Source organism: Panthera pardus, unplaced genomic scaffold (assembly GCF_024362965.1).
Source record: "Panthera pardus isolate Hobbes unplaced genomic scaffold, ASM2436296v1 HiC_scaffold_25, whole genome shotgun sequence".
Classification (NCBI taxonomy): domain Eukaryota; kingdom Metazoa; phylum Chordata; class Mammalia; order Carnivora; family Felidae; genus Panthera; species Panthera pardus.
In genome coordinates this window covers 27154999-27224395 of record NW_026526821.1, presented here as the reverse complement: position 1 = coordinate 27224395, position 69397 = coordinate 27154999, and the positions used below count along the sequence as shown (strand labels likewise).

Below are 69397 nucleotides of genomic sequence, written 5' to 3'. Positions count from 1 at the left end.
CCAACCCATCACCCCTAAACCGTCTCCCAGGTCCCACCAGAATACTACCCTGCCCTTAAGTGTCAGATGCTCCAAATAGCTACCATCCCACCACCTTGGCAAAAAAAAGAATCAGGGAAAAATGTGGATGTGAGCTGATCATGGGGAAACCTCCCAAAGCCGCATCAGATGAGGAAAAGCTTCGTGCTGCCCGCAGTGAAGAGGAGAGGAAAGTGAAAAGTTCATGACCACGATCCCAGACACTTGAGAGGGACCCAAGTTACCTGAGACCACTGGTTCCATGGCCAGAAGGATGAGAAGAAACAGAAGTAACTTCATGGCTGGCAGGTCACAGGAGAAGGAGGTGGTTGTGCTGCAGGGGATAGAAATAGAGTTCTGTGCAGCGGGGATGAGCCTCGCTTTTATTGGCAGGGTTGTGGGCAGTGAATTCTAGCAGGAGAGGATTTATATGAGATCAGCCAGGCCAAAGGACAGTGTGTAGCAGATTTCGTGGCAAAGCACGAGATGAGAGTGTGGGAAACTGGCCAGCACCCGTGCCAATAGTGGGAGGAGACGGGCAAATTAGAGCCTCTTAAGCCTTTCAAGACCAAAAGAACTAATTAATGAATGCATAAATATACATCAAGAAATTCCTAATTAAAAAAAGTACTTATTCTCAGCTTTCTAACAAAAGGATACATAGGCGTATCTTTCCGAGCCTTGACCTCGCCAATCTGGTTCCCAGTTCAGGGCTTTAGCTTTGTTATTTGTTCTCCCTTGAGACCTTCCATGGCTGGCTCCTGTTTATCTTTCAGCCTCATCTGGAAGGTCACCTCCTGGACAGGCCTTTCCTAGTCACCCTAGATATCGGCACTCCCACCTACAGTGGCTCTGGATCGTCAGCCCTTGGTGCACCACCTGCACGGATGTATCCGTTCTTTTCAATTCTGTTTTACATGCTTTATCTTTGTCTCTTCCATTCGAATGTCAGAAATGTGCCTTGTAACCCCACCGCTCATAACCTCCCCTGGACTAGAATATTAATTCAACTGTTTTAACAGGTATTCTCCCCGAACAAGGATTCCAAAAGACAGACATTGACTTCTTTCTCATGGAAAAGTCTGGGCAAGGAGTTCAGTGTAGCAGCTTCCTGATTCAGCAGAGAGCAAGGGTCCCCCTGGCTTGATGTTCTGCCATCCTCCACAGGCAGCTTCATTTGATGACCTGAGAGGGCTGCTCCAGTCCCCGCTGCAGCCATCCGGGGGAGGAGAAAGAAGGAAATGAAGTGCATACCTTTGCCTTTAAGGGACACCACTCAGAATCTGCACACACGGCTTCCACTCCAGTACATTGGCCAGAACTTACTCACAGGGGCACACCTACCTGCAGGGTAGAATGGAAATACTTTCCTTATTCTAGGGCAACCATGGCTAGCTAACATTCGGGGGTAGTCTTACTAAGAAAAAGGGAAGGACAGATATTGGGGGAGGAGCTAGCAACCTCTGACACACCCAACACATCGCAGGAACTTCATAAATACCTGTGGTCTGAATAAATAACATACCTTGACCTATAAGAAGTGATCTAATGGGGAAGCAACCCAAGTCCTTCCAGGGTGTAGAGAAAGTGCGTGGACTGTATCCCTTCAGCCCAGCATCTCAGGAAGCTGAATAAGGACTGGACCTCGGGCAGAACTTCAGAAACTATGACAGGAGAAGAAGAACGAAGAGAATTCTAGAATCCAAGAATACCAGGATTGGAGAGCAGGTTTTGATTTCACACAGATTTGAAATTGAGGATTGGCCCTGACATTCGGTACCTGTTGGCCTTGAGCAAGGTAAATTTCCTGAGTATCCTATGATCAAATACAAATTGTACCTACACCTGGTTTAATTAAGTGGGATAACTTGCGTAAATTGCTTAACCAAGTACCTGACACCTCGTAGGTGCTGAATAATCATTAACTATTATTATGTCGGTTTTCATTATCATTATTTTTGCATCCTCATATTTATTATATTTCTTTTCCTCCGAACTGGAAATCATAAGCCTCCAACTCACGTCCGACAAAATTGAGACTTGGTCCGGTGACGGGAACTGCTCAGGCGCTTCCTGGATGGAAAGAAGGATGGACAACGGAAAGCCAATTTCCACAGAGGAAGGTAGGAGAAAAGTCAGTCGACAGTCGCGGTTGTGAACGTTTGAGACAGAAGGGGAGACCTGGATGGAAACAGGCAGGCACCACATCATCACGTGGGGGCCTTCATTAATTGTTTTTAATGTTTATTTATTTTTGAGAGAGAGAAAGTGGGGGGGAGGGACAGAGAGTGAGAGAGACACACAGAATCCGAAGCAGGCTCCAGGCTCTGAGCTGTCAGCACAGAGCCCGACGCGGGGCTCAGACTCACGTGAGATCATGACCTGAGCTGATGTCAAGAGTTAGATGCTTAACCGACTGGGCCTCCCAGGCACCCCCATGCGGGGCCTTCGATGTCATGCTCAGGGCTTGGGAATCCAGCCTGTGCACAACAGGGAATAGTTAGATCTTTTAGAGACAACTGTGGGGGCATGGTCAGATTTTTTTTTTTCTTTTTTTTTTTTTTGCCTCGAAGAATCACTCCAGCAGCCCATATTGAAGATAATTGCCAGGGTAGAGTCAAGCAAGCGAAGACTACCAAGGAGGCTCTTTCTCCCTCCGGGGAGAAATTACAAGGCCTCATTGTAGCCGGAAAAGCATAAACAACAAAGGGTGTAAAAGGAGAGAACATCCAGCAAGTGCAGCGGGGACCCAGGCGTCCCTCCTGGTCCGGGGCCGGGAACTGGGCAGCCTGCGTGTCCTTGAGAATGTTATTCAGCCGCTACAGGACTCAGCACGGGGGACGAGACGGCCTCGCAGGATGTTGACAAGCCTGTATCCTGAAGTTAATCTCCTGACTGTAGTGCCTCGGAAAAAGTAATTAACTCTGAACCTGTGCCCTTGGCTATACGATGCAGGTAACAAGGGCGCTTGTTCTGTAGGTTGTTAACGAGGACCAAATGAGTGAATAGGCACAAAGCTTTTGGTGAATACACGTAAGACCCCTGACACTTACCCACCACAATAGAAGTATCTGCTGTCATTATTGTAACAGACCACAAGGTCCACCCTGGAGATTCCAGGCCCCTTCTTAGTACAGTTCTTTGCAATATTTCATGAGCCCCTTTATGAAGCCTCCTAGACAGATTGGCAAGAAGCACTGGGACCGTTCAGAGAAACAGCCTTGACTGAGCTAAGGAGAAATGGAAAGAGATAGGTTCATTGCTACAGCACATCTATACTTGGGCATCTGAGTTTATATCTGCACTGCATTTTGTTCATATGTACTTGTGCGTACGTGTAAATTTGTGCATAGCTGTGCATGCTCAGATTCTGTGTATTTTGTGTATAATTTGCGTGCCTGAGTTCTTTGTGTGTGTTCTGTGTATGTGAGTGCTTGAATGTTCTATGTGTGAGAATGTTTATAGTCGGATGCTGTTTGTGCACAGATGTGTAATTGGTGGGTGAGTGGGTGTTTGTGTATTTTTGAGTACGTGCGTGCATGTGGATTTGTTCTCAGATCATCAAGTGCCAGGACCTAGAGTTCTGTCAGTTAAGCTCCATTTTCCCCCTTGAACCCCTACATTCTCTGACTCCGGAACGTGACTGTTGTATGGTGATCTTCTCTGTTAAGGTGGGAAACCAGGCCAAGGCTAAGGGAAGTGGGAAGCAAGGGGCAGGGGCTGTAAGTGCGGTCAGCAAGCAGAAGCCACTGTGGGAGAAGAGGCCAAGAGACAGGGGAAGAGGCAGGCCTTGGTCAGAGAGCCAACTTGGCCCCTGGGAACTGTGTGGTAGCTTCCGGAACCCGCCCCGAAGAGAACAGACTGTAGCCTGGGCCTTTGTAATGCCTCCCACACGGTACAGGCTGGCCTGACCAGTTCTCTAAGACCTGTACCACCCACCCCCTGAAATCTGCAAAGTTGCATTTCTCAGCTCCTGAAAGGCCACCCAGTCCCCGCAGCCACAGTGGGACAGGGGGCAGGAAGTGCTAGGGACCAAATTCCCAGAGGGTCCCACACAGCCTAGGTACTTTTACTTGAGCTCAGCTGGTCCTCCCTCGAACCTGTGAGGTTAATCATACGACAAGAAGGTAGAAAAAACGAGAACCAATAAAATCACAGCCTTTTACAGGCTTCTTTGACTTCCATGGATTCACGTCTCTGGTATATCCCCCAACTGCGTCCTGCTTCAAGCCGTGTTCCATGAAACAGATGCTAGTGAGCGTGTTTCTTCTAAAATTCTTTAATGCGTTCATAGTCACATACCAGTTCTGAATACTCCACGACACTCAAGCCTCAGGAAATGCTTTATTTCTGTATACGTATGTTATTTTATTTTTTTTAATGTTATTTTTGAGAGAGAGAGAGAGAGAGAGAGAGAGAGAGAGAACACGCACAAGCAGGGGAGGAGCAGAGAGAGAGGGAGACACAGAATCTGAAGCAGGCTCCAGGCTCCAGGCTCTGAGCACAGAGCCCGATGCGGGGCTCGAACTCACAAACTGTGAGATCATGACCGGAGCCAAAGCCAGACACTTAACCGATTGAGCCACCCAGGTGCCCCCTCGGTGTATGCATTTTAAATTCAGCTCCAAGATACCACTTGCGAAGCTGGTGAGATGTCCGATGGCAGTTGTCGCTGGGGTTTCCTGCCTTCCTCCACTTGATCCTACTAGGACCCCATGATTTTGGTAAATGAGGAGGAACTTGATCCTTACTCGATGATGATGATCTTCATTTCTCTTGCTTCTCGTGCTCAAGGTATTGCTGATGAATTCCGCTAACCGTTCATTGAGCGGCTCTGGGCACTGGAGAACTGTTCCTCACCTGGGCTGTCATACCCAACATGGAGGCAAAGGCTGCTGGTCCCAGGACCACAGCCATGGTGGCTGTCTCCACTGTGATGACCTCCATGCTGGCAATCCTGTCCAAACACTTATCACCTCAGGGTGTTTTATCAAACACCCTTGGAGCCAAACCCCCATCTTTTCTCCTGGTTGTGTGGAGATTCAACACCTCCAAATGGCAGGCAACTCCTCTCCTGAACTTGAAGCTAAACTCTTCATCCCATTCCTCCTGAGACCATCCAATCTAGCCGCCCTCCTTTGTGCCTGGGCCTCTCTAATAAAGATGGGGGGAGTGGAGAGCAATCTTCAGGGCAGCCCCTGAATCTCTCTCTCTCTCTCTCTCTCACACACACACACACACACACACACGCACACACATACACATACTTTCTTCAGTTCCCCAGTAGCAAAAGAAGGCCAAGATTTAGAACACAAAATCCTGGCTCCCCTTCTAATAACTAGGCAGAAAAAAAATGATCTTTTCACTCTCTATGCTGATGCCTGGTCAAGTAAAATGGAGGAAAAAAAAATTATCAGGCAATTGCTACATTGAATTCTTAATATATCACCCTGCCACAATGTCTGTTCCAAAAATATTAAGTACATTTGTATAACTGATCTCATTAATATGTAATGATTTTGCTTTTAAGGCAAAGCATGACGTCCACAAGGCCTCCAGACATTCAGAGAAGACACCCCCTGACTCACGCAAGTGTATATTTCAGTTTGCTCGGCCATAATGGAAGCATCCACCAATGACCATCACAGCGATGGGTGATGTAACTGTAGCCACCCCTGCTAAGTGTCTCATCTTATAATCTCAATACGTATCTCTAGTAATATTCCGTGGTTATTGAGTATCAAACATTGATACTATTCCAAGGTGAAGCTATGCCCTAAAGAGGAAATGCTCGTGTACCATTCCCGCTATTTTAAGCCAAACAGAGATCTCATTAAGTCAAAACTGTTCAACTAATATTGCTTGAATACTCGATTTGTGCTAGATTCTGCTCTGAGATACAGAAAATAAATCAGCCGCGGTCTTCATGGGGCTGACAGTCTATTATGAACACACACTCTGAGCAAATATAAGTACAGGTGTGGTGGGTGCAGGATCCAGGTGGCAAGGCCAGGACTAGGGGGAGGTGAGGGAGGTGCCCAGGAGGCACTCATATGACCCTGAGACTGAGGGCCCCTGACGGCTTGCACCTTAGGCACCTCCCCCTCCTCCCCCTAGTCGTGGCCCTGGCAGTCTGAAGCCACTGTAGGAGAAGTCCAGGCAAGGCTCCAGATGTCCAGTGCCAGGACGGCTATGCTGCTGGTAAGATCCTGGAAGATTATTTCTGCTGCCCACTGTCCCTTGGTCCTTCCAAGCCCAGTTCAATTGTCGGGACTTCTAATCAGTTCTATGAGCTACATGGCATCCTGACAAGAAATGTCCTTTCTGCTTAAGTCGGTCCCTGATGAACTCAAGCCATTACATCCAGTGACAAATTTAAGGTGCGTCATCATCAAATATGTTGAGGAACGTTGCTGTATTCCATAAAGAACCCTTGTGACATTGGGCGCCAGGATGTGGGACAATCGGACATGGCAGAGAGATGAAAAGATCAGTGGCAAAACTCAAGGTAGGAGGTCTGGGGTGGGAGAAAGAGGGAGGATGCCAAGGAGGGACTGAGCCGAGGGGGTAGCCCTAAAAACAGATTGAACACTAATCGAGTATTCAATCGATATTAGTTGAACAATTTTGACTTAATGAGATATATGCTTGACTTACAGGGCCCCTCCCCCTCCAAAGACCCAAGGGGCGATGATGGCAGACCTGTCATGAGAAGTGAACAGGAGGGCATCCTGTCTTTTTTTTTTTTTTTTAATTCAAGTTAGTTAACATACAGTGTACTCTTGGCCTCAGGAGTCGAACCCAGTGATTCATCTCTTACATGTGACACCCAGTGCTCATTCCAAAGAGTGGGAGGGCATCCCAAGTCTTCCTGGGAATCGAACGTGTGCTAGATTCTGTCCTGGGTGCTTCCTACCTGTGATTTCATTTAATCTAATGACACCCCTGTGCCTTCGGTGGGATGGATCCTCACTTTAGAGATGAGAAAATAAAACAGAGAGGGTTAAATGGCCTGCCCAGCGTCATGCAGCAGATATGTGACTCAAGGACTTGAACCCAGATCTTCGGATCCTGAATCCAGTGTTCCAAACTGTTTGACACGTCTGGTGATACTTAGACACTGAGGCTGGAGGTTTTCATGAAAAAAAAAAGGTGTGCTGGGGATGACTGAGTCAAGCCATAAGGCTGAGGCCAATTTTAGTGTATGAAGGGACTGGATGGTAAGTAGGTGATGCTGAACAGAGCTTCCCAAGTCAGAATAAAGAATCAAATCCTTTTTGATTAATCAGATAAGTAGCAAGGGCTGGGAACACTTGAGACCATGACCCAAATCATGGGGCTGGTAATGGGAAAATCCCCACTGTCTCAGTTCGGAATCAGTCTTAGAAAAAGACTAGCCCACAGTTCAAGATCATGTGGCCCCCACTGGGAGGAAAGGAAAAAGATGAAATGGGAACCCATGTGGGGCCTGATACCTGCTCTCTGCAGGTGGAAGAAAACTATGAGACACAATCCAGGACTCCCTAACGGGGTAGAACTGGGGGTGTCATCAGGGGAGAGCAGTCACAGCCTTTTGGGCTGAAAGTAGAGAAAACGAAGCAGCGGGCTAAGAATGGGTTCTCATGGGGCGCCTGGGTGGCTCAGTCGGTTGAGCGTCCGACTTCGGCTCAGGTCACGATCTCGCGGTCCACGAGTTCGAACCCCGCGTCGGGCTCTGGGCTGATGGTTCGGAGCCCGGAGCCTGCTTCTGATTCTGTGTCTCCCTCTCTCTCTGCCCCTCCCCCGTTCATGCTCTGTCTCCCTCTGTCTCAAAAATAAATAAACGTTAAAAAAAAAAATTTAAAGAATGGGTTCTCATGTTCATCACAGATTCTTGCCTGCCTCCTCGACTTACCCTGAAACACCCCGAGATTCGGCCCCCAAAGCAGCCGTAGCCTGTATCTCGACTCTAAAGCTACACTGTCCAGCACGATAACCACTACCCACATTTAGCTATATAGATTAGATTAGATTGGATTCAGTATTCAGTTCCCCAGTTACACTAGCCACATTTTTTTTTCATGTCCTCATCGAGCTTACTGATTGTGGGGGGTGGGAGGGAGGATATAAATAACAAATCACGTAATATGTACTTGTGGAATGATTTAAAAATCAAATGCTCTCTGTTTGCATTACTGTCCCCCCCACCCCCCACCTCCCCACCCCACCCCACCCCACCCCTGCGTTGACTTTATACGTACTCACGTACCTTTAGAAAACATAGCATTGGTTGATGTTTTGGTTTCTATTTCAGGGGACGTCTTTCTTTTTTTCACCCCACAATATGTATTGCAGTGTTAGGTAGACTGACATCCTCTTTTTTAAGTGATACATAGTGGTCATCGGTATGCATACTTCATTTCCGGGCTAATGGGCATTTAGAATGTTCTGGGGCTTTCCTTTTGCATTACAAACAAGGATGCAACAGGCGCCTCCAGCCACTCACTCGCCACATCTCAAATGGTCAATAGCCACACGTGGCTAGTAGCTACCATATTGGACACTGCAGAGCTGGGATGTTTCCATCACTATAGAAAATTCTCCTGGCAGTGCTGACTCTAGAAAACAGGAGTCAAATGGGTAGAATGAACACTCCTTATTTGCATCATCTGGGATGAACTGTGGGCCAGCAGGCTAGGCGCTAGGTGCCAAACAGACTAACCTACTGGTCTTCCCTGTTCTGTCTCACCTGCACGCACACCTCCCTTTGTTCTTGATTTGTAAGTTCAATGAGGCGGACCTACCAGACACAAATGGGACAGTCGAGAATGATTTAGTAGAGCTGTGGGCTCCGATGACGTTGGGCTCAAAGTCGGGCGAGATGGGCCAGACTGCAGAAGTTACTCCAGGCTTCCGGTTGGCTTCAAGGATCTAGTTTTGACAGGTACATGCTTGGGGTTGACACAACACTTAGTCTCATCATTGCATAACAGGTAGAATACTTCGCTGTCTTTACACGTTGTTCTGCACCTTCCTAACTTTTTCCAGCAGTGCCTGGCTGAAATTAAAAGGGAAGGAGAGGACAGGGTCAGTCCTGAAATAAAGCAGAGGGCTGGGCAAGGGGGAAGGCACCCCAGCAGAGAAGACAGTAGTAAGGAAATAAGGAGATGTGCGGGGAGGAGTATTGGCCATTTTCCTTTCTTCTCCCATTTGTGTCATCCGTCACAACCCGGAAGTCCTCCCCAGGAGGCAGCTTCCCCTCCCTGGCCAACTCCTTTGGGGGAGGCAGGAGCCTTCCCCCACCCCACACTAGGTTTTGTCTCCCTCATAATACAATGTAACCAGGTACCCAGTATCAGTTACTTTTTCCCTTTGCCCTCAGTCCCCTCTCTGACCCTATCAATGAAACAGGACAGGAGTCTGAAATACACCCATCTAGACATCTGCAAGTTTTCTAGGGCATCTGCAAAACTCCCAAGAATGTAACACTCCCTCCTCCACAACATCCTGGGCCTTTTTGTGCGTCTTAACCAGCCTAGATAATTAGCTGCTCTGGGGGACCCACAGCCTAGAGTGGCCCAGATAAATTAAAATTGCCTGAGAACGGTATCAGAATCCTCAATCAGAAATTCAGGAACCATTTTCATGGAGGCAACAATAGCTCGAAATTCAAATCCCCCCGATGTTCTTAGAAAAGTGCCCATTTCCTCCATATTCCACACCCGAATCTCTCTCCTCCATGTACCCTCCGCCCAGATCATCATGTTCCACTTCTCCAAAGCACACGAGAGAAGATCAGAGTAGTCAAATAATAACACTGGAAAGATCAGCTGGTACGAGAGAACTCAAATTTTCCCCTGGCTACAGAGATCACCCAGAGGCCTCCAAGGAGGCTGCCATTCTCCTAGTCCAGGCTGTTAGAGCCCCCAGAATTCCCTGAACATGACCCACTCCTGCTTGGGAGAGATCCTATTTACCTTGGGTAACCTGGGCCAGGAGCAGGCTAACAGTCAAAACCAGGAGAATACGCTTCATGAACGCTGAGGGCTCAGGGGGAGATTAGGAGGCTTAGAGGCTTCTGGGCTGGCAAGACACGCAGAGGTCTGCATTCTGGGCAGTCCAGACGGGTATTTATTGCCCCGAGGAGCGTGGCAGAGCCATGATCAGTGAACCAGAAAGGGAACAGTCCCTTAAGATTAGACAAGCAGACAAGTCATCAACCACACTGGTTGAATGGCCACCGGATACCCCACCCTTGTCTAAACCTCCAGGGGAGGCTGGGACAGGGGGAAGAGACGTTAACAAAGAGAAGACACAGCCTTACCTTTGAGGAGGTTTGCAATATAACTGGGGAGCCAAGAAGGGGAAAAAATGTTTTCGCTAGTCATTCAGTTCTGGTAAAAGAAAAGAAAGGGCAGGGAGACCGAAAAGGAGTGATACTTCTGTGTCCCTTGGGTTCTCTCCAGCAATAAGAACATCTTAGGATGTCTCATATGTTGGGGATTCGTTTTAATGGTAAAGGAAAGGCATGGGGCGCCTGGGTGGCTCAGTCGGTTAAGCGTCCGACTTTGGCTCAGGTCATGACCTCTCGATTCGTGAGTTCAAGCCCCGAGTCGGCCTCTGCGCTGACAGCTCAGAGCCTGGAGCCTACTTCAGATTCTCTCTCTCTCTCTCTCTCTCTCTCTCCCCCCCCACCTCCACCTCCCCCATTCATGTTCTGTCTCTCTCTCTCTCTCTCAACAATAAATATTAAAAGTAAAGGAAGGACAGAAGCAGAGGGAAACACATGGCCATCACTACTGGAAACTAAAATGTCAGGCTTTGTGGAGTGGGATGAGGAGGAAGGCCACAGCCCTGACTTTTAACAGCGTGTGTTTGAGAACAAGTGGCATCCTCCTAGGTGGCAAAGGAAAGGCCACTTTCTCCCATCGCGGTGTTTCCTATAATCTATGGTAGACTGCGTTACCGACCCCAATTTTACACCCCTATCTGAATCCATTTCGAAGGTCTCATCCCGGGAGGAATGCACTTCCCTGTCCCTTCACTTTTGTCTGGGCTGTGAGACTCGCTTTTTAGCCAATGGCGCATGGCCAGGAGTGACAGCGTGCCAGTTTTGAGCCCAGACTTTAAGAGGCGATGACCGTTTTTACTGCCCTTTAGCGCCTCGGCCATCACCGTGAGAAGCACGCGCCCCAGTGGTCCAAAGACAATGAGACATGCACGGAGCAGAGCCACCCCGGCTTGCCCACGGAGCTGCAGTGAGAAATTAAGCTGTGCCTGCTACTCCAACCCCAAGCAGAGCAACCCAGCCAAAGTCCAGCTTCCCCGCTGACTCGTGAGCCATGATCAAGAACGCCATGTTAAGACCCTGAGTTTGGGCGTGGGAGAAGACAGTAATGGCTTAGAGATACATAAAGCTCGCAGACAGATCAGAAAACAGCGAAATCGAATGCTTTTTAGCACAGTGATGGAAAGGTCTATCATTTCAAAATGGGCAGACACAAGGGCACACGAACAGGAGGCATGTCTCCTTTCTGATACGGAATAAGACAGTTGTCTCCAAGAAAAACGAATGCTCTAGACAAGGGGCCATCAGACCTTTTCTGTAAAGGCCCAGATAGTAAATATTTCCGGGTTCTCGGGCCATGCAGTCTCTGTTGCAACTACTCAACTCTGCCTTTGTAGCACAACAAGCGACCACAGTGTGTAAACAAATGGGTGTGGCTGTGTTCCAAGCAAGCTTTATTTACAGGCACTGACATGTGAATTTCATATAATTTTCACACGTCACTAAATATTTTTTTTATTTTTTTTTCAACTGTTCAAAAATTTAAAATCCAATCTTAGCTCACGGGTCATACAAAATCAGGCAGCAGGCTGGATCCAGACTGGCAAATGTTAGAAAGCTAAATAACGCCAAATAATGACAGGGAAATGAGAATAGAGGAATATTCACGTACTGCTGGTGGGGTGTGGATCAGAGGCTGAATGACTATGAATCTCAAAGGTTCAGGGCCCCTCACTAGCTTGGACCCTTGTGAGTGCTGAGAATTCTAGAATGTTCTAGCTAAGGAGGGGAAACATGGTTGCAATTAGGAAACGTCAATAAATAAGCATTTCAGGCTGATTATCTTAAAAGATCCCAGTAATCTATTGTAATTTTGTAGCTCATTCTAAATACACAGTCAGGGGCGCCTGGGTGTTGCAGTCAATTAAGTGTCCGACTTCGGCTCAGGTCATGATCTTGCAGTCTGTGCGTTCAAGTCCTGCGTGGGGCTCTGGGCTGACAACTCAGAGCCTGGAGCCTGCTTTGGATTCTGTGTCTCCCTCTCTCTCTGCCCCTCCCCTACTTGCACTCTCTCTCTTTCTCAAAAGTAAATAAACATTTAAAAAACTTTAAATCCATATTCACTTTGGGACCTGGTTTTGAATTTGTAATTTTGTGCTCTTTGTAAACAGAATCCCAAAATTCTAAAAAGCTGGCTCCTACTCTTGAGATGGAAACAGTCATTCTGGGGAGGAATCTAATGACACTTAGTCCAATTAAGTGTAGGCATTTGTTGTGACCCAGAAATCCCAATCCCGGGTACATGTTCCAAAGAAATCCTCCTTTTCCAAAAGGAATATGCGTGGGGATATCATATGCTGGAGAGTTTGGTGTGCACAAATAAATATGGATGAGTGTTGAAAACCAGTGCTCACTATAACTGTATCACCACTTTGGAAAAGAGTTTGATGGGGTGTTTGTTTTGTTGTGTTTTGTTTTTAGTGTGATGGTTTCTTAAACATTTAGACACACACTTACCATACAATCCGGTGATTTCATTCCTACATATTTTTCCAAGATAAAGAAAGGGCTATGTCTACACCAAATAGTGTGCAACACATTTTCATAGCGGTTTTATTTATTCACGAGTAGAAACAACCGAAATATCCATCAAGTAGCAAAGAAATAAAAGGCAGTATGTCCATATAATAGAATACTACTCAGAAGTAAAGAATTAATGGTTACTACACACAGTATACAGGACTCTAAAAAGTGAGTGAAAGAAGCCAGATAAAAAGAGACCATACTGAATAAATCTATTTGTATGAAACTCTAGAAAAGATTAATCTACAGTGACCAAAAAAAAAAAAAAAAAAAAAACCAACAACAACAACAGCAAAAAATATCAGTAGTTGCCTAGGGCTGTTGGGAGGGGGTGGGCATTGACTGAGATGGGACAATAGGGAACTTTTAGGAAGATGAAAACATTCTATACACAGGTGTCAAAACTCATCAAAATGTATACACTTAAAATGGGCCCATTTTTAAAAAAAAATTTTTTTTTTTTTAACGTTTATTTATTTTTGAGACAGAGAGAGACAAAGCATGAATGGGGGAGGGTCAGAGAGAGGGAGACACAGAATCTGAAACAGGCTCCAGGCTCTGAGCTGTCAGCACAGAGCCCGACGAGGGGCTCGAACTCACGGACCGTGAGATCATGACCTAAGCCGAAGTCGGCCGCTTAACCGACTGAGCCATCCAGGCGCCCCAAAATGGGCCCATTTTATACATCAGTTATGCTTAAAATTGCAGTAAAGTTGACTTCTCTAAAAACTAGTGCTAACTTTAAAAAGTAAGCAACAGAACGAAATATATGACCTAAAACCACTATGTAAAATAAAAATACATACACTTTTTTTTAATCTTTTTTTTTAATTTTTAATCTTTCTTTCTTTTTTTTTTTTTTTAATTTTTTTTCAACGTTTATTTATTTTTGGGACAGAGAGAGACAGAGCATGAACGGGGGAGGGGCAGAGAGAGAGGGAGACACAGAATCGGAAACAGGCTCCAGGCTCCGAGCCATCAGCCCAGAGCCTGACGCGGGGCTCGAACTCACGGACCGTGAGATCGTGACCTGGATGAAGTCGGACGCCTACCCGACTGCGCCACCCAGGCGCCCCAATCTTTCTTTATTTTTGAGAGACAGAGTGCGAGCAGGGGAGGGACAGAGAGAGAGGTAGACGCAGAATCCGAAGCAGGCTCCAGGCTCCAAGCGGTCAGCACAGAACCCAATGCAAGGCTCGAACTCACAAACCATGAGATCATGACCTGAGCTGAAGTCGGACACTTAACCAACTGAGCCACTCAGGTGCCCCCAAAATACAAACGCTTTAAATAGGTACATATTCAAACATGGAAAGAGTTGCTTGTGCAGGACACGGACAGGAATTGATTGTAGGGATAGAAATCAATTCATCAGTAAAAGCATCAGCATAACAGCAACGCTGAGAGAAGCCTGGGTGGCTCAGTCGGTTAAGTGTCCAACTCTTGATTTCGGCTCAGGTCATGATCCCAGGATTGTGGGATGGACCCCCATGTGGGGCTCTACACGAGCATGGGGCCTGCTTAAGATTCTCTCTCTCCCTGCCCCACCCCTCTCCCCCAGTTGTTCTCTCTCACTGTCTTTAGAATTTAAAAAAGAAAAAATCAACAATGCCAAATTTGCTGTGAATAATTAACTGGCTAAAAGAAAGAAAAAAAGGGGGCTATTTGATAAGAGGCTTTCTTCTAAGGATCACTAGTGAGGAAATCAGCCCTCTGGACTGGAACTCATTTCCTTTCCTTCCAGAAAAGGTAGCTAAGGCCCAGGGCAAAAACAAAGGCACAACTCCCTCCATTCTTGAGGAGAGAGGTTGTTTCTAGAGTCTTGAAAGACTGGAGAGAAAGTAGAGAGCAACTCGTGGGAGCCCCATTCTTGCAGAAACCTGAGTTTAGAAGGAACTTCATTTGTACATCCAAAGAACTTTTAAAAGACACAGAGTTTCTCCTACACTAAACTGTTTCGAGATCTACCTCTCCTGCAGTAAAGAACTTTATCATAATAGGGGCGCCTGGGTGGCTCAGTCGGTTGAGCTTCCGACTTCGGCTCAGGTCATGATCTCACGGTCTGTGAGTTCGAGCCCCGCGTCGGGCTCTGTGCTGGCAGCTCAGAGCCTGGAGCCTGTTTCAGATTCTGTGTCTCTCTCTCTCTCTGACCCTCCCCCATTCATGCTGTGTCTCTCTCTGTCTCAAAAATAAATAAACATTTTTTTAAAAAAAGAACTTTATCATAATATACAAAATGGAGTATTACTTGGCCATCAAAAAGAATGAAATTGGGGCACCTGTGTGGCTCAGTTGGTTAAGCATCTGACTTCGGCTCAAGTCATGATCTCATGGTTCGTGGGTTTGAGACCCTCATCAGGCTCTGTGCTGACAGCTCAGAGCCTGGAGCCTGCTTTGGATGCTGTGTCCCCCTCTCTCTCTTCCCCTGCCCCACTCATGCTCTCTTTCTCTGTCTCTCTCTCTCTCTCAAAAATAAACAAACATTAAAAAAAACTTTTTTAAAAGAACGAAATCTTGGGGCGCCTGGGTGGCTCAGTCGGTTAAGCGTCCGACTTCAGCTCAGGTCACAATCTCGCAGTCCGCGAGTTCAAGCCCCGCGTCGGGCTCTGGGCTGATGGCCCAGAGCCTGGAGCCTGCTTCCGATTCTGTGTCTCCCTCTCTCTCTGCCCCTCCCCCGTTCATGCTCTGTCTCTCTCGGTCTCAAAAATAAATAAACGTTAAAAAAAAAAAAAAAGAATGAAATCTTGTCATTTGCAACAACATGGATGGAACTAGAGTGTATTATGCTAAGCAAAATTAGAGAAAGACGAATATCATATGTCTTCACTCAAATGAGGAATTTAAGATACAAAACAGATGAACATAAGGGAAGAGAAGCAAAAGTAATATAAAAAACGGGGAGGGGGACAGAACATAAGAGACTCTTAAATATAGAGAACAAACTGAGGGGGGGGGATGGGCTAAATGGGCAAGGGGCATTAAGACACTTGTTGGGATGAGCCCTGGGCGTTATACGTAGGGGATGAATCACTACATTCTACTCCTGAAATCATTCTTGCCCTGTATGCTAACCAACTTGGATGTAAATTAAGAACTTCACCATAACCCTGCATGTTTGTTCTCGTGGATGCCGATTCGCAGAATAAGTGGCCTAAAAAGGAATGACTGGAACCTATTATACGAATTATTTAGCAGAGTCAGCACTGGTTTTCAGCAGTCGAGGAGACTCTCATGAAAGACTGCGTCCCCTCCACATTTTTGCTTCATTGCAGTCTCTGGGGGTGGGGACATTGGAGGGAGGTGAGGAAAGAGGATGAAGCTACTGGCCACAGAAGGCTTGGAGACTTTCTGGCTTTCTTTCTATTACATTCCAGCTCTCTGGCTCCTGGTGCCATGTGTAATTAGCAATGGCAGTGGATATGCTGGTATTTCTTCTTCAAGTTACTTGAAAGGATGTAGGGCCAGTGTGGGGGAATTAAAAAAAAAAAAAAAAAAAGCTTTGGAACCAAACAAATCCAGGTGTAAATCCTCACTTTACCATTTATCATCCACAGGACTTTGAAGTTTTTATTTAAATTCCAGTTAGTTAACATACAATGTCAGATCAGGCTCAGGTGTACGATACAGTGATTCAACACGTCCATACAACACACGGTGCTCATCGTGGTAAGTGTACTCTTAATCCCCATCACCTATTTTACCCATCCCCTCCCCACCTCCCCTCTGGTAACCATCAATTTGTTCTCTAGAGTTAAGAGTCTGTCTCTTGGTTTGTCTCTCTCTCTCTCTCTCTCGCTTTTTTCTCCTTTGCTCATTTGTTTTGTCTCTTAAATTCCACCTACGCGTGAAATCTCATGGTATTTGTCATTCTCGGACTGATTTATTTCACTTAGCATTGTACTCTTCCAGCTCCATCCATGTGGTTGGAAATGGCAAGATTTTGTTCTTTTTGATGGCTGAGTAATAGTCCGTTGTTTATAGACACCACCAGCCACGTGGCTTTGAACAAGCCCATTAGTGGCTTTGAACCTCAGTTCGGCATTTCTCATATGGAGACAACACCGCGGACCTCAGAGGTTAGCTGGGAAGATTAAATAAGGTACTACTTGCGAAGCACATAGAGCAATGTCTGACACACAGGAAAGCCCTGGTGACTGGTAGCTGTTGTTATGTACCGTGAATTCTCACCTACCTTGCCTTCTTGCAGCATTTGACTCATGACCTCTTTCCTCCCTGAAGCTCTCCTCGCTCCCCTCCGTCATTAACCTAGTCAGTATTCAGCAAAGATGGTCAGTGATTCAGAGACCTCTCTGCCCACTGTGGTTTTTCAAATCAAGGTTGTAAGTTTCAAAACTTTGGGTCTGGGTCTAAGATCCAGAGTGTTTACCCAGAATCCAGGCTCAAAGCCAGATCTCTCTTCTGTGTCTGGAGTGTATACAATGTATCTCTGTTCGAGCTCTGATGAAAGACGTATCAGAGCATGTTGCCAAGTTTATCCCTGTTTCTAGCTCTCTTGGGCCCCTCGGGATGACTTCTTAGTGTTGCCCAAACCTTTCCAGAAGTTGCTCTTTCTCTCAAGGCGTCATATCATTTTGCCTTCTTTCCCAGGCACCAACCACTGCTGTCTCCGTGTCAGGTCGTGTTTTCATCCCTCCTAGAATGTCTTTCTCTAACTACCCCCCTCCCTGCCCCCCTACGCAGGCCATTTTAAGGTTCCTATGGACCAAAGTCTAAGGTCCTCTGGACATAGTGGCAGAGGAACTAAGAGGGTTCTGGTCCCTAAAATGCTTACAGCTTCTTCAGGAAAATGGAAAGCAAGCATTTTTAAACGAACTTCCAAAGACGCTTAAGAAATGTTTGCTAAATAAATCAAACCTTGATGAAGCAGCTGCTATGAACAGTTCAACTCTGTTGGGCACCAGAAATACCAAACAGTATAGGATAGTGGCCCCTAATAACCAACTGTATTAGGATAAACTAGATTATGATGTAGTAACAACAACAACAACATCAAAAGACTCTTGGTGGCTTGTGAGAACAAAGGTTTACTTTTCGCTCACGCTGCACGTTCTTTGCGGGTTGGCCGGAGACACTGCTCTGTCTTCTCACTTGGGAACCCAAACCTATTGGTAGCCACTCAACCGCTGCTGATCACCATGGCAGAGGAAAAAGAGAGCCCCGGTGGGTCTTAGAACTGCCTTTTACAGGGTGCCTGGGTGGCTCAGTCGGTTAAACGTCCGACTTCAGCTCAGGTCACGATCTCGCGGTCCGTGAGTTCGAGCCCCGCGTCGGGCTCTGGACTGATGGCTCAGAGCCTGGAGCCTGCTTCCGATTCTGTGTCTCCCTCTCTCTCTGCCCCTCCCCCGTTCATGCTCTGTCTCTCTCTGTAATAAACGTTAAAAAAAAAAAAATTAAAAAAAAAAAAAAAGAACTGCCTTTTACATGCCCTGACCTTGGAAATAATGTGTATGATCTAACTCACTGGCTACAACAGCGACACGGCCCCGGCCAAGCACCAGAGGGCCAAGAAATGCACTCCCACCGCACGCCTAGAATGCCGAGAGCCGGAAGTATTTGAATAGCGTCAACAGCCACACGTATCATCACCGTGGCCAGGCAGGACGGCCACACGAATAAAAACAATACAAAGTACTCTGTGCTGAATCAAAATAGAAAAACATATTCGGGTGGAACAGCACAAGAAAAGGGACAATTAACAAAGGCCAGGGAGGTCAGCAAAGTTTCATGGAGGGCCTTGTCAGAGCCTTGAAGGGAGGCAGGTTCCAGAGAAATGGCAGAGGGGAGGGTGTGAGGGGGTATTCCAGGTAAGGGAGCAGTGTGGACAGAGCGATGGTGGCTTCCAGGCTTGTGAGCCATTTGGAAGCAAGGAAAATACTGCATGGCTATAGCTGAGAGTTCATGCACCATATAATGTTGCAGGATTGGAGAGCCATGAGACCTTTAAATTCTTGAATGCAAATATAAGAAACTTAGAGTTGGCTCTGGGGGTCAAAATCAGAAAATCGAGGGAGACTAAGAAGGTAGGAATCTGGTCCTTCCCTTCTCTCTTCCCATTTTAGCATGAGCATCTTTCTGTTGATCTGTTTGATATATTGACTTCCATTTAAGGGTTTGTTTTTTAAGTTTTCTGCTGGGGCACCTGGATGGCTCAGTCAGTTAAGCGTCCAACTCTTGATTTTAGTTGAGGTCGTGATCTCATAGCTCCTGAGATCAAACCCCGCGTCGGGCTCTGCACTCACAGTGCGGAGCCTGCTTGGGATTCTGTCTCTCTCCCTCTCTCTCTGCATCTCCCCTGCTCACGTTCTCTATCTACCAAAATAAATAAATCAACTTTCGAAAAATATTTTCTGCTGCTTTAAAAAAAAGCTTGAAAATCCCTAGTGTCAACAATATGGAGTTTTTTGTTTTGTTTTGTTTTTTTAGTTTTTGAGCATAGATTCTTAGAATTCAGAACTAAGAGGCTGTCTCATGTCTTATGTTATCGAAAGCAAAAGTTCACTCTAACCAATCCTCCCCCTTTCTTTTAAAACACTTTCAGTGATGGAAAAATTAGTACATGTCAAGATAGCACATTCCATGCTTGGACTCCTGTCATTTTAGGAGTCTATTTCTATCGAACCAGAATTTACCCTCCTGTAACCTTTACCCAGCATCCTGATTTCTGCCCTCCAACAGCTACCGAGAATGAGTCCAAAACAAAACAAAAAAACACTCAGGACCGCGTCTTTGAATTTTGACAACGTACAAGCCAGCCTCGAGAGAACCAGAGCTTCCACGATAGCAGATACGAGAAAATAACAATCCTGCTGGGGATGCCGAGAAAGTGAGATCAGCCCCTGTTTGTGAAGACTTAACTTCAGAGGGAGAGAGAGCCAGGTACACAGGCCAAAAGCACTTACAATAAGAGTTACCACTTATGGTGTCCTTCCTCGTGCCAGAAACTATTCTGAGTGGTTTATACATATTAGTTTACCTCATCTTCCCTGCAACCCTGCAAGATAGGGATGATTATGCTCCTCCTTTTCCTGATGAGGAACAGAAGCAGAGGCAAGATTGGGGTCTCTGCAGGGAAGGCTGCTGTGCACAGGGGTCTCTGGGGTTCACGGCCGGGCCGAGCAGGGGAGGCTCTCTGCCGGGACTGGCTCAGCAGCACTGAGCAGCATGTTTGGCACATGTCTGTAGGCCAGTATGATACTATTTTGATGACCAAAGATCGCTTTGCAATATAGTTTGAAATCAGGAAGCGTGATGCTTCCAGCTTTGTTCTTTCTCAGGATTGCTCTGGATATTCAGGATCTTTTGTGGTTCCGTGCAAATTTTAGGACTGTTTTTTTTTTTTTTTTTCTGTTCCTATAAAAAAAAAAAAAAATGTCGTTGGAATCTTGATAGGGATTGCACAGAATCCAAGGTGGCTTTGGGTAGTATAGACACAGTTACGATACTAAGTCTTCTGATCCATGAACACGAGAATACCTTTCCATTTCTTTGTATTTTCTTCAATTTCTTGTATCAAAGTCTTGTAATTTTCATATACAGATCTTTCACCTTCTTGGTTAAATTTCTTCTGCAGTATCTTATTGCTTTTGATGCTATTGTAAATGGGATTGGGTTGTTTGGTTTTTTTTTTTTTTAGTGTTTTTATTTATATTTTTGAGAGAGAGAGAGAGAGACGGAGCGTGAGCAGCGGAGGGGCGGAGAGAGAGGGAGACACAGAATCCAAAGCACGCTGCAGGCTCTGAGCTGTCAGCACAGAGCCCGACACGGGGCTCGAGCCCACGAACCGTGGGATCATGACCTGAGCCAAAGTCAGACGCTTAACCGACTGAGCCCCCCCCAGGCGCCCCTAAATGGGATTGTCTTTCTTTCTTTCCTTTTCAGATAATTCATTGTGAGGGTACAGAAACACAACTGATTTTTGTCTGTTGGTTTTGTGTCCTACAACCTTGCTAAATTTGTCGATTAGTCCTAAGCTTTTTGGTGGAGCCTTTAAGGACGTGTTTAGATACACAATCATGTCATCTGCAGAGAAAACTTCATTTCTTCCCTTCCAGTTTGGATATGTTTCATTTCTTTTTCTTGCCAGATTGCTCTGGTGAAGACTTGTAAGACTATATTAAATGTAAGTAGCAAGAGCGGGCACCTTTGTCTTGTTGCTGACCTCAGAGGAAGAGCCTGCAACCTTCCACAGCTGAGTATGACCCTCTCTGAGGTCAGGAGGTAGGGATGCTGTGGCCGGCTGGACTCTGTGGTCGAGTGGGGCTGCTGGCTGTGGCCCCTGGTCGAGAGGAACCACTACAAGGGCTCTGCAGTCCCCTCTGGTTGGATGAGATCTCAGGCTGCGTTTCCTGACGGGGTGGTGCCACTGAGTGTTCTCCACACTTGGGCCCAGCTACAGGCTGGGGGTGGGGTGGGGGCTCCATAATTAGCCCCACTGGGATCTCAGGCTATCTCCTGGGGCCACACGGTGCCGCTGGCTGGCTGGATTCCGTGTTCAGGCCGGGCTGCAGCAGGCTGCCAGGGTCTCCGGCCAGGCTCCTGGTCAGCAGGACCGAAGGCTATACTCAGCAGTTGGCGAGGGCTGCAAATTTGCTTCCCGGCCGGAGCAGGCCATAGAGTGTGCATCATTGGCCAGGGAGCTGGCAGCTGAGCTCCCTAGCCGTTTGGAATCACTCACTGGCTCTGCAGAGGGACAGAAATGCTGGCTGAGATCTCTGCTTGGGTCTGCTGCAAGCAGGAATGCAGTCCGAGAGTGGGTACTGGCTGCTGTAAGCCCCGCTCCCTTCTCCATCTCTACCTGATCCCCAGTACTCAAGCCGTACAGATTCCTCCCAAAGATCCCCGTGAAGCAAGACCCTAGCGAGCCCCTCTGGAAGCAGCCCACAAGGCCCAGCTGGATGCCCAGCTTAGGTTCGCTTTCTCCTCCTGGAGAAACCATAGACCCCGGGTATCCCTCTTGTGGCAACACTGTGCTGGCCTTGGGCGGGGGGTGGGGGGCAGGGTACCATCAGAGTGTATGTTTTTTCTCCTTTTCTGAGGTCTGGGGGTGCTTCAATCTTACCCCCAAGTTCTCAGATTTCCACAGTGCCGTCCTGTCTATGGATAGCGGCTAGGTGGTCTTTCCGTAAAGGGGACTGAAGTTTAGAACAACCTATGCCACCATCTTGATAACATCACTTTCCCCTCTCAGTCCCTCGAGGAACTCAGGAAATCAGGGGGCCCTGATTGGATGGCAATCAGATTTCCACTGTCTGGAGGAGTGAAGGTTTGTAAGTGATACAGACCGTGTTATAAAAAACAAAGCCAGTTACGCGTCTGACTCTCGATTTCCACTCAGGTCATGATCTCGCGGTTCGTGAGTCGGAGCCCCACGTTAGGCTCTGTGCTGGGCAGCCTCAGAACCGGCCTGTGGTACTTCCCAGAGGTGGAGACCAGCCCACATCCTTGCCCTACAGCCTTGCCCAGTTGCTGAAAATCTGCACAGCCCAGATCTCCTCTCCCGTGTCACACTGACAATCCTCCTCTTATCTGAGCAGAAAACGAGAGCTTTCTTATCTGAAGAGGCTAACACGTGGTCTCTGGATGGGGGGAGGCAACAAGGCGCCCTCTGAGAGCAGGGGGATCGTATTGAACACAGGAAGAGAGTTAAGTGAAGTTTTACCTATTTAAGGGTAAGATCTGGTCTTCTTTCCCATCTCCGCTTTGAAGACACTGACAGGCAGATTTGTACATGTTGAGCAGGATTTTGGAGGACAGTGTCCAGGGAAATCTGACCAATCCCAGAGGAAAAAAACCCTGAAGATACAGACACTGTGTCTGCTTCTGTTTCAACTGCTGTAACAGACTACCATTGACTGGGTGGCTTACACAATAAGCATTTTTTTTTTCTCCCAGTTCTGGATCCTGGCAAGTCCAAGATCAAGGCACCAGCAGATTCAGTGTCTGGTGAGGCCCTGCCTCCTGGTTTATTCATAGGCTCTTCTCACTGTCTTCACAGGGCAGATAGGGTGAGAGAGCTCTCTGGGGTCTTTTCTTATAGAGACACCAATCCCATTCATGAGGGCTCTAAGCACCGCCCAAAGGCCCCACCTCCTGACGCCATCCCACTGGGGGTTGGGATTTCAGCATATGAATTCAAGAGGAACGCACACTTTCTGGTCATAAAGATTGCAGAGGATTCTTCCAGGGGAGATTTGACCAGTCCAAGAGGAAAAAAAGACCTGAAGACACGGGTACTGTGTGTTCTTTGATAAATGAAGCCAGTTGGTCATGGCCCACTCACAATATAAGCAAATAACCAAGAACTACTAACCATATGAGGAAAGCTTCTAACATACCGGAAAAAGAAGGAGGAGGAGGAGGAGGAGGAGGAGGAGGAGGAGGAGGAGGAGGAGGAAGAGAGGGATGGGTGGCAACAAAATAATAATAATAATAACAGCAACTGAAAAGAAGTAGATTATGCAGGAGACAACGTCATCGTCATCGGAAAAATCATCAAAATGAGAGAAGCTATTAATACCATGAAACTAGGACAGGATTATTTTTAAAAAGAAAGAAAAAAGGGACACCTGGGTGGCACAGTCGACTGAGCATCTGACTTCAGCTCAGGTCATGATCTCATGGTTCATGAGTTCAAGCCCCGCCCCAGGCTCCATACTCTCTCTCTCTCTCTCTCTCTCTCTCTCTCTCTCTCTCTCTCTGCCCCTTGCTCACTCGAGTTCTCTCCCTCTCAAAAATTAAGTAATTAATTAATTATTTTACAAAAGGAAAAAGGGGCGCCTAGGTGTCTTAGTCGGTTAAGCATCCAACTTCAGCTTAGGTCATGATCTCAAAGTTCATGAGTTTGAGCCCCGGGTCGGGCTCTGTGCTGACAGCTCAGAGCCTGGAGCCTGCTTCAGATTCTGTGTCTCCCTCCCTCTCTGCCCCTTCCCCATTTGTGCTCTCTCTCTCTCTCTCTCTCTCTCTCTTAAAAAACAAACATTAAAAAAATAAATCAATAAAAAGAAAAAAGAATAAGAAAAAAATTTTAGTGAATAAAAGTACGAAGATAAAATTTCTAGAAATTAGATTAAATGAGATAAAAGCAGTAGAGAAAATATAAGAAAATGAGAAAATGAGGGTGCCTGGATAGTTCAGTCAGCTAAGCTTCTGACTTCAGCTCAGGTCACGATCTCACAGTTGGTGAGTTCGAGTCCCACATCAGGTGAGCTTAAGCCCTGCTGCGGGTGAGCCCCACTTCTCTCTCAATCTCTCTCTCTCTCTCTCTCTCTCTCTCTCTCTGCCCTCCCTTACTTGCACCCTCTCTCTCTCAATTAAAAAAAAAAAAGAAAATGAGAAAATTAGGGAATCCCACATTTGCAAAATAAGAATTCTAGGAAAGGAAGGAAGGAAGGAGGGAAAGAAGGTAGGAAGGAAGGAAGGAAGAAAAGAGTTACATAAATAGGAAGCAAGAAACACAAAAGGCAGGAAATCATCAAAGAAATAAGTCAAGGAAAAAAATGTTCTAGAATTGAAGGGCATGCATTTCCAAACTGATGGGGTCCATTGAGTGCTGAGTAGAATTGATTAAAATAATCCTACAAAAAATTTAGGCACATCATGATGAAATTTCAACACCCCGTAGTAGAGAGAAAATCGTAAAAGCTTTCAGAGAGAAAGAACAGTTTATAATACCGAGACGAGTTTCGGAATGGTCTCGGATTTCTCCACGGTGACACTAGATGTTGAAAGGCAATGCAACAATGCCTTCAGAATGTTGAGAGGAAATCATTTCCAATATGGAACGAGCAACCAAACTACTAACTGAGTGTGAGGTTACTACACGGAGGCCAGATGTTTTCCAGAGGCCATCAGGAGGTACTCTGCCAAAAGTAAAGGGGCAGATCAAGAAAGGTCTAGGATCCAGGAAGCAGGGCATTTATCACAGGAGAAAATCAAAGAGAATCCCCAGAATGATGTCAACGGAGACCCAGGATGGCAGCGGGTCTGGAGGCACCCAGTTCAGTCTGGAGCAAGTCCAACTCCAGGCAGATAAAACTGATAAGCTACCTAATGGTTCTGACCTTATTCAGAGGAGATAACAGACAGTTAAATTCTCATATTTCATATCAGGAATTCAATGGGGAATACATAAAAATGAAAAAAAAAGGAAATAACAATAGTAAGTAAGTATATTATTTAGAGATATGGAGTGAAATCCAAAGAAACAACTAAAAGATATGAGGGGCACCTGGGTGGCTCGGTCGGTTAAGCGTCCGACTCTTGGTTTCGGCTCAGGTCATGATCTCACGGTTCATGGGTTCGAGCCCCGCATCGGGCTCTGTGCAGTCAGTGCGGAGCCTGCTTGGGATTCTCTCTCTCTCTCCCTCTCTCTCTGGCCTTCCCCTGCTTGTTCTCTCTCTCTCTCTCTCTCTCTCTCTGTCTCTCAAAATAAATAAAAGATTTAAAAGATAAGAAAGGGGTTCTCTTTGGAACGCAAGAAATGGAGAAAGGGAGATGTGTGGGCTATATGTTATTATAGCCCCTTATTCAAAGCTGAGTCCTAAAACTACGTTTGGCTTTGATGAAAATCCAAACTAAGTATAAAAAATTAAACTAATACACATAGAAAGAAACAATGGATTAAGAATCAGGCCTGGGAGTGAATATAACTTCAGCTTAACTCTTCAGCTTCTACAGCAATCCCAGAACATAAGACCCCTTGTAACACTGCCTGCCCCAGCTTCCTATCTCAGGGGTTCAAATAAATACGATACGCATCTCTGTTTATATTTGCCATGGTCCAAGAGGCGAGGAGCTGTTTCTAAGCCTGTACGCGGACGGGTATGTAATCCCAGCATCTCCCCATGATAGTTATGTGAATGGCACTGAGTAAATCACTTCACTACTCTGATCCTCAGGTTCCCTATCCATAAAATAAAACTGATAACCGTAACTACCTCTCAGGTAGGTCTAAAGGGACAATGAGATCATAGATGCATCTAACATACAGTAGATCTGGTTTCCTCTCCTATATATACTTCCTTACCCAAGCCTTCCTTCTACTCGACTTTGATTAGGTGTGCCAAGAGACGAACACAGAAAACAACCAAAGGTATTTTAATCAAGCTCAGGAATCTGCTGAGGTCAGACTCGGGGCAGGGTTCTCATCATTTCTGTGCCCTCGGGCTCAGAGCACTAATTCACGACTGTAACGACTTTGGCTGAAACTTGGGCTTCACGCAGCACAGTTTACCACTCATGCAGAAAACGTAAACCTTTTCATTCTTGATGCATTTCTCACGGCAGGAGCCACGAAGATTCCAGCATTTTTCAGTGCTGCCTGATACAAAGGGGAGAAAGGGAGAGAAGCCGACATCAGTCCTGAGGGGCGCTAGGTCCTGGCTTGAGAAGGCTAAAAGCCACGCAGAAGACCCTAGAACATGGAGTCACCTCCCACGATTTATAGGGCAGTGGTAAAGTCTCACATCCTTTCTGGACACTCATGCCACTCACTGCTCTTCCTGAATGTTCCGTCCCATGGGTACAGCGGGTCATAATAATTAAGGGTCAGTGGGGTCCGGTCATAACACTTAGGAGCACGGACTCTCGGAACCCATCCACCTGGGTTTTGAAATCTGTCTATACCGCAGCCAACTAGAAGAACTCAAGCAGGTTACTTCCTTCCTTGGAGCACCGATTTCCTCTTTTCTAAAAAGAAGATACAGAACCTGCCTCAGACAGTTGTGGTGGGGATCAAATGAAGAGCGTATAAAAGCCATTAGCATGAAAAAAACTTCAGATATGACACGGTGGTATCTCGGAAAGAATTGTACATTAAAAAAAAATTTTTTTAATGTTTATTTCTGAGACAGAGCATGAGTGGGGGAGGGGCAGAGAGAGAGGGAGACACAGACTCCGAAGCAGGCTCCAGGCTCTGAGCTGTCAGCACAGAGCCTGACACGGGGCTCGAACTCACAAACTGCAAGATCATGACCTGAGCCGAAGTCGGACGTTCAACCGACTGAGCCACCCAGGCGCCCCAAAAATTGTACATTTAAAAAAATCACTTTATTAGTACAGACTAAACTAGAAGGAATACATGATCAAGTAAATTAGCAGATAATGGCATAAGAGAAATACAGAGTGAAAAAGAGGCTGTGTTTAAAAAGAAAGGAAGATACGGGTGGCTCAGTCGGTTAAGCGTTCGACTTCGGCTCGGGTCATGATCGCTCCTTTGGTTCGTGAGTTCGAGCCCCACTCTCTGTCTCTGTCTCTCTCTCTCCAAAATAAACCACATTTATCGACACAGGACTAGTAATGAACATGATTAAATAGAAAGTTAGAGACGCCGAGGGTGACAGGGATAGAAGCTTCTGTCAGATCACAAAGGGGACCGCACTAGCACCTTGGGCTGGGCAAGTTTGCCATGGGCTCTTCTCTACTTAAAACCTTTCCAAGGCTCCAGTACAGGGCCTGGCACAGACGGGCAACGGGAGTTAGGAGATTCTGTCTCTCTTCGGGCAGCTGTAAGTGGGGGCAAAAGCCAAGTGATTTCAGGGACTCGTGTGAGAAGAGGTCACTATTGCCTTGCCTCCTTCTTGCTTTCCCAGCCTTCCCCCACTCCTCCTCCCACACCTGACCTCCTGCCCTTGGCCCCTGGAGCTGACCGAGGAGTGGAAGGTCAGGGGGAGCCGGCAGAAAAATCGGCAGGTGACATTCGGTGCCTAAGAACTGGCACCTGCCACGGGAAAAGGAGACGGGCTGAGCGCCAGCCCTCCTCTTACGTGGGTTTAGAAAATAAAGAAGCTGCATTTGGGGGCGCCTGGGCCGCTCAGTTGGTTAAGTGTCCGACTTCGGCTCAGGTCATGACCTCGCAGCTTGTGGGTTCGAGCGCCGTGTCAGGCTCTGTGCTGACAGCTGGGAGCCTGGAGCCCGCTTCGGGTTCTGTGTCTCCCTCTCTCTCTGCTCCTCCCCTGCTCGTGCCCCATCTCTCTGTCTCTCTCTCTCTCAGCAATAAACATTAAAAAATAAAAAATAAATTAAAAAGCTACATCGGTTGCATAAAATTTCTTTGTGTTCCATGTGGATCTCTCGAACCTGATTTATTCTAAACGGAAGAACGAGACATTGCAACTCGGAGGGGCCAGGTAGTTCCCCGGGGACGTCACAGAGCTGGTAAGTGGTGGGGCAGGGTCTCTCCCAGGATCTGGGGGCTCCTCTCTCTTCCCCGGATGAGCGGTGTTCCGCTCTGCTGCCCAGCAGCCCGTCCTCCCAGGCGCTGGGGGTCCCCAGCTGAGACCCACCCCCGACCCACCCCCGAAGAGGTCTAGGTTACCTGGAATGACCCAGGACAAGAGCAGCAGCACAGCCAAAGTTAGCAAAAAGCGCTTCATGACTTCAGGTGGCTCAAGGGCTGGTGTCTGGCCTGAGGAGGTGACAAGCAAAGGAGGACAGGTCTGGACTCTCTGCCCCCTCTCATCACATGGAGCACACGTCACTTACACGTGCCTCAGCGTCCCACAGTTACACGCAGCCCTGGAACAGCCTGCCTCCCTCGGACTTCTCGGTCACTGCCCTGACTACGGCCCGCCCACAGCCAGACCAGCACCCCTGAGCTGACACGCCTGCCTTTATCCACTTTCACCTGTTAGGGCCCAGCGGGAAGAAATCACACGACAGCCAGAGAGGTTTGTTTTTTCCTATATGTCAGCCCTTTTTATGACTCACCTTGATACCCTCCAAGACCCCACGTCATACACAGAAAACAAGGCATCGTCTTTTCTATGTGCTGCAAAATAATGAAAGTTAAGTAAGCTCCTTTTTTCTTCTCTTTAATGTTTTTAAGTGTTTATTTATTTTTGAGAGAGAGAGAGAGAGAGAGACAGAGCGCAAGTGGGAGAGGGAGACACAGAATCCGAAGCGGGCTCCAGGCTCTGAGCTGTCAGCACAGAGCCCAACGCGGGGCTCGAACCCACGAACCAACAGATCATGACCCGAGCCGAAGTCGGACACTTAACCAGCTGAGCCACCCAGGTGCCCCTCTTTTTTATATTTGTTTAAAGGCTTCATTTTTGTAGAGCAGTTTTGCAATAAAATTAAGAGAATACAGAAGTTTCCCATATGCCCCTGCTCACACTCAGAAATAGCCTCCCCCGTTCTCAACATCCTCTACCAAAGGGGGACATTTTTTACAACCAATGAGCCTCCATTGACACATCATAATCAGTCAAAGTCCATAGTTTGCATTAGGGTTCACTCTTGGTATCCTACATTCTACGGGTTTGGACAAACGTATGACACATCCATCATGATGAGATCGTACAGGTTATTTTCACCGCCTTAAAAAAAATTCTCCGTGTTCTGCCTATTCATCTTTCTCCTCCTCCCTCCATCCTGTCAATCACTGATTTCTTTTTTATTGTCTCCAAAGCTTAGCCTATGTCGTACAGTTAGAATCACACGGTATGATTCTAAGCCTTCTCACACCGGCTTCTCTCCCCCAGCAATATGCAGGTAAGATTTCTCCCTGTCTTTTCAAACTCATTTCCTTTTAGCCCGGAATAATATTCCATTGTCTGGATGCACCACAGTTAAGGTATCCATTCGCCTACTGAAGGGTATCTTGGTGGCTCCCGAGTTGTGGCAATTGTGAATAAAGCTACCTTGAATATCATGAGCGGGTGTTTGTGTGGATGTAAATTTTCAGCTCCTCTGGGTCAATACCAAAGAGTGTGTTTGCTGGGTCTTACGGAAAGAGTGTACTTAGTTTTGTAGGAAACCGCCCAAGGGTCTTCCAAAGTGGCTGTACCATTTTGCATTCCCGCCAGCAACGTGTAAGAATTTCTGTTGCTCCACGGCCTGGCCAGCACTTGGTGATATCAGTGGTCCAGATGTGGGGCATTCTACTAGGCATGCAGTGGCATCCCGCCGTTGTTTTAACTTGCGTTTCCTCAGTGACGTATGATGCGGAACATTTTCTTTTCGTACGATTCTTTGCCATCTGTCCGTCTCCTCTGGTCAGGTGTCCGTTAAGAGCTTTGGCCTATTTTTTAATCAAGTTGTTTGCTTTCTCATTATTGAGTTTTCCATATTTTGTGACGTGCACTCCTAACACAGGCCTCTCTAGGTTCTCTTAGAGGCACGGCACTGGCTAGTGCCCTTACTCATAGGTCAGAGTCCCTGATCTGCAAAACATCTCCTCTGAGCTCTGGAAACTAGGAAATTCCTTTCCCTCAATGTCTAGGTCCCAACCCTGTGGGGTTTTCCGAGCTAATACTCCCAACCTCCTTCTTTTTAAATAAAGTTTGTTTACTTATTTATTTTGAGAGAGAACATACGTGAGCATGGAGGGGCAGAGAGAGGTGGGAAGAGAGAGAATGAAGAGCAGGCTCCACACTGCCAGCGCAGAGCCCGACGTGGGGCTCGAACCCACGAACTGTGAGATCAGGACCTGAGCCCAAATCCAGAGTCAGACGCTTAACCAACTGAGCCACCCAAGCGCCCCATCCAACCTCCTTCTTTTATTCCCTCAGCCTTCGGGGCCGAAGCTGCATCCAGAAATTGCTATATTTGCGTCGCTGCAACATCCCCTTTCCCTTTGTCAATTCGCAAATACCTGTTTAACCAATTCTTTCTATCCGTCCCCTTCGTGGAAATATCTGGCATAGTTTGTTTTCCTGAATTAACCTTGACTGTCACAAGTAATAATGGGATTAGAATTACAGTAATGTTTATCACAGCGGTGTCTACAATGCAGACAATCAGAAACAACCACGGTGTCCACACAGAGAGAGGCCTGGGTAAGTAAACTGCGATGCAGCCATCTGGTACCAGATGGGCCAAAAGAGGAGTTCGTGACATTTCCTGAGGAAAGCGAATTCCAACACATAGTCCCTGAGTTTAGTTACCATTGCTCATATGAAGTGCTTTGTTAGGGAGATGGAACAAGTCGGTGACCAAGTCACACTCAAACCCTCCTGACGGGACACCCTCGACCAAAGAGGATTTCCTGCCAAGGCAAAAAAAAAAAAAGTCCCCAGAAGCAGGAGCTGGGAGAGGTCATGCGAAGTCAGCCAGAGAGTTCATCACTCACTTTTGGGAACAGTCTGGTATATGCATCCCTCAGCGTGCCTCCAAAGGACCCACAAAGGGGCCCCACAAATAAGCCAGCACTGGATGCCCACCACTATTGAGAAGGAATTTCTCATCTGTCCTTGGGGAACTGGGAGGTCCTGGGGCAATGTCACAGTTGAGAATGGATGCGAACAGCAACTGACCAGCCTCAACTCCTCACTGCCCTGGAGGGAACGCCCATGCAAGTCCCTTCTGGTCCAGACAGAAGACACCCTCCGACCCCAGCCTTCTAGCCCGGCTCGGCAACAGCCTCAGCAGCGCCCAGGCGTTCTGAAAGCAAGTCTCTTCAGCCTGAAGCCGCCAGGGTTGTCCAAGGGAACCATCTACCTAGCTTCGCAACAGATATCTGGTCCTGTCTTTTCCCTTTTGCCTGGAACAAGCGGTACGGGTGGTCGATGGAATCCTGAGCGGGAAGAGGGGCCTTGTTTTGAGGAGTTCTGGAACTCCCGGGTTGGCGGTAAAGACCAGGCTGCCTGCCCATGACTCTCTTGGTTTCCTTGTCATCTCAAGGTGCCACATGGGCTGCCAGGCCACAGTGCCCATGTGGCCCCTGGCAGATACTGCCTTTGACAACATCAGCACCCCCAACAAGGTTGTGGAGACCCAGGTAAACGTTTTAAGGAAGGCACCCCAGCCTGGGTATCTTTCTGGGAAAGCTATAAATTGCCCTTCATTACCGCTACCAACACCAGCCCACAATCTCTTCTCACAGTTGGCTTCATAGACTCTTGATGGCGGCCAGACCACGATGACATTCAGCTTTAGAGGTTTCTGTGTTGTCCAGAGGGCACCGGGGTCCCACTTCTGGCATTACTCAACATTAACATCTAGTGTATGTGACTTCAATATTTATTCAAGATTTTAAAGACGCAGCAGAGGGCGCCTGGATGGCTCAGTCGGTTGAGTGGCTGACTTCGGCTCAGGTCATGATCTCGCGGTCCGTGAGTTCGAGCCCCGCATCGGGCTCTGTGCTGACAGCTCAGAGCCTGGAGCCTGCTTCAGATGCTGTGTCTCCCTCTCTCTCTGCCCCTTCCTTGCTCACACACACACTCTCTCTCTCTCTCCCAAAAATAAATAAACATTTAAGAAATAAAATTTAAAAAATAAAGATGCAGCAGAAATGTCTTCTTTTCAATAATTTCTTTGGCCGGAGTTGGAGACGGGGGCAGGTGGGCTATGGGACGTGCAATACATTTTTCTTCTTTTTTCTTTCTCCAGAGGTGAATTCGATGTCCAAAAGAAAGCAAGTGAATACGTTAAGAGTTTGCTTGCCTACGTGGCCTGTAGCAGATTTTTTTTTTTCTTTAGGAAAGGAGGAGGAACAAGGGCACCGATGTTTCCATTTGGGCAGAGACGGCAATGTTCGTTGTTCACTGTGGCAAACACCTAAAGATACATTGGTGCTGGGTAGGATGATGTATCCGTTTCCCGGAATTGCGATAACAAAGTACACAACCCGGGGACTTAAAGTAACAGAAATTTTCTTCTCTCACAGTTCTGGAGACTAGAATTTCAAAACCAAAGTGTTGGCAGGGTCGCTTCCTCCTTGGGGGCTCAGAGGAGAAGTCTGTCCTACGCTTCTCTCCTAACTTCTGGCTGCTGGTGTCCCTCGGCCTGCAGCAGTGTCCCCTCCAATCCCTGCTTCCTTTGTCACACGGTTTCTCCCTGAGTGTCTCTGCCCAACTTTCCTCCTTTCCCTCTTCTTCGAAGGCCCAGTCTGATCCGGGGAAAACTTCACTTTATTAACTGGATTACATCTGCAAAGACCCTGTAAGTCCAGATAAGTCCAGATAAGCCACACTCACAGGTACTTGGGGTTAGGATTTGAACATATTTCAACAAAAAACAACAGATTTTCTTTAAATTCCAACTATGAGTGAAATTGAGTATCTTTTCACACGCTCAAGAGCCTTCTAAATCTTTTTTGTGAATGGTCTATTCGTATTTTTGTCCATGATTTTTCACGACTTCTACACCAGCTCCCTTAGCGACCCCACCAATGTCCTGAACAGATCTTTACTTTCCTAGGTCTTTTCTGCAATTGAATAGAGGTCCAATTCTTACAATAACGTCCTCGTCCATAATACTGATCGTAGCTCTGCTTCCCAGATTGAACCTCAACTGACACATGTTTAAAAAGATGAGCCTCCGGGGCGCTGGGTGGCTCAGTCGGTTAAGCGTCCGACTTCAGCTCAGGTCACGATCTCACGGTCCGCGAGTTCGAGCCCCGCGTCGGGCTCTGGGCTGATGGCTCAGAACCTGGAGCCTGCTTCCGATTCTGTGTCTCCCTCTCTCTCTGCCCCTCCCCCCGTTCATGCTGTGTCTCTCTCTGTCTCAAAAATAAATAAACGTTAAAAAAAAAAAAATTAAAAATAAATAAATAAATAAAATAAAAAGATGAGCCTCCTTGGGGGCGCTTGGGTGGCCCAGGTCGGTTGAGTGTCAGACTCTTGATTTCCACTCAGGTCATGATCCCAGGGTGGTGAGATCCAGCCCCAGGTAGGGCTCAGCGCTGACCATGAAGCTTGCTTAAGTTTCTCTCTCTCTGCCCCCCTCCCTCCCTCTCTCTCTCTCAAAAATATAGATAGATACATAGATACATAGATAATGCAGATAGATAGATAGATAACCCTCCTTAACAGAAATGAACACCCCCGTGGTGGATTTCCAGGCTTCAGGCACTGAGTCCCTTCCTCCCCACTGTCTCCTCTTCCTCATCAAGGTTCTAGAAGGAGTCGTTTACACTTACTGACCTCACTCTTTTGCCTATTTTCAGTCTTCAGCCTCCTATGTGGCCCCTTTGTAAATGGTTCTCAGGTCATTTTTGTCTCGTAAACCCTATCTACGCTTTTATACCCTTGAGGTCTACATCAAGTAGCCTCCAGTTAGGAAATGGAAACCACATGGGATTTTCAAGGGAGGAACTGGTCACACGTTGCTGGAAGGCTGAAAGAACAGGAGGACCCTGAAAACAGACAAGAGTGACTACAGGAACTGAAGGGAGACGATGGCTTTCCAGATCCGGGAGTTCAGAGCGGGGACCCCAACAGCTGGTCCTTGGACCTCTGGGGGAGGGGCTCAGCCCCGGGTTGCAAGACGACGTGGCCCTGGGGGTGAGGTCCACTGCAGGGTTAGCGCTGGGTTAGCTGAGAGCACCGCCAGGCTGGTGCTGGGGCTTCGTCTCTCCCCACGGTCGTCCGGGTTTCGTTCCAGCTGGGTCGCGTTTCTCATTTTCCACACCAGGGTAAGCCCTGGGCGGACTTCTCCGCCCGGGACACGGGTGCACCCCTCTGCAGGTGCCACCACCTTCTCTGTGAGGTCTTCCCGGCCCCTCTGGGCTCCACGTGCGTGGCGCCCCCTGGCTGGCCCTCGGTGCGGGGGGGGGGGGGGGGGCTGTTTAGAGCCCCTTGGAAGGACCTTGGACCTGATTGCCTGCCCCCCTCCCCGCCCCCGCCCGCTGACCTTGCCAGCCCGTAGTATATGGCTGCACACCCCTGGGCTCGGGCAGCGCGGGGGCCGAACCCGTGGGTGGCTGAGGGCACGTGCGGGTGACATCCTTCCGGTTGAACAGAGGGACCGACCGCCAGAGAGGCCGGAGCCCTGCCCCATTAGCTTTGCTGTCGCATCGGACCCGCAGCCTCACCTTGGGCCACTTCCAGCCATGAGGTTCCTCTTGCTGACTCTGGCCGCCCTGCTGCTCCTGTCCCAGCTCACTCCAGGTAACCTGGGCCTCTTGGGGAGGGGCAGGGTGTGGAGACTGAGGCCGGCTCACGGGTCCCCAGGCTCCGGGCCTCAGGAGCTTCCCTTTTGGAACCACGTGGAGGAGGCTCCCTGGCCGGCAGCAGGTGCCAGATCTTAGGTACCAACCAGACATCCAGAGTTTCTTGCTCAGCCACCCCATCCATCCCTGCTCTCTCTCCCCGGGAGCAGGTGCAGGTGGCCTGGCATGTGAGAAAGAATGGAGGGGGGGGGGGGCAAGAATACAGAGAAAGACAGATACCATATGGTTTCACTCTTATGTGGATCCTGAGAAAGTTAAACCGAAACCCATGGGGGAGGGGAAGGGGAAAAAAAAGACGTTAGAGTGGAAGAGAGCCAAAGCATAAGAGACTCTTGAAAACTGAGAACAAACTGAGGGTTGATGGGGGGTGGGAGGGAAGGGGGAGGGTGGGTGATGGGTATTGAGGAGGGCACCTGTTGGGATGAGCACTGGGTGTTGTATGGAAACCAATTTGACAATAAATTTCATATATGGGGGAAAAAAAAAGGAAAGGGTGGGCAAGAGAAGGAGGAAAAGGCAACGTTTTACAAAACAGTCCCCAGGGGAGACAAGAGACAAGAGAATTGACAACCCGAAGTGACATGAGACAGAGGGGCTCTAAGGGTCTGAGGTGCACATGGGGGGGCCAGCCCAGTCTGAGGGCCAGGAGAGTCCTCCTGAAGGGGTACCCTGTGTCCTGAAACGTATGCGGAGATTAGAAGGGAAAGGCGAGGAGAGGGATGCAGAAAGGGCATCTCAGGCAGAAATCAGCTTATGTGGAAGGTCCAGCCGTGGGAGAGAGCGTGGCGCCTTCAGGGAACTGGCACACGGTTGAGTGGGTTAGGGGCCCGGCCGGGGGGAAAGCAGAGGAAGCATTCAAGGTCCAGGTCCGGCCTTGATGCCAGGTGAGGGAGCCATGGGGAGGCTAACGGGAGGGGGGTCATGGTCAGACGTGCCCATTCGACCACCCCCAGCCTGGCTATGGGGCCCCTCCCGCCCAGCCTGCGGAAGCTTCTACCCACACCTGGGCTTTCTCCTAACCTTTCTGCAGGGCCAGAATATGTGAATTTCCTCAGCCAAGCTGACCTCAGCCCTTGTATCTGCCGGTGGCAAATGTCTGTCACACCACGCGGCACAGGGCAGAGAGGAAAGCCTCAGAACGGGGGGGGGGGGGGGGGGGGGGGGGGGGGGAGGGGAGGAATGCCCGGGGGGGGGGGGGAAGGGGGGGAAAATTGCCCCGGGGGGGGGTGGAGAATGCCCCACCGCTTTCTAACCCCCTGACCTCCGGCAAGCGGGATGGGTTGCTCGGCATTTCAACCTCCTCCTCTCTCAAACTGCTACAACAATGGCACGCGTGGAACACGCCAAAACGTCGGCGGGCGACACAGTGCAGCTTCTTTATTTTTCACAACCCATCTGAGTTTTCCCGGGAACCCCCATCCCGCCGGCAAAACAGTCACGAAAGAGCAGGACCCATCATCAGGGGCTGCGACCGAACGTCAGCACTTACAACTCGTTCTCGTCTTTTCAGGGTGGAAGCGGCTTTCCAAGTCAGTGCAGTCTCTTTGGAGCAGCTACTCGGTCTGCCAGCATTTCTTCCTTCTTCTCTCCCGCCCTCCCCCCTCCCCTTCCTCGGACAGCATCTGGGTTTAGGAGAAGGTGGTGCGATAGGTCATGAAGGAATTAATCGGTTTATTCAGTAAACATGGTTGAATGGATTTCATGTCCTGGGCACTGTGATAGTTTGGGGGAGAGGGGCGGGGTGGGGGGGATCAGTGAGCAAATCAGAACAAAACAAGGTGAGCAAAATTTCTGGTCCTCTTGAGCTTACATTCCATTGAGGGAGGCAGAAAAGGTTTAAAGACATAAGTGAAATAGACGTAAGGGCAGCTGCTAAGTATATGAGCAGCATGGGCTGGGAGGGGATAGCGAGTACCAGGGGGAGGGAGGTTTGCCATCTCAAAGGGGTGCCCACGAAATGGCTCACTGCGATCTGAGGGAGGACAAGGGGTGAGCTACGTGGATTTGTGGGGGAGAACATTCAAGCTGAAGGGAATATCAAGTGCAAAGGCCCTGGGGCAGGAGCATGAAGAACCAAAGGCAACCCTGTGCTAGGCCTTCATTGACTTCGGGGACAAGGTCCCTCATTGAGTGGCCAGGGGAATGTTCTGGCACTTGCAGTGTACTGGATCCCATGGCTGACGGAAGCTCTCGGTCCTGTGGAGAGCCCCGCCGACTGAGCCCTTCACCTCAGCTGTCTTCGATCTGGTCCCCAGGTTTTAGACCGCCCCTCGCACACACCACCTTCTGCATCAGGGGCTACTCTTGGCAGGTCCCTCAGGCTCTCAGCCTCGTTTTCTCATCTCCACCAGACAGACACAAGGAAACTTGAGGGTCTTCTGGATCTGATTTTATGCCACAGCAGAGCAAAGGGAGACACACGAAGTCGATTTAAGCACCCAGTTTCCCCTGGGGAGAGCACTTCCCTCTACTTCCTACTGGTAATAGAGACTGGGTGGAAGTTTCTTTAGCTGGACCCTCAGCCTTTACCTCTCATGGCTTATGGTCAGGTGGTTTTATCTGACTCTACCAGGTCACCTAATATCTAAAGGAGCTCTTTGAAATTGGAACCCCCTGACCCTTTCTGACACATTTGGGTTTTAGAGATCATTGTCTTGCCATGAACTAAAACAACTCATCTCATGTCAGCGAAACAAGGACTGTCATTCTATCTCTGTTGCATCCCGTTCCCCGAAAGCCCAGAAGCTGCCCAATTCTGCTTTTTGGCAACCAAGGGGGGGTCTCATGATTAAAGGGCAATGAAATATATACCACTTTAACGTGTTCAAAATAGTAAAGTTAGGTTCAGGACATATATATAAAAAATTCAGGAGATTGGAAATTCAGTGGAAATTCAGGACATACCTATAAAGCCCAAGAACCCAGCAGAAATTAGGTTTGGGCGGGAGCGGGGGGGGACATGTCGCCTACACTTCCTATGTGATACGCACGTTATCTCTCCTCACGGCAGCCAGAGCACCTCCTTTATAACTGTCATTACAACCCTGGGCAATCAAACATCTGGTGGCTAAACCGGAAGTCCTCTGAGGGCAGGCACCTATCTCTCACTTGTTTAGAGTGGCATCTCGAGCGAATCGGCTTCTCAGTCTGTACCTGTGAGTATTTCCCTAGGACAGACATCTAGAAAGGAGATGCCTGGGTAAAAACTGCACAGTTTTAAGATGTTGTTGAGTTTTTTGCTAAGTAGCCTCCAGAGAGGCCAAAATAGAGTGTATGAGGCCGTCTTTCCCCTCACCTTCGCCAGGAGTTGTAACGACCAGAGGCGCCTGGGTGACTCAGCCAGTGAAGCAACCGACTCTTGATTTCGACTCAGGTCACGACCTCAAGTTTGTGAGATCGAGCCCCGCGTCAGGCTCTGTGCTGACAGCACGGAACCTGCTTGGGATTCTCTCTCTCCTTCCCTCTCTCTCTACCTTATCCCCCCTCGCCGCCCCCGCACATGCACGCTGTCTCTCAAAAACACAGATAAATAAAAAGTAGTTAAAACAATTCTTTCCCATTTCTGTATACTTCCCTTGCTAAGGATGCATCCCTAAAGACCCGATTTTTGACACGCCCACTTTGAAAATCCAATGTTTCTTGAGATCCCTTTCTTGTCTTTATAACTTATCTGTTGGGTCATTTGACCTACGGTTTCCCACGGCACAGATTTTGCTGATGGCATACTCAAGGTGAAGTTCAGTATATTCCTATGACCTCTGTATTTCCTGAAAATTGGTACGTGGGTCCAGAGGTTTGACCAGGCTCAGGTTCTATCATTTTTGGCAAACTTTTGATGCTAATAAGGTTCTTTCATCAGGAGGCACACGATATCTTGGTTGTCTCTCTTTTAGTGACATTTACGGTTAATGGGCAAACTGTGGCTGATGCTCGTAACTTTGAGTTGATGCTCAAAGCCCAGTTACGTTAATTTTTTGGGCATTGCAACATGGTGGCATTCTATTATGTGATCATCACTAGTTAGCTGGAAATTTATTATGCTGAAATAATAAAGATACTCATCCTCTACTATTTGGTTACTCAGTGGTACAGCTTATATAAGAAAGAATAAATGCTTGGTGGTTTTTCTGGGTTTCTAAAGGTTTAGGGTTTCTAAAGATTAAGGAGAAAGACAGAGTTGAGGTAAAATGTCAATGAAGTTGTGATTTTGTTTTGTTTCAAGTTTTTATTTGAACTCTCGTTGGTTAGCATACAGGGTAATGTTGGTTTCACGAGTAGAATTTAGTGATTCGTCACTTACGTATAACACCCAGTGCTCATCCCGACAAGTGCCCTCCTTAATGCCCATCACCCATTTAGCCCACCCCCCATCTCCCCTCAGTTTGTTCTCTATAGTTAAGAATCTCTTATGGTTTGCCTCCCTCTTTTTTTTTCCCCTTCCCTATATTCATCTATTTTGTTTCTTAAATTCCACATATGAGCGAAATCATATGGTATTTGTCTTTCTCTGTGAAGGAGTGTTGGATAGACTTCTTGTGCAAAGCAGTTAACATCAGGCCGAGGCTGAGAAATGGATTCAGGGTCCCATTTCCATGGAAAATACAAAATTAAGAGAGATGTGGAATTTCATATCCTGAAACCCCTTCTCTGACACTCTGCCCTTGGCTCTGAAATCAAGGCTACTTTTCTGTGTTGAAAGACTGGCTCCTCAGAAAAGTATGGAATGTTCCAGTCTTGCCGATATGATTTCAAATACAAAGTTTCAGACGGATGTGATTTGAGACTTTGTCCTTTTGTTAGGTGACAAAAAGCAGTTTCACTGGCTCATAACTGGTTATCTGGCGTGACAAGATATTCTAGGCTCATCTTGTACAACTCTTGCCCCAGATCTTGAATTCTCCATTTTTTTGAGAAGCTCGGACTTTTTTTTTTTTTTTTTAGTAGGAAAATGGTATTTCAGAACCATGATCTAGTTGCTAGAGGTATTCAATGCTATTAAATTGGTCCTTCATTTCACATCTTTTCAGTAGACAGAGCCAAGTGGGAAAATCAACACACTGAATACATATAAAATACCTCATGAGTTCATATTAATAGCGCCTATTCAAAGGGGTCTTGCTTAGACATGATAGGGCACACTTACTGAGTGGTGTTCCTATCAGGAGAAAACGCATCACTAACAGAAGAGTGCACCCAGGACCAGAGTCTTATTGGTAATACCCAGGAAAAGCCACCAGAAGCAAATTCATGGGTCCCAGAGGTCACACTATATTGTTCAGCTTTGGTTGGTTGCCTCCGTGGATGCATTTACACACACACACACACACACACACACACACACACACACTATATTGTTCAGCTTTGGTCGGTTGCCTCCGTGGATGCATTTACACACACACACACACACACACACACACACACACACACTAGAAAAGTTTCTGGGAAATGTGCATGTGGCTTCCTCACATGGAAGGATGATGTCTAATGCCAGCTGATGGCGGACAACAGTTTTCTGGAATTCCTAGGATCATCAAGTGACTATGGAATTATTTTTAGTGACATTGTCAGCGGCTCAGGTGACTTCACGAATGAGCACGTGGAAGACTCAGGCACTCCACTGAACTTCTCCGGTAGACTGTTGCTCTAGAAATTGCCATAGCATGAAACCTACCCCCAGTGCCGGTGAGCCAAGTTAGCTTGGTTCCAAGTGTTCCAGCTCTCTCTTCATCACCACATGAGAACGGATGTGTTACAGACAAGTGTACTCATCCCCAACCACTGAGGTCAAGAGCAAGAGTTTGACTCCTGATAAAAAGGCAGTAAATCGGGGGCGCTGGGTGGTTCAGTCGGTTAAGCGTCCGACTTCAGCTTAGGTCATGACCTCACGATTTGTGGGTTCGAGCCCTATGTCGGGCTCTGTGTTAACAGCTCGGAGGCTGGAGCCTGCTTCGGATTCTGTGTCTCCCTCTCTCTCTCTCTGCCCCTCCCCTGCTCATGCTCTGTCAGTCTCTCTGTCTCTCTCCCTCTCTCTCTTTCTCAAAAATAAATAAACATTTAAAAAGGCAATAAATTGTTCCAACTTAATCCAGCTGTGCGGCAAGGAAAGGGAAAAGAGCTGGGCAACACATTGTGGCCCTTTACAATTCTCTGGGGGAAGAAACAATAAACCTTAGACCCACGAACAAATTATGAGTCTCTTAGGCTCTTCAAGACCTTATGAAGTCTTCTGTCAGTTTAGCAGGTTTTCATTTTAATTTATGTTGAGTCCTTTCTATTTCTTATGAGGGTTGAGAAATGATAAGGGCAGCATGATTTTTGGCAAAATTACCATTCCTTAATTAAAGTCCCAGTAAAAAGAGCACTCTGGTCATTAGACAGGCAAATAGGGTTTCTCAAATAGGAAAAGACAAACTACAAGTGTTTTTAGTCACAGGAAATGCTGTTGCCTCCTGGCAAGAAAAAGCATCTAGTCCTTCACAGAAAAGGCGGAGAATAGTGAGTCCATATTCAAATCCTTGATATCTAGGGGGCTGTATAAAGAGTCCCTGAGACAGTGGGTCCTTTTCATGACCCACTTTTCCTGTTTTTCCAGGGTTATGAAGCTGGCAGGTAGGACATACACTAAAGCTACCCTCATAATCAGTTAAAACTTCTCCACATGTTGTCTTAGAATAGTTTATAAGTTTTCTTTCCTGTGATGGGTCCCATTTTCCCCCAAGCTCCATTTCAGATAGTCTAGAAACACCAGGTACCCATCTTCGGATCTCCATAACACAACAGATTTCTCTCATTAGACTTTTTCAGAACCCGGTTCTTGTGGTGGCAGTTTGTTCAAGGTTCAAAAGAAATTTTAAAAGATAATTAAAGGAGCACCTGGGTGGCTCACTGGGTTAAGCATCCGACTCTTGCTTTCTGCTCAGATCGTGATCTCGTGAGTTCGAGCCCTGCGTGGGGCTCTGTGCTGATGTGTGGAGCCTGCTTAGGATTCCCTGTCTCCCTTTCTCTCTGCCCCTCCCCTGCTTGCTCTCTCTCTCTCTCTCTCAAAATATATAAATAAAAACTTAAACAAACAAAAACTTGTGGTTGGAATAGCAAAGTTGTTCCAGATTTGTGTGCCTCTAAGTTGAGGCTGCTGGTGCCATCCTACCCCCCAAACTGTAAGAACACTTCGAGAGCTGTGTTCGTAAGCCTTGCAGTTTGTTGGTTGGTCAAGATTCTGGGCCAGGAAAGGCACCGAAAACAATATGGATGGGTTGCTGCCAGGGGCACCGGGGGAGGAGAGAATGGGAGTTACTGTTTAATGAGTGTAAGAGTTGCAGTCTCACAAGATGGAAAGTTACGGGGGTGGATGGTGGGGATGACTGCACATGGGGTGACTGTAACAGCTTGTACACTTAAAAATGGTTAAGAGGGTACATTTTATGTGATGTGTACTCGACTACATCAAAGAAAAAAACCTAAGTACAACTGCCTTCTTAATGATAGGACTTGGCAAAAACAAAACAAAATAAGAATGGAATTATGAAGAGAGGGATGGAATGTTAGCCAAAAATAAAAACAAAAACAAAAAAACAGCCAATATGGATGAACCCTGAAAACATGATGCTGAGTGAAAGAAGCCAGACACAAAAGGCCACATTGTATATGATTCCATTGGCATAAAATATCCACCGTAGGCAAATCTATAGAGAGGAGGGCAAATTGTTGGTTGCCTGGGACTGAGGAGAGGGGTGCAGAGTTTCTCTTTGAGATGATTAGAAAGTTCTGGAACTAGATGGTGGTCATGTTTGCACGACATTGCGAATGTACTTAATGCCCCTGGAACTGTACACTTTAAAATGCTGGGGATGTGGGGAGGGTGCACCTGACTGGCTCAGTCAGAGGAGCCAGATCAAGGACTCTTGATCTCAAGGTCGTGGGTTCGAGCCCATGTTGGGTGTGGAGATTATGTAAAGAAATAAACAAACTTTAAAAAAATAAAAATAAATAAAATGCTTAAACTGGCAAGTTTTATATGTTCTTTGTATTTTCGCACCATTTTTTTTAAATTTTTTTTTTAACGTTTATTCATTTTTGAGACAGAGAGAGACAGAGCATGAACAGGGGAGGAGCAGAGAGAGAGGGAGACACAGAATCTGAAACAGGCTCCAGGCTCTGAGCTGTCAGCACAGAGCCCGACGTGGGGCTCGAACTCACGGACTGGGAGATCATGACCTGAGCCGAAGTCGGACGCTTAACCGACCAAGCCACCCAGGCGCCCCCGCACCATTTTTAAAAAAGGAAAGAAAAAGAAAAAAGGAGGCCAAGGTCAAAGGCAAGGGAAACTGAGGACCTTCTATCACGTCTGCTTTAATAGCGTTTCTCAGGACTAACGCTGTCTCCCAATTCTTTCTTTTTTGTGTCAGGCAGCACCCAAAAATGCTGGAATCTTCACGGCAGATGCCGCCAGAAATGCTCCAGGAAAGAAAGGATCTATGTTTACTGCACAAACAATAAACTGTGCTGTGTGAAGCCCAAGTACCAGCCAAGAGAAAAGCTGTGGTCAAGTTCTTCGAAGCCTGAAGCCATGAAAACGCAGATGAAGCTGCCCTCAGTCTGACCCCAGGAGATTCCTAAATTCTGTCAATAAATATGTGTGGCTGATCTCTGTGTCTGCCTGTTAGTTTGCAGGAGTCCCCTTGCAGGTGGCCCAGGACGTCAAAATATTTTCATCATTGGGACGCCTGGGTGGCTCAGTCGGTTGAGCATCCGACTTCGGCTCAGGTCACGATCTTGCGGTCCGTGGGTTCAAACCCCGCGTCGGGCTCTGTGCTGACAGCTCAGAGCCTGGAGCCTGCTTCGGATTCTGTGTCTCCCTCTCTCTCTGCACCTCCCCCACCCATACTGTGTGTGTGTGTGTGTGTGTGTCTCAAAAATAAACACTAGATGTTTAAAAACGCAATTAAAAGACATTCACAGAAGAAGGAAACTAGGACCCATCATCAAGAATAAAAATAGTTGGGGCACCTGGGTGGCTCAGTCGGTAGGGCATGTGACTCTTGATCTCAGGGTTACAAGTTCAGCCCCAAGTTGGGCGTAGAGATTATTTAAAAATAAAACGTTTAGGGGTGCCTGGGTGGCTCAGTCAGTTAAGCATCCAACCTGATTTTTGTTCAGGTCGTGATCTCACAGTTCATAAGATCTACCCCCATGCCAGGCTCTGTGCTGACAGAGTGCAGAGCCTGCTGGGGATTCTCTCTCTCTGCCTCTCACCAGCTCGCTTTCTCTCTCTCTCTCAAAATAAATAAACATTAAAAAAATTTTTTTTTTAATTTTAGAGCACGAGCGGAGAATGGGGCAGAAGGAGAGAGGGAGAATCCCAAGCAGCCTCCACAATCAGCACAGAGCCTAACGAGAGGCTCAATCCCACCACCCTGGGATCATGACCCAAGCCAAAATCAAAAGTCACTCAACCAACTGAGCCACCCAGATGTCCTGTCTGATAAAAATTTTAACAAAACTTTTTCTAGAACTTGATTAAAATTGTGCACATATTAGCAAATGTTTTGCTAGGGGCATAGACACTGATGGTAAAACAATCAATAAAGCACAAATTGAGGATAATGGTTAACCCTAAGAATACCAGAATTGGAAGGGGTAATACCAATAGTCTACTATTTTATCTGGATGGTAGGCATAGAGATGTTTGTTGTCTTATTATTTTTATAATATCTTTATATATTTTTAATATTCTTTTGATTTCTGAGTCTCAAATAAGAATCAAGTTTTTAAAAAAGGAAATAAAATCTGTGAACATTAAGTACCTTAAAATTTTTAAGACCAGAGGGGCACCTGGGTGGCTCAGTCAGTTAAGTGTCCGACTTTGGCTCAGGTCAGGATCTCGCGGTTTGTGGGTTCAAGCCCCGCATTGGGCTCTGTGCTGACAGCTCAAAGGCTGGAGCCCGCTTAGGATTCTGTGTCTCCCTCTTTCTCTGCTCCTCCCCCACTCCCATTCTGTCTCTCCCTCTCAAAAGTAAATACATAAACATTAAAAAAAATTTTTTTTTAATTTTTTAAGGCCGGAAAAAAAAGGAAAAGAGAAATCAGTCTTGAAGACCTAGAGAAGAAAATATGTGAAAATTATATCATGGGAATGTAAAATAGTGCAACCACTTTGAAAACACTGGACAGTTTCTCAAAAAGGTTAATGTACCATATGATCCAACCATTCAACACCTAGGTATTTACCCAGGAGAAAAGAAAGCATATGTCCACACAAAGACTTGTATGCCATTGTTCACAGCAGCTTTATTTGTAATAGTCCCAAACCGGAAACACTCTAAATGTCCAGCAACAGGTGAATGGATCAACAAGTTGTGGTATATCCATACAATGGAATACTACTCGGCAATAAAAAGCAACGAACTATTGATACATGCTACAACATGGATGTTCTCCAAATAATTATGCCGAATGAAAGAAACCAGACAAACCACGAGGTATTCTTGGATCGAAAAAGTCTGTACCATCTGACCTCCATACATCCTCCAATTTTGATGGATGGCATTTTGGGTCCCTAGTTATTAGGGTCAATTCAGAAACGGTACTGCCTTTCCCAGATACATAATCACTCTGGCCAATGGCCACAGGTGCCCTTGGCCTGAAGAAAGATTTTCAGTATGTGCTTGTGGCATTGTTACAGAGTCCTTCCTCAAAGGGACCCAGCCTCCATTTCGGTCAAGGGCCTTTGGGTCTGTGAATTTAAATGAGAAGTCATGACGCTCCACTAAGGCATCTCAACAAAAGGGTTTTTCCCCAGGGCAGGAATTTATCTGTTTTGTCGGCTGCTGAATCCTCAATAGTTAGAATAATGCCTGGCACACAGTAGGTATGCAATAAATATTAGCTGAATTCATGGAAGCAGAGTGTTGATACCAGGGAAGTGAAGCGGGCACCTGAGCTGACGATAGTTGAGAAGGCAATGGAAATCATGAGGCACGCCAGATCAGCGAAGCCTGAGCCTCAACCACATGCTCACTGGACTGTGGGTTCAAATTAGGAAGAAACAGAGCAAAACTAATGAACATGCACGCGATGCTGGAAATGTACCATTGAAAATTGCATCTAAATTGTTGTGAAACTAAGGTTTTGGTGTTTTTTTTTTTGTTTACCATATGTTAGATCTACTGAACCATAATTCCCATAAAGCATATATTCACTTGTTCATTCAGTCATATAATAAATATTTGCTGGGGCGCCTGGGTGGCTCAGTCGGTTGAGCATCCGACTTCGGCTCAGGTCATGATCTCACGGTTCGTGAGTTCGAGCCCTGCGTCGGGCTCCAGGTTAGTCTAGTTACACGGTAGTAAATAAAACAAATGTGAACTTTGTCATCATAGAGTCTACAACCTGCAGAGGGAAAAGGCATGAAACAAGAAATAAATTCATAATTGCATGTGGTGGTAAGGGCTATGAAGAGGGCAGTGATTGAGAACAAGGGGTGGGGGCTCACGAGGGAGGTGGACCTCCACGAGCTGTCGGAGTGACTCTCTCTGAGGAGGTGGCATTTAACCTGGGATCTGCAGGATGACAAGCCATGCTTGCAAAGAGTGGGGAGCGGGTTTGCCTAAGAAGATTCCAGGTAGAACATCATGCGCCTAGGCCTTTGTGCCAGCAGGTGGCTTGTTCCAGAGGCTGAAAGAATGACCATGTGGCTAAAGCCTGGTGTGCAAGGGAAGCGAGATACCAGAGGAGATTTGGGAGGCAATGTGATAGGCCACACAATATTTCGATGTTCGTGTTTAAAACACAAGTTCGTGGGGCGCCTGGGTGGCTCAGACAGTTAAGCTTCCAACACTTGATTTCGGCTCAGGTCATGATCTCAAGGTTCATGAGCTTGAGGCTTGCACTTTCAAGCAGGGACCATGCTTGGGATTCTCTCTCTCTCTCTCTCTCTCTCTCTCTCTCTCCCTCAAAATAAATAAACTTAAAACGCACAGTACACACAAGTTCAGGAACAATTTATGTGTTAAAGGAGAGGATTTGTCTGCCTTTCTTCCAATCGCTTTTATTTACTCTTAGCTTCTGCTTCCTCGGATTATGCCTAACCCACCCCCTTCCCACCACCCACTCCCTTTCCGCTTCCGCTCCAGTTATAAACTGCTTATTCTCTGTATTTCCCAATTCTGTTCCAAAATTCCTGGAACAGAATCTCACTGATGCAGTTAATCCCTTTGTACCAATCCACCCCGTAGGGTCACTGGCCAGCCTAGGGGATTAGGTTGGTTTGGGAAGGTGCCCACCTCTTGTCCAATCGGCTGTGTCCAGGGCATGGAGGAGAGGAGTCTCCCGGTTCTGCACAGGACTGTCACTTCATCCAGGCTGTGAGCAGGGTTACAAGAGTGTAAATGGATGGGTCATGCAGCGTTCCATGTATTCACATTTCCATGTATTCTTGCTAGAAACTTCTATAGGGAGGAATAGTCTGCTTTTCCTTTGTGAAGCACAGCCAGCCCCTAGCCTTAGGGGGAAATAGACACCAATGAAATGCGTGTCTTCCTGGAGGAATTCTTGAAGAAGGGTAGGGCCGGGGCCCCCTCCCTCTATTCCCTCATGAGGTCGCACTAACCTATTGGTGAGGGCTCACCGTTCACCGCGTCCTCCTAGACCCAATGCTTCTTTTTATAATAAATATTTTGTAGTGCCCCCTAAAAAAATACTGAAATATTGTAACCTATCTGCTCACATAATTTCAAGAAAAAAATCAAATGAAGCCCTGTAACTATAATATAAAGGGGAAAAGAGACTATTTTATAGTAATATGTATTTTGATGTATAAATACCCTTGAAGACATAATGAAATATGTCAGATCTTGTACCTATACACAGCCTGAGTGCAAAAGCTACAAATGCAGCCTCCATATGCACAATTCAGATACTACCCCAAGTGTTTGCTATCTGTATCCTGACTTTCCAAAAACGGTAAACAACTTGGATAAAGTTCTAACCGGAGCAAAGTATAGTCATTCCTTGATTTACACAGTAGTTTCATTCCAGGAAAATTCAATGCGCAGAAAACACTTGTGAAACAGCCTTAGAGTCTGGGCTCGGAGAATTATAAATGGGTTTCTCACCTGCATAAATGTCTAGCGGAACATTTGAATTTTGTTTGGGAAATGGCTCAATACTTCGTTTTCCAAGACCGTCACACATATTGCATGCCCCCTTGCATCCCGGGTCTCCAAGATACTAAGGACTCCATTAATTTTGACAATCAAAAAACAAAAACAAAAACAAAAACAAAAACAAAAACAAAAACAAAAACAAAAACACAGAAAATTCCAAAAATAACCCCTAGAGGGCAGTATCTTCCCATTGAGAATCATCGATCTGCCATTAACAGAGTTCTTTCTGGAGTGTGTTCTTTGTGAGACAGATAGAGCTACATCATAAGCCCAGATCAATTACGGAAATTTAACTGAGTGTGCTCAGAATAAAAGAGAGGAAGAAGTACGTTGTTTCCAGGGTTTTTAAAATTTTTTGCTTACTTTTTTTTTTCTTACTTTCTAAATCAACCTAGTTTTGCCTTTCTGAACGTTGTATAAAGAGTCATTCAGGGGGCGCCTGGGTGGCGCAGTCGGTTAAGCCTCCGTCTTCAGCCAGGTCACGATCTCGCGGTCCGTGAGTTCGAGCCCCGCGTCAGGCTCTGGGCTGATGGCTTGGAGCCTGGAGCCTGTTTCCGATTCTGTGTCTCCCTCTCTCTCTGACCCTCCCCCATTCATGCTCTGTCTCTCTCTGTCCCAAAATAAATAAAAAACGTTGAAAAAAAATTAAAAAAAAAAAAAAAGAGTCATTCAGTATGTACATCTTTGCATGTGGCTTCTTTTGCTTAACATAATGTTTCTGAGATTAATTCATGTTGTATCAGTATATTGTTATTATTTTTGTTTATTGTTAGTATTGTACTGTATGACTGTAATTCAATTTATCCATCCACTTACTGGACTTTTGGATTGTTTCCAGTTATGGGACATTATAAATAAAGCTGCTATAAACATTAATAGAGAAGTCTTTATAGATACATATTTCTATTTAATTTTATAAGTAAGTCTGCAACTGTTTTTCCAAAGGGGTTGTCCGTGTTACATTCCCATCAGTAAGGTATTAGCATTCCGGTTGCTCCATATCTTCACCAACACCCACTATAGTCCATTGTTTGGTTTTTTTAAATCATTCTGGTGAGCATATAACGGCATCCCATTGTGATTTTAATTTGCATTTCCCTGATGCCCAATGATTTTGAGCATCTTTTCATGGGCTTATTGGCCATTTGTATACCTTCTTTTGGAAAATGCCCGTTTCAATATTTGCCCACTATATAATGAGATTGCCTTTTTCCTGCTGGTTGGTAGGAGCGCTTCATCTATTCTGGAAACGGGTCCTTTGTCAAATACATGTATTGCAAATATGAGCAATAGCAGCCCAAACAAACCGGAAGAATCCCTCCTTGAGCCAGTGGCTGTGTGAATGAGACATGGGAATTGTCTCAACTCCCATGCAGGAAAAGCATGTGGTAATGAAGGCATCGCGCTGTGTCCTGTGATTCCACTGTGAAGAGATACTTCTTTTCAACAGAAAGAAATGGCCCATTGATAACAGGTACTCTATAGGGTGTAGAGTACAATGGTATTGTAACAGCGCTGCATGGTGACAGATGGTAGTCGTGTGAGCACATCATAACGTATAGAGGTGTCCAATCACTATGCTGTATACCTGAAACTAATGTAACATTGTGTATCAACAGTACTTCAATTAAAACATAAATTATAAGCGGCACCTGTCTGTTCCAATGGGTAGAGCATGTGACTCTTGATCTCAGGGTTGTGGGTTTGAACCCCATGTTGGGGGTAGAGATTAATGTAAAAAAAATTAAATCTTATAAAAATAGGTAAATAAGGGCACCTGGGTAGCTCAGTCGGTTAAGCAACCGACTCTTGATTTGGGCTCAGGTCGTGATCCCAGGGTCGTGGGATAGAGCCCCTGCATCAGGCGCCACACTGACGTTCTCTCTCTTTCTCTTTCTCTGCCCCTCTCCCCCACTCACGCTCTCTCTCTCTAAAAAAATTAAAGAAATCTAAATAAATACATAAATCCATAAATAAAACGAACATTTAAAAAAATAAAGTCTAATTTGGGGGGCACCTGGCTGGCTCAGTTGGTTGGGCATCTGACATCTGACTTTGGCTCAAGTCATGATCTCACCGTTCATGAGTTCGTTCATGAGTTCAAGCTGCACATCACGCTCCATGCTGACAGCTCAGTCTGGAGCCCGCTTTGGATTCTATGTCTTCTTCTCTCTACCCCTCCACTCCCCTCTCTCTCTCAAAAATAAATAAACATTAAAAAAAATAAAGTCTATTTTTCTCTTTTTTTTTTTTAAAGAAAATATCCCCCAAACATAACCAATAATTTCCTTTGGTGTATCACCAGAGAAACATGATGTGTTCCATTGATGGAAGAAAGTTCACAATGTATATCAGTCTTCAAAACAGTGCCCTCCTGAGCCATTGTCAAGGATAATTTGGGCCATATGTGATTGTTGCCTGGCTCTCCCACTTCGAGGTAGCCCTGGCACAATAAGCAGTTCCACTCGACATTGAAAATCCAGGTGGGGAAGGGAGTGGGGAGTCACCAAATCTTACCCTGAACCCCCTACAGTACCTATCATTGTAACTCTCTTATTTTTTCCTTTCTTGTAAGCCCAAAGGAATCCACCTGTCAGCGGAACAAGAGATTCTTCTAATCTCTAATAGAAGAATCTCCGTGAAAATGCATATATATATATATATGAATATATGTAAACATAATATATATATTATGTTATATTATATATATTATATATTATATATTACATACATATATAATATATACGCTAATATTATATATTGTATATATATTATATATAACATAATATATATTATATATATGAATAGTATATACACTATATATGATATATGCGCGCGCGCACACACACACACACACACACAGGTTTGTAACTTTTAAAAAATATGGAGGTATCTCCATCCTGAGAATATATGTAGCAAAAGCTAACAGGGATTATGAGAGTGGTAAATATTTTGAAGCTCATCTATGTTTTATTTTCCCACAATGTGTTCTAACCATTCTACTCAAGTGGTAAAAGTTGGAAAATTTTTAAGATATTCTGGGAGGCATTTTAGTGCTAAAAATCTTGTTTTGCAAGACTAAGCACATATGGAAATGCTCATGATATATTGTGATAAATCGGTAAGTAAAAAAAAAAAAAAAAAAGACACCAAAAAATATGTGCAGTTTGATTCCATTTTATTTGCAAGTCATATTTCACATGCTTTTTTTATTTGTGGGTAGTTGTGCTCAGTGAAAATACTGATGATTTTTACTGTCTTATTTGCACTTCTTTGTTCTCTAACTTTTCTCCAATGAACATATGTCACTCTTACAGTTAGAAAAAGTTATTGGGGCGCCTGGGTGGCTCAGTTGGTGAAGCATCTGACTCTTGATTTTGGCTCAGGTCATGATCTCGCGGCTCGCGGCATTGAGCCCCGGGTCGGGCTCTGCGCTAACAGCGCTGAGCCTGATCGGGATTCTCTCTCTCCCTCTCTCTGTTCTCCACCCCCCCCCACCATTCTCTCTCTCTCTCTCTCAAAATAAATAAACATTAAAAAAAAGAAAAAGAGAGGCGCCTGGGTGGCTCAGTCGGTTGTGCATCCGACTTTGGCTGAGGTCATGATCTCGCGGTCCGTGAATTCGAGCCCCGTGTCGGGCTCTGTGCTGACAGCTCAGAGCCTGGAGCCTGTTTCAGATTCTGTGTCAACAACTCTTTGGGGAGTGCCCTGAAACAGTACTTCTGAAGGCCACTGCATCACAAAAATCCCTTCTCCAGCATCCTCCACTCACCTGGCTCACCTTACACCCCTCCAGGGCCAGGGAGCTCTCTTCCTTACAAAGCTTCTCCTTCACAATGGCCTATCCTACCGAAGTGCAGCGACTGTTCTGTCTCAGAGAGAGCCTTGACCTACAGTCCGAAGATTTAAGTCCAAGTCCCCTCTCTGCGCCTCAGGAGCTGTGTAGCTTCGGACAAGTCACTTTCCCTCTCTGAGCTTGGGAGCCTCATCCGTGAAGTATCTTGAGGAACCTTCCACCCTAGAATTGCCTTGTCTCCTTGGCCTGTTAGAGGCATCTATATGACTTTGGAGGTGGGATGTAGGCTTCGATGATGGTCTGTTAGGGTGCTGGGTGGGGATCAGCCATGTGCCTGTGAGGTGTGAGCTCCAGAAAACTATCTAGTCTGTTTCGTCTTGGTTCAGCCCTCAGAAAGATGATGGCTGCCTCCGACACGATGCTCTGAGAGGGACACAGAATCCCTTCTGTAGTAGTCCTGGCAAGAATGCAGGAGCTGAGGGGCGCCTGGGTGGCTCAGTCGGTTAAGCGTCCAACTTCAGCTCAGGTCATGATCTCACGGTCCGTGGGTTCGAGCCCCGCGTCGGGCTCTGTGCTGATGGCTCGGAGCCTGGAGCCTGCTTCTGATTCTGTGTCTCCCTCTCTCTCTGCCCCTCCCCCGTTCATGCTCTGTCTCTCTCTGTCTCAAAAATAAATAAACATTAAAAAAAAAAAAAAATTAAAACAGGGGCGCCTGGGTGGCTCAGTCGGTTAAGCATCCGACTTCAGCTCAGGTCACGATCTCACGGTCCGTGGGTTCGAGCCCCGTGTCAGGCTCTGTGCTGATGGCTCGGAGCCTGGAGCCTGCTTCGGATTCGGTGTCTCCCTCTCTCTCTGCCCCTCCCCTGCTCACACTCTGTCTCTCTCTCTCTCAAAAATAAATAAACATTCAAAAATGCAGAAGCTGAATCCAATCGTGAGCAAACATCGGACAAACTCCAACGGAGGGACATTCCCCAAAGTGACTGGCCTGGACTCCTCAAAAACGTCAATGTCATGAAAGACTGAAGCACTGTTCCAGGTTAAAGGAGATCCAAGAAACCTGACAGCTGAATGTAATGTGTGATCCAGGGGTTCTGTGTTGCTCTAAAGGACTTTTTTGGAATAGCTGGTAAAAACTGAATAAGATCTGAAGATTAGACAGTAGAACTTTGTCGATGTTAACGTGCTGATTTTTAAAACTGTACTGCGGTTATATAAGAAAATGCCTTTGTTTTTAGGAAGAACCCTCTGAAGTATTTAGGCCTAAAGGGGATCATGTCTGATAAAATATATAATTTTATATATAAATTTATATTTATATATATAATTATATATAAATATAAATTTATATAAATATAAATATAAATATATAAATATAAAAATTTATATAAATATAAATGTATATATTTATATATATAAATTTAATAATATATATAAATATTACATATTTTTATATACACATAGAGAGAGAGAGGAAATGATAAGATAAAATGTTAATATTTGGAAAGACCAGGTGAAGGATCTATGGGAATCCTTTGTGCTGTTCCTGCACATCTTCTGAAGTCTGAAATACCGTGGACAAGAAGGTCAGCGGCATGCCTCTGGCTCGGTAGAAGTGATGGCAACGGCAGTATTTTATTTACTGAGCACTTACAAAGTACCGGATGATCTCACCTGAACCCCCCTACCAGCCGCCCCCTTAAGAGTGATTATGCCCATTTTGCAGAGAAGAATTCTGACATCAGACACAGGAAGTGACCTGCCCTGATCACACGGCCCCCGTGGCCTGTCCGTGACAGAGCTGGGGTATGAACTTGAATCTGTCTGACTCCTCACTCCCCCAAATCATCGCCGTCTACACTGCAACAAGGTCACAAATTCCCTCACACCGTGTCTGGGACTGTGAAAAAAAAAAAAAAAAAACCAAACCAAAAAACAACCAACATAGCTTCTTTACTTTGTAGAACAACGGAGAGGGGAGGGGTCAGAGTGGGGAACTAAATTTAGCTCAACCCAGTTTAAAACTTGGTCTCATTCAACAAGTTAAATAGTCTCTTGAGGTTTCTTGAATTCGGAGAGACTCAGTCTCTCTGGTGTAATTGCTCAGGCTCTCAGATTCCTCCTTTCCTCCCCTGCTCCTCCCATATATGACGGTTGGGCTAAGGGTGAGGAGATTCAGTGGTCGGGGGCCGGCGGGCATCTGCTGGGATCTGGATGTCACTGAAAGCATCCACTGGCTTTCCAGCTACAGCTGGTTGCTGGTGAACTGGTCTGGCCTCCCGCTGACTCATCATACTGGCTAAGGTCGCCTCACAGTAGCTCTCTGTGGTTCTGTGGCCAGCTCTGGGGTTCTTGTTCTCTTTCTAGGCTGACACCAGGCCCACCTCGTCCCTACCACATTGGGTCCTAAAACAGGTCCCTGGCCATCGGTTCAATGTCTAGATCACCCAGAAACTAAGGGGCTACAGAGGCAGGACTGATACTCAGGTGGTAGGCTTTGCTATTAAAATAATTCAGTGCTTCCCTCCTGGTTGGTAAAGAGCTGTTGCCCAAGACCCTTCAGTATCCCCTCCTCTGCTCCAGCTGCCTCTGGCACATTCCCAGGTCCCTGTCATACCAGAAACTAAAGGGTTAACATGGCAGGTAGTCTCCAAGACTGCTCCAGCCCTGAGGCTCAGCATCCCTCCTGATGACATTAAGTATTCTGGATGTCACCAGTGTTCTTAGCCAGGGCAAGCAGGGTCCTTTCCTTACTCCAAGACTACCTGAACTTCTCTGGAAAGTCTCAAAGGACAGTGGATAAGAGCCCCCCTCCGTCACTGGCGTTCCCCTCAACTTATTGAACGTGCCTGCCCTTTCTGGGCTCTGCCCCAGGGGAAGGTGGGTCACCACTGGGGGTCATTCCCATCTTCCTTTCCCCACCCCCAGGACGTCTACTATAGAGGCTGAAGCACTCAAATCCCAGCCTCCCTTACACCAGGAGTAGCCATGTGACCCAGGTCTGGCTCATGAGAAGGAAGCAGAAGTCTGCTGGGGAGGGGGACCAGAGACAGTTTTTGCTCTCCTGGTAAAGAAGAGAAACTAGCCCAATCCAACCCTGCTTCCTGCTTTAAACAAGGATGTTGTGCCTCAAGTTTTGGTAGCCTTATGTGACCAGAGAGGATCCCAAGATGCTTGCCCTGATGTGGTTGCTGCCTAACGGCAGATAAGCCCATGCAAGTTGAGCTCTCTGTTTTTTCAGCCAGAGGCAATCCTGATGCAGGGGGAAGTCTGCTGGACCACCGCCCTGCCTCTGCTCCTGTTTTCTACCTGCCTTCCGTGCTCACCGGTCCCCGGGCCTGGCCGAGGTTGACTTCTCCTCGCTCAGCTTTCCCTGTGTATGCAAAAAATGCTTTCATAAAATCCGTGGTCTTTTTCACCTGCGCAGGCCCTTGAGGTGCTAAAATAGGAGATCAAGGAATGTAGAAAAATTCTTTTGCTCTCTCGGGGGGCCTGCCTTTCAAGCCAAATGCACCATCTCACTGTGAATGCCAAAGTGTATTAACTCTACCATTATTAATCCTTACTATAATTAACTCATTATTATTATTAGCTGACATTATTACTGTTAACTCTACTTTTTTTTTGCATTCCTTCTATAAATTCCAAATCTCATGATATTATAATTTATCCCCATTTCATGGATGAGGAGACCCAGGAGGCTTACGGAGATTGAGTAATCTTTCCCGAGTTGGACAGAGTGGAAGGGATACAGGCAGGACCGGAACCATTTACAACAGTCATTAATGCCCACTCTCCCCGGGCACCTCCCCTCCCTCCACCAACCAACCCTCTATCCCTCCCATACGGGACCTCGCCCACCCCCACATCCCCAGCATGAGGGTGGCAGGGTGGTGAGCAAGCAAGAGGAGACGGGCAGCAGCAGGTGTTTATTGGAGAGCAAGGGTGTCAGCCCAGAACCAGCTACACAGATTCAGTCTTAGAGGGCAGAGGCCTGATTCCATAGGCGACACAGCACAGGGAGGCATCTGGGCACATGTGCATGTAGGTTTCATGCCTCGTACAGTAAGTTCGGCAGGCCCCTTGGCCTTTCCAGCACCGCTTGAATTCACTTCTCCCTAAGCAGAGGAAGACCACAGGTCACAGAGCAGCCCATGGGTTGCAGGTTAGACCACTGTTCACAGATTTGACCACAGATCAAGGGTTCGGCCACAGGTCACAGATCAGACCACTGTCCACGAGTTAGGCCACAGGACCCAGGTTAGATCACAAGTCACCGTTTAGCTCTCTGGTCGTTGTGTTAGGTGACTGGTCATACGACATCCCACAGGTCATAACTGAGGCCACAGGACATGAACTCTGACCGCAGGTTAGACTAGAGGCAACAGACCAGACCACTAGTCACGGATGAGACAACCAGTTACAAATGAGCCCACAGATTTCAGTCCAGGTTAGCCTATAGATCACAAGTTAGACCACTGGTTACAAGTTAGAAACTAATTTCTTGTCCAGGTTAACCCACACCCCAGGTACACTCTAAGCGCTTTTCATGACAACACTGTACAATTATGGTTGGTCTTATTATGATCCCTGTGATACAGGGTAAGGAAACTGAGGCACAGAAAGATTAACAACCTTGCCCAAGTTTAGAGAGTCATTAAGGAGCAGGGCCAAGATTCAAACCCAGGTAATAAGGCTCTAGAGTCCGCTTATAACCATAGCATAAACTGCCTCACACATATGGATCCATTTAATGTTAGTGGAGGAATTTCTACCCATGGGCTATGGAAAAGGTAGGGCTTTGGAGGAATGCGTCCTGTGCCCCCTCTAAGGTCCCCTAGGAGGCCTCAGGTTCCTCAGCTCTATAACTCCCTTTCAGGGGGGCAGTTATAGGGGATTTAATCATTTTAGCACAGTGCCTGGCACACGGTAAATACTCAATAAATGGAAAGGGAGATTATCAGAATGACAGCTTCCGGCGGGGGGGGGGGGGGGGAGGGGGGCAACCAGGACTCATTGGAGGCCAACCCTCTCATTTTATGGACCAAGAAAGGGACTCACCCAACTTTTCCCAGCCAGTAAGTGGTGGGTCTGGAACAGGAACCCGAGACCCTGACTCCCAGGTGAGGGCGGTTCCTGCAACTACTCTTGACACATCATCACATCTTGACCTTCCGGCGACCCTGAGACCCAGAGGTGCTCTTTCCTCCTACATGGTCTGTATTCCCCGCCACCCTTGCTCCACTTCTCTCCTGGTACCCCCCACTCCAGCCACGCTGGCCCCCTTACTGCTCTCCAGACACCCCTGTCATTCTTCTGTCTCCTGCTGCTTGTAAAGATCTTCTTTATATTCCCACTGTAGTCAGATCTCCGCTCAAGCCGACCTTATATACAAAATCGTTAAAGGGGCGTCTGGGTGGCTCAGTCGGTTAAGTGTCCGACTTCAGCTCGGGTCATGATCTCGCGGTCTGTGAGTTCGAGCCCCGCGTCAGGCTCTGTGCTGACAGCTCAGAGCCTGGAGCCTGCTTCGGATTCTGTGTCTCCCTCTCTCTCTGCCCCTCCCCTGCCCTCTCGCTCTCTCTCTCTCTCAAAAATAAGTAAACATTAAAAAACAAATAAAGAAAAACAAATAAATTGCTGAGGTTGGGTGATGATACACAGAGGGTTTTTATACTATCTTTTATTTGTGTTTGGCATTTTCTAAAATAAGGTTTCTTTTGAAAACTTACGTCATTACATTAGTCTCTATTTTTGCATACGTTTACATTTTTCCGTAATAAAATGGCTTTTCGTTAACTCACCTTGTTTCTTGTGTTGGTCTCTCTACTTTCATGTAAATTTCAAGTTTTTCAAAAAACAAAAACAAACAACCACGCGGGGCCTCCCGTGACCCTCCCCATCAGCTCTCCCATCCTCCCCAACATGCACACACCACCCTAACCCCTTGTCCTGCTTCTATTCTGCTTAGCACTTACCACCGCCTGACACAGGATGTGTTTATTTGGATCTTTTCTGTCTAAAATTATCAGCCCCATGAAAGCAAGGACGTTTTTTTCCTCTCCCAGCGGTTGTCATAGTGCTGGGACACAGTAAATGTTTTTCAAATACATATTTGTCGAGTGAGTCCCATTTTAAAGATTAGGAAACTGAGGTGCAGACTGATTTAGAAAGTTGCCCTAAGGTGCCCAGCAACTCAGTGGGGGGGCCAGAACTCAATCGCTGGTCTAGGCCTCCTCTGTCCCCCAGAATCTGGGAGGCTCTCCCTCATTTCTGCACACACACACACACACACGCACACACACACAGGTGATGTTACCTGGTGGCACATGACCCAGGACCAGGAGGGCCACAATCAGCAGAAGCAGCCGCGTCATGGCCACAGGGCTTCTGGGGAGGCCACCAAAGGAGCCAGGCTTACTGAGCCCTGCTGCCTGCGGCCCAGCCTTTATCAGGCTGCAGATCAAGGCAGGAGCGTGGGCAGCAGGAGACCTAAGTGGGAGGCCGGGGCTCTGTGGTCCTGAGAATATAACTGGATGTCAGCCAGCTATGTGGGAAACTGGTCAGCCATACCTGCCAGAGATTGCTGAGCTCTGAAGCTACGGACAGGATTTCCTGAAGCGATGTCTGAGGTCAGAAACTAGACATCCTCTCCACCTGAGAGGGTGGGGAAAGGTGGGGCTTCAGAGAAACCTGGTTCAACGCCAGCGTCTCCCTCTAATCGCTGTGCTACCTTGGACAAATCATGTAACCTCTCTGAGCCTCAGGTGGTCGTCAAGGAAATGATGACAGGCCCCCCCGTGCAAGGCTAAATACACGGACATTTCCTTTCCTGATGCCAAGGAGAGGGGGCCAGAACTCACTAACCCGTTCAAACAAGCATGTATTTAGACCACTTGGAAAATGGAAAGAGTAACAGTACTTACCTCACAGAGACGAATGGCTACCTAGCTCATTTAGAGGATTAAACAAAATAGTACAACGGTTCTCGAAGTGTGATACCCACACCAGCATACAGCAGCAATACCTGGGCTTGTTAGAAATGCAAATCCTTGGGGCACCTGGGTGGCTCAGTCGGTTGAGTGGCCGACTTCAGCTCAGGTCATGATCTCACACTCCGATGATCTCACACTCCATGAGTTCGAGCCCCGCGTCGGGCTCTGTGCTGACAGCTCAGAGCCTGGAGCCCGCTTCAGATTCTGTGTCTCCCTCTCTCTCTGCCCCTCCCCCGCTCACGCTCTGTCTCTCTCTGTCTCAAAAACAAATAAAAACATTTCTAAAGAAAAAAAAAAGAAATGCAAATCCTCACGCTCTGCCCAAACCTGCTGCATCAAAAGCTCTGGGTGCAGGTCCCAGCAAGCTGTGGTTTAACAAGCCTCCAAATGATTCTCATGCACAGCTAAAATTTGAGGACCACTGGGACCATATGTGCAAATAGCTTAGAACAGTGTCCTACCCGGGCATCTGAGTTGCCTCTTGAGAGAGGAATAGCAGAAACAGAATTCCAGGCAGAAGGAACAGAATGTACCTGAAAGAGTGGGGCATGGCCAGAGAAGGGTTCATTAGGAGGAGAGACTGGAAACGGCCCTGCAGAGGATAGGAGCCAGAGCACGAGGGGCCTTGAATGCCAAGCTCAGGCTGTAAGCGTTGTGTAACCTGTCCAGATATCACTGTGAAATAAAGAAACTGAAACCTCAAGAAAGGAGGTGTGTTGCTCAAGGCCGTACAGCAATTGAGCCACAGAGCTGGGACTGGAAACCAAGTTGCCTCACTCCCAGACAATGTGCGACATGACATCAGTCACAGCCCATCTTGTAGGTAGGGAAAGGGACTCTCAGAAGGCCAGAGCACACAGCACAGACATGAGGGGGCTCAGCGTCTGCCCAGAGCCCTGCGGGGCTGAGCTAATCTACAGGCTGCTGTGGGAGTTGCTCTGAGCTGGACACCTGGACCCCCTCAGCCATGACAATGAGCTCCACCCACAAGTACAGCCTGCTCTGCATGGCCCCACACACAAACCTGCCCTCCCCAGTCCCTCATGATCTCAAAGGAAGCACCCTGCCCAAAGAGCCTGGATACTAGCCCCCTGGATGGCCCAAATCACCAGTTCCCTATAGCCAATAGCTCTACTCTACCAGCATCACAGTGTCTCTCTCCTTCAAGTGCCTAAGAAGGCACTTTCTAAGTGCCTTTTTTTTCTAAGCCACGGCGGTGAAGGAAAGGGACAGTGGGTTGCGAGGCAGAAACCTGAGTCCCGGGGCCAGGTAAGCTTCAGTTAAATATCCTTTCAGTGTTGTGTCGGGATTAAATGAGCTAATAATCTAGGCAAAGTGCTCAAATCATACTAGCCACAGCCCAAATGCTCAGTAAATATTCATCAAAGAGGGGACAGCCATTCTTCCAGACACGGGACAGACCCCTGCATAAAGAGTGCTTAACCCAGAATTTGGTGAATGAATGAATGGGATGCCAAAATCAGGTATCAGAAGTCTTCAGCGCAGACCTAAGCTCCCTCCTCCCCTGGACCCACCTCCAAAATTCATTCACCATCCAGAGGAGAGTTTCTCAAAGTGGGGACCCATGAACTCAGCATAAAGGTCACTTTGGGCACTTGTTTGAAATGCAGATTCCCAACCCCCTCTCCCAGAACTGCTGAATCCGCCTCTCTTGGAGGGTGGGCCCTGGGAATCAACATTCAACCAGTTCCGCAGGTGGTTTCTGCGAGGGCGAAATAAATTTGGTGCACCCGGTTGCTGGCGTGAATGCAGAAGAGGATCCAGACCCAGGAATTCAGAAACCCCATCTTTCCTCTCTCGCTGCCCCCCCCCCAACCCTGACACCGCCACTACCACCCCAGGCGAAGGACTTGGGGCAGTGGGTCAACTGAGCTCGGTGAAAAGTCGTTCCGCGACCGAGGCCTCGGGGCGGGGACCCCGGGGCTGCCCTAATGGGGCGGGGCTGGACGGGGCGGGGTCTCGGCTCCTCCCCCGGCCCGGGCGGCGGGGCGGGACTGGCCCGAGGGGCTGCGCGCCGAGGCGGTGGTGCAGCCTGGAGCACCCGGCAGCCGCGGCGGCCGGGGACCCTGGACCCCTCCTCAAGCGAGGTAAACGCCCGCGCAGCCCGCCGCCAACTTAGTCAAGTTGGAGCGGAGTTCGCCAGGCGCCTGCACGGGGGGCTCTGCGGCGCAGGCAGGGGCGAGGGAGGCCTCGAACCCGCGTCCCCGGGGTGAGGGTCCTCCGACCTGGGGCCTGGAGGGTTGGATAGCCTCGGACAAGGAACCCTCCCGGGATCAGGGGACTTACATCCAGGACCCTGGGCGGGGGAGGCCTGGACTCAGACCCCGGGAATGGCACATGCGCCCCAGGGCCCTGGAGGTCTCCTCCCCGCCCCCTGCCAGGACCCTGTCCTGTCACCAAACCTGGGGCCCGGCTGCCTCGCAACCCCTGCCCCCCAGCAGCCGCTGCAGGCTGTCGCGCCAGCATCTCCTGAATTTTTCACGTAGGGGGCGGGCCGGACACGCCGTTCCCATGGCACCAGGGCTCTCGAGTTACAGCCCAGGGAACCCCCAGATTCCCATCGCCCTTCGGAATACCAACCCACCCCGTGCTGCCTCTTAGCCCTCAGCGGAAGTGAACCCCCCAGGGGCCCTCAACCCTCTTCCGTATCCCCCAACCCCGATCTGAACCTTGGGGAAGTGAGCTGTGGGGTAGGGGAGGGCCGGGGCAATTCAGGTGCCTTTCAGAACGTAGGTCCCATGTTCCGAATGGGAGGGACACGTCTGTGGACAGGGTGTGTGCATGCTTGTATGGATCCCACCTCCCTGCTCCCCCTCTGCCTGTCTCTGCCTGTGTGTCCTGGGGTATTCCGTCATCCTCAAGGCATAGGAAGTGACCTCTGGGTGTGCATGCGTGTGCTCACAGCCTGCACGCTCACCCCTCCCAGCCCGCTCTAGGCTTACTCTGGCCCTGAAGCCAGGAAGCCCCCACCCCAAAGAGCTGAGGTGCCTCCTCCTGTCATTTGAACAGGAGAAGGTTTGGGAGGAAGTCATCTCAGAAGCTTATCTGGACCCTGCAGAAGGGGGTGACAGCACCTGGCTCACTGCCCATTCCTGCTTCTTGCTCACAGAGGGAGGGAAGGAAGGAAGGAAGGAGCAAAGCCCCTCCCACCCAAGGATGACACTAAACACCCAGCAAGAAGCAAAGACCCCCCTGCGTCGGCGAGCCAGCACTCCACTGCCCTTGTCTGCCCGGGGCCACCAACCTGGCCTCCTGTGTACAGCACCTTCCACAAAATCCCAGCATCCCCGGCTGGGCCAGTCAGCCTCCCTCAATCCTCCCCCCCGGCAACCTTCACCTGCCCCCAATGGTTGGTCCTCTGAATCCAGCGACTCTGAAGGCTCCTGGGAGGCCCTCTACCGCGTGGTACTGCTTGGAGATCCTGGCGTAGGGAAGACCAGCCTGGCCAGCCTCTTTGCAGGGAAGCAAGAGCGAGACCTCCATGAACAGCTTGGAGGTAGGGACTCTGTGGGCTGGGCTGGGTTGTGGCCACAGGAGTAAAAGCCCTGTAGTCAGGGGCACAAGGCTGCCAAGAACAGTTGTGCAACTCACACACTGCTCAACTCTAAAGGGCATCATTCACATAGACTGTGAAGTGAATGATGCCCCCTGACAGTTGTGCAGGGCACAGCCCACACAATGGTCTAGAGGAGGGAAATTTGTTGAATTGTGAGAATTTTGCCAGTTTCTCAGGGATGATTAATTTCCATGTCATAAGGGAAGCAATTCTGAGCTCCATGAGTCTCAAAGGGAAAGAAATAAGTAGGCTTCCAGCCAGCTCAGAAACTCCCAGCCCCAACTTCCACCTCTCAGATCCTCCTACCTCCACAGACAACCATCCACGCCCACCATGACCAGCAGCAAAATTAAGATCTTGACCCACATGGAGACTTCCCAGGTTCCCTTATCCTCAAGTGATGCAGTGAGCAGAGAGAGCCGGGGGCCCCAGGATGAAGGGAGAAGGGACAGGACAGAGGAAATGAAGAGGGGTCCTTACAGGACTAGCTGAGAGTCCACAGGATGAGTGGAGAGGGAGGTTGGTTAAAAGCAAAGAGAAAGTGGGGACACTCTGGCCAGGCCCCTTCTCTAGCCTTGACCCCTCTGAGTGTGAGAACCCATATGAGGCATGTACATACGTGTACCTGTAGACGTGACCAATGCGGAGATTGAGGCCCAAAGAGGGTTCATACGACTTGCCTGAAGCATGCACTAAGCCAGGGACAGAACAGGAATGAGAGAATTCCCAGCCAACTTTAACCTCACCATCCCACACGCATCAACCAACAACCAACCAAAGTAGCAAAAGTTTTCTCAGCACCTACTATGTGTCAGCTATCTTGCTGGCAGCTGGGGAGACATGGGCTCCTCATGGAGCTTCCTGACCTGTCAGGAGAGACAAGACATCGAGCAAGTGCGGGGAGCACTTCCAACACAAGTGGAGGGGGCGCTGTGATCAGAAAGGGGACTAGGGGAGGCCACACCCTCCCCAGGCCTGCTCCTCCTCCCTGAGATCTGGCTCTTCCCTTGGTTGCAGAAGATGTGTACGAGAGGACCCTCACGGTGGATGGAGAGGATACCACGCTGGTGGTCATGGACACCTGGGAGGCTGAGAAACGGGTATGGCACAGCAGGCAGGACTTGGGGGGGGGGGGGGAGGTGCTGAGCCTAGGACCAGACCCCTGTCCCCTCCTCGGACACTACACAACAGGGACATGGCAGAGGCCATCCTCGGCAACCCCCAAGGCCAACAACTCCCAAGCAGCCTTTGGAACCAAAGACTGAAGAACCTCGTGACCGTGAGTCCTTTCTCACTCCATTGATGCCCTCTACAGCCGTCCCAGGATGTGCTTCTCCCCTGCCGCCCCCCACCTTGTCCTCAGCACCCTCATCCCACACACACTACCCCCCACACACTGTGCAGAAGGAGGAACACTGCATTTAGCACCAAAATGTCTGAGGGTAAACGACCCCCTTTCTCTTGCCTACCAGCTGTGTGGCTTTGTGCAGGTGACTCACCAGTCACCCTGAGCTTCAGTTTTCTCAACTGATAGATGGGTTGATCGTTCCTGCCTTCCTTACCAGCTGGTTTTTTTAAGTTCTTATGCAATTTCACAGTGGTGAGCAAGCGGTGTGCAGCATGAGACAATGCTGAAAATAGGTGAAGAGATGTAAATAATGATCATTCTAAAGACTCGTAACTTGGTAGCTAGTAAAGAAAGAAACCAAAGGAAGTCCTTCCCTACCCCCTTCCAGAGCGGGAAGAAAGCAGACTGGGATATGTCCCTGTTATGCTTGTCTCACCTGGTCTGAGTTTTCTTTTTTCTTGCTATACAGATAATACATGCTCACTGTAGAACTTTGAAGAAATACAACCAGAGAGAAGGATGTAAAAATCACCGGGAGCCTATCTCAGTAAGGGGTGGGCCCCGCCCCTAACATGCAGAGAGGCCTCACCCATGGGGTGGGGCTTAGGAGGGTTGGGTGATTGGCCAGAATGGCTGCCAGCCCTAGCGATAGGCAGAAAGGATGCGGACGAAGGAGCTAAGTGGCCAATTCTTTTCCGGCAGAATAAAAGAACACCCAAGTCCAAATGAGCGTGATGAGGATGATGACGGTCTTCCTAACTGCAGCTGGCATTTATGCAGCTGGGTGGAAGCCCACCCTTTTCCCAAGTGTCAGCCCCTGTGCTAAGCTCTGTATATATATTATGATGTTCAGGCAAAGCAAAATCTGTGAGTGAGTATTCTGATTCCCATTCTACTGATGAATAAACCAAAGCTCAGAGAGGTTCAGTAATGGGTCCAAAGTTGTCAGAGAGCAAGTGGAATTCAAACCCAGATCTATAAGACTCTGATCCTGTATTCTTTTTTTTTTAAGTTTTTTTTTGTTTGTTTTTGTTTTTGTTTTTTTTTTTGAGAGAGAGAGAGTGAGAGAGCAGGGGAGGGGTGGAGAGAGAGAGAATCCCAAGCAGGCTCCGTGCTGTCAGCGCAGAGCCCAATGTGGGGCTCAAACTCACGAACTGTGAGATCATGACCCGAACCAAAATCAAGATTCAGCTGCTTAACCAACTGAGCCACTCAGGTGCCCTCTGGGTCTGTACTCTTCTGCACAAGGACTGTCCCTCTCCATTGCCACTGGGAACACCACCTTCTGAGCCTTCAGCTGGGGTTTCACCCCTTTACCCATTCATTAAAAAACACTAGCGGGATATGTATCACGGGGCCAGGACACTGGAGACCCAGCAGCGTATAAGATAGATGCGTCCTCTGGCCTTATGGAGCTCACAGGCTGGTGAGGGAGGGGCTACTTTTGAATGCACTTGAAAATCCTATGGGGCAGAGTCCAGTGAATTAAGAAAAGGGATCAGCCTGGAAGTCCCATTTGGGAGGCAGGTGGGGGGAGGAGTACTGGAACTGGAATTCTGTGCCCAGCTGGCTGGCTGTATGGCCTTGAGAACATTTTCTCTCTCCTCTGGCCCTTGGTTTTCCTACAAGTAAAATGGGGAAACTGGTTCAGTTTGAACCAGTTAGTGACGGTGGAGGGTCGAGGCAATTTCCAAAAAGGGTCCACAGTAGCAGTGTCATTGGATTGAGTATTTATTTACTTACTTATTTATTTGGGGGGGGGGGGGGAGGGAGGGAGGGAGGGAATCTTAAGCAGGCTCCTTGCTGTCAGTCTAGCAAGACTGAGGCCTCCTCAGAAACCAGACACAAGAGCTGAACCCTTCTCAGCAGGAAGAGAAACCAAACAAATCTTTGGTCTCCAGTGTCCAGCCCACACTAGGAATCCAGGAATGAGAAAATATAGTCAGGTGGGTTCACTAGCCCAATTTTGCAAAGAGAAACTGGGGCTCAGACAGGGTTGGTGGTTTGCCCACGGCGACGATACAGAGAACAACGGCAGAATTTGTTCCTCAAACCTGTCTAGATTGTAAGCCTCAGCCCCGGTCCACCCATCAGACCATCCCAGCCCCACCTTTCGCAGCGACGCCCCTCTGGCGGAGAGGTAGGTACCTTACGGTTTGAGGACAGGCCTGGGGTCCCTCTGTTGCAGGATGAAAGCTGGAGCCAGGATTCATGCCTGCAGGTGGGCAGCGCCTATGTCATCGTGTATTCCATCGCAGACAGAGGCAGCTTCGAGAGTGCCTCTGAGCTCCGCATTCAGCTGCGGCGCACGCATCAGGCCGACCACGTGCCCATCATCCTGGTGGGCAACAAGGCTGACCTGGCACGCTGCCGGGAAGTCTCCGTGGAAGGTGAGCCGTCTACTCCACCCTCCTCCTCCAGCTTTCTCTCTGCCGCTAACCCTAACCCCGGCCCCATCCTGCATCTGCTTGCCTCAGCCTGAAAGCTAGGAACTGTTCTCGCCTCCTCTCTCACTTCCGGAAACCAGTCCCCCAAATCCTGTGAGGCCCACCTCCCTTAACCCCACGTTCCCTTCCCCCCCGTGCCCACAACCTCTGCCCCATCCTGGCATCTCCACCTTAGTCTGGACCAGCCCCCCTACTTCTCTCTCCCCGTTCAATCAGTTCTCCTCGCCAGCTGCCAGAGTTTTCCAAAACCAGATCAGACCTTGTCACTACTTTGCGTAAAAAATCCCCCTATGGCTCCCCCATGCCCTTAATCAGAGACACTTTATCCACCGGACGGGATAGGTCCACTGCCTACAATCTTTTCAGGGGCTTATACCCGAGACCTGAAACAATTATGAGCTCCAAAACAAATACAGTGAGAAATTTGTAAATTCCAATTTCACAAAGCTTTAATCATCTACAAAACTTCATATTGTGACAGCCAACAACTGCAAACCAAAACGTTTAGTTATATATAAGTTGTATTTAAAGTGGGATGGGGAATTAATTTCAATACATGTGATAACATGTGGGACCCATAAAGATCTCAAAATGGCTTTCCTCACGGGGAAAAATCTAAAAAATATGGAAACTGAGAGCCAGAGAAGGTAAGCCAGCTCCACGGGGTCACCAGCCACTGGGGGCTAGAACCCAGGCCCCTGTCTCCCAGCCCAGTGGCTTCCTGGAGATGGAAGACGATATATGCCTTGTGAGCAAACATCCCCAAATTCCGCAGCAAAACCCCCAGGCGATTTTGTGAAAATGCTGTCCCAGATCTCATCCCAAACCTCCCAAATCAGATTCTTGGCTGGTGGTTTCAGGAATCTGCATTTTAACAAGCTCCCCCAGGTAATTCTAATGCACAGCTTAGACCCTTTACCTGGCATTCAAGACCCTTCCCAGCCTCGCTTTGCATCAGTATCAGTCACTAGCCTGTGCACTAACTCCTCAGAGCCGGGTCTCGTTGTCCTCGGAATCCCCTGGCACCCAACGCAAGTTAGGGCACAAAGAAAAAAGTGACTCAGCTTGAGACTCAACGCACCTCTTCCTACCTTTATGTCCCCCTCCACCCGGCCCGTCTGACCCCGCCCCTCAGAGGGCCGCGCCTGCGCGGTGGTGTTCGACTGCAAGTTCATCGAGACGTCGGCCACGCTGCAGCACAACGTGGCCGAGCTCTTCGAGGGCGTGGTGCGCCAACTGCGCTTGCGCCGCCGGGACAGCTCGGCCCCGGCGCCTCCCGCGCCCCGACGGCGCGCCAGCCTGGGTCAGCGGGCTCGTCGCTTCCTGGCACGGCTGACGGCCCGCAGCGCCCGCCGGGCCCTCAAGGCCCGCTCTAAGTCTTGCCACAACCTGGCGGTGCTCTGAGGCCGCCCTGCCTCCTGGGGGTGGCGGAACACTGGGCTGCATTCTGAGCTCCACCGATGCCACCGAGGGTCCTCGACGCAGTTGCCTGGACTCGGCACAGTGGGCTGTGCCTGTCCGCTGCCCCGAGGGCCGCAGCATCTCCCAGAGCTGCAGCTTCAGGGACCCCCTCCGCTCCAGGAAGGGGTGGACAGACTATGGGACCGAAGCCTCAAGTTGGGCACAGAGTAGGGTTTTGTTTTTGTTTTTTTACGCGGTGCGTGTCTTTTTGTAAAAATCTTCCTTGTCCCTTGGCTCTGGCCAACTCACAATAAACCAGACCAGAAGGATGTCCTGTCTGCATGCCCAGACCTCTTTTGGAATCTTCCAGGCATCTCCACCTCCCACTCTCCCATCTACACTGGTTGCAGATTGGGTTAACCTGCTGACTTGGGTCAAGGTCAGTCAGTCAAATCAGTGGATCAATTGTGTGTTCAGGCCCTTCTCCCCTTCTCGGAACCACTGGGCATGGCCCCTGTGCGGCACCCCTCGCGCCCCCTCCCCCATCTTCGAGGGAGACCCCGTGGAGCATAAACAACCACAGTTCAGTGTGCTGACCTCCTATTCTCTCATAAACCCATGTTTTAGATTGTAGGTTCATAAAATCTTATCTGGAAGTGATCTCAGCATTCATCCTCACGATGTAATAGCTATCGTTTGTTAGGAGCTGTGTTCTAAGCTGTCACAACTAGGAATTGATCTTCACAAACCCTGTTTACTAATTAGGAAAATAGACCAATAGACGGTGAAGGTCCGCGGTCAAGATCATTTAGCTACTATAAGTGAACTTGTCAAAATTCCAATCCAGGCTTGTCAGGCTAGGGTTTGTGCCCTTTTCTGCAGTCCTCTTGGAGAATGTGACAAAGAGCTATAGAGTCCTGGGGAAGGGGACTTTCAAACACAAGTTTGCATATGACTTAACCTGGAGGGGTATCCTTGCCTCCATGAAACCCATCCATTAATCCCCAGGATTAGTTCAACTCATTCATTTTTCTGAGTGTGGGAACTGAAGTCCAGAGAGAGGAAGTGAGCATCCCAGCGTCACCCAGCTAGGGAGGGTGAGGACTGGACCCAAGGACCCAGCCTCCTCTCATGTCTGCGCAGGAAGTAGGAGGTAGTGAGGCATCCAGCCTGGCTGGGGCTGCGGGGCTGAGGCTGGACCGTAGGGGTCAGGTCAGGAGTTTCCAGCCGAAGGGGAAAGGGGTGTCACTACTTTGAGAGGAGAACAAGATGCAAATGGTTGGGACCATCATGTCCCTGACGCCTGACACCCCTGCCCCCAACCAGCTGCCCGCCCAGATGCCTTGGCCACCAGGAACATGGTGCCAAAGAAGGCTGGAGCTTGGGGCAGACGAGCCCCATATCCTCCGTCTTCAAGCCCCCAGTCTTGCCAGCAGGGCACTGATGGCACTTATTTCCTCATCCTAACTCCAGCTCGGGTTAAGGGAGGAGGAGGGGGGTCTTCCCCCACCCCAAGCTGTCTCTGGCCTGCGGTTGTGGGGGAGGGGCTCCAGTTGTGGAAAGTTGGCAGAGGCAGCCGGCAGCAGCCGGAGAGTGGAAAAAATGATATCAAACCCGGAAAAATGCAGGCCGGATGGAGGGCCTGAGTCGGCCCTGGGAGGTGAGAGGGAGGGAGGGAGGGAGGGGGCTCCACAGGCTGAGAAAGGAAGAGGGGCCAGGGGGAGAGCACAGGAGCTGGTTTTGAGAACACTGAAGGTAATCGCTGTCATTTCTTCCTTTCTTCATCCACAAATATTTATTGAGGGCCTACTAAGTGCGGGGCACAGTGCCAGGCTCTGGGGAGGTAGAGGCAAACCGAAGCAGTAGGATGCTGCTCCCTGGAGCCCCCGTCT

General features: G+C 48.1%; 5 protein-coding genes across 6 annotated transcripts in view; 2 read left to right on the top strand and 3 right to left on the bottom strand.

The window, feature by feature from the left end:
- Positions 1–496, bottom strand: part of LOC109272602 (beta-defensin 119) — a 9866-nt gene extending 9370 nt beyond the window's left edge. Inside the window, exon 1 of the mRNA XM_019458878.2 lies at positions 264–496. Coding sequence (XP_019314423.1) covers positions 264–318 — 55 coding nt within the window. The 5' untranslated portion in view covers positions 319–496. The remainder of the gene's footprint in view (positions 1–263) is intronic.
- Positions 497–8807: 8311 nt separating this feature from the next.
- On the bottom strand, positions 8808–10088 carry DEFB121 (defensin beta 121). The gene is made up of 2 exons (XM_019458957.2): positions 9975–10088; positions 8808–9055 (listed from the first exon to the last, which is right to left on the bottom strand). The coding sequence occupies exons 1-2, from the start codon at positions 10030–10032 to the stop codon at positions 8898–8900; spliced, it is 216 nt and encodes a 71-aa protein (XP_019314502.1). The 5' UTR covers positions 10033–10088; the 3' UTR covers positions 8808–8897.
- A 24433-nt stretch (positions 10089–34521) lies between these two features.
- On the top strand, positions 34522–43424 carry DEFB123 (defensin beta 123). The gene is made up of 2 exons (XM_019458956.2): positions 34522–34719; positions 43187–43424. The coding sequence occupies exons 1-2, from the start codon at positions 34662–34664 to the stop codon at positions 43378–43380; spliced, it is 252 nt and encodes an 83-aa protein (XP_019314501.1). The 5' UTR covers positions 34522–34661; the 3' UTR covers positions 43381–43424.
- Positions 43425–55650: 12226 nt separating this feature from the next.
- On the bottom strand, positions 55651–58551 carry DEFB124 (defensin beta 124). The gene is made up of 2 exons (XM_019458877.1): positions 58057–58551; positions 55651–55858 (listed from the first exon to the last, which is right to left on the bottom strand). The coding sequence occupies exons 1-2, from the start codon at positions 58112–58114 to the stop codon at positions 55704–55706; spliced, it is 213 nt and encodes a 70-aa protein (XP_019314422.1). The 5' UTR covers positions 58115–58551; the 3' UTR covers positions 55651–55703.
- A 2191-nt stretch (positions 58552–60742) lies between these two features.
- REM1 (RRAD and GEM like GTPase 1) lies at positions 60743–67843 on the top strand. Of its 2 annotated transcripts, XM_053890367.1 has the most exons (6): positions 60743–60840; positions 61680–62249; positions 63327–63409; positions 64127–64204; positions 65846–66047; positions 67240–67843. In XM_053890367.1, exons 2-6 carry the CDS (start codon positions 61910–61912, stop codon positions 67506–67508), a joined length of 972 nt encoding a protein of 323 aa, XP_053746342.1. In that variant the 5' UTR covers positions 60743–60840; positions 61680–61909; the 3' UTR covers positions 67509–67843. The 2 variants fall into 2 exon arrangements, with proteins under 2 accessions (XP_053746342.1, XP_053746341.1); XM_053890366.1 differs by lacking the exon at positions 64127–64204 and having other exon boundaries at positions 60753–60840; positions 61763–62249.
- Positions 67844–69397: the final 1554 nt, after the last annotated feature.

What these genes read in the sequence shown, in the direction of transcription:
- DEFB121 (XM_019458957.2), bottom strand. Translation starts at nt 10,032, where the DNA reads ATGAAGCGTATTCTCCTGGTTTTGACTGTTAGCCTGCTCCTGGCCCAG. An exon ending in CCTGGCCCAGGTTACCCAAG is followed by an intron (nt 9,056 to 9,974) that starts GTAAATAGGATC and finishes TTTTAATTTCAG; the next exon opens with CCAGGCACTGCTGGAAAAAG.
- REM1 (XM_053890367.1), top strand. Translation starts at nt 61,910, where the DNA reads ATGACACTAAACACCCAGCAAGAAGCAAAGACCCCCCTGCGTCGGCGA. An exon ending in CCTGGGAGGCTGAGAAACGG is followed by an intron (nt 63,410 to 64,126) that starts GTATGGCACAGC and finishes CTTGCTATACAG; the next exon opens with ATAATACATGCTCACTGTAG. An exon ending in CCGGGAAGTCTCCGTGGAAG is followed by an intron (nt 66,048 to 67,239) that starts GTGAGCCGTCTA and finishes CCCGCCCCTCAG; the next exon opens with AGGGCCGCGCCTGCGCGGTG.
- DEFB124 (XM_019458877.1), bottom strand. Translation starts at nt 58,114, where the DNA reads ATGACGCGGCTGCTTCTGCTGATTGTGGCCCTCCTGGTCCTGGGTCAT. An exon ending in CCTGGGTCATGTGCCACCAG is followed by an intron (nt 55,859 to 58,056) that starts GTAACATCACCT and finishes TCCTCTGCTTAG; the next exon opens with GGAGAAGTGAATTCAAGCGG.
- DEFB123 (XM_019458956.2), top strand. Translation starts at nt 34,662, where the DNA reads ATGAGGTTCCTCTTGCTGACTCTGGCCGCCCTGCTGCTCCTGTCCCAG. An exon ending in CCTGTCCCAGCTCACTCCAG is followed by an intron (nt 34,720 to 43,186) that starts GTAACCTGGGCC and finishes TTTTTGTGTCAG; the next exon opens with GCAGCACCCAAAAATGCTGG.